Source organism: Beta vulgaris, chromosome 4, assembly GCF_026745355.1.
Source record: "Beta vulgaris subsp. vulgaris cultivar EL10 chromosome 4, EL10.2, whole genome shotgun sequence".
Taxonomy (NCBI): Eukaryota; Viridiplantae; Streptophyta; class Magnoliopsida; order Caryophyllales; family Amaranthaceae; genus Beta; species Beta vulgaris.
Window position 1 is genome coordinate 53285781 of NC_079205.1, and position 72089 is coordinate 53357869.

Below are 72089 nucleotides of genomic sequence, written 5' to 3' on the forward strand. Positions count from 1 at the left end.
AATTGCTATTGAAGTTGAAGGTAATTGCTATTGAAGTTGAAGGTTGTTGATAAGGAAAGTGAGAGATGGAAGGGTTTTGTTAAGGTACTTGTTAACTAATCGTTGCACTCAATAATATTTTATTTATTTTCATCCATTCTCTTCCTTTTTATTTTGTATAATATTTACATTTAGCGTTTTCATTATCTTATTTATTTTCTTTGTAATATTATCTATTGCATCGTTACAAATTCATTTCAACTGTTTTCTTAAGAATCCATTCCAGAATGAGGCTGAATGGGATAAAACTTTGCGTAGTGGTTATGCAACAAGTGATAGATCTTATACACCAGCATATATAGCCAAAGGAAAGGAAGTAATTGCTATTGAAGTTGAAGGTTCTTGTGACTCTAGAGATAAGGGTAATTGCTATTGAAGTTGAAGGTTGTTGATAAGGAAAGTGAGAGATGGAAGGGTAATTGCTATTGAAGTTGAAGGTAATTGCTATTGAAGTTGAAGGTTGTTGATAAGGAAAGTGAGAGATGGAAGGGTTTTGTTAAGGTACTTGTTAACTAATCGTTGCACTCAATAATATTTTATTTATTTTCATCCATTCTCTTCCTTTTTATTTTGTATAATATTTACATTTAGCGTTTTCATTATCTTATTTATTTTCTTTGTAATATTATCTATTGCATCGTTACAAATTCATTTCAACTGTTTTCTTAAGAATCCATTCCAGAATGAGGCTGAATGGGATAAAACTTTGCGTAGTGGTTATGCAACAAGTGATAGATCTTATACACCAGCATATATAGCCAAAGGAAAGGAAGTAATTGCTACTGAAGTTGAAGGTTCTTGTGACTCTAGAGACGCTCAACCTGATCATATTCAAACCCCGGCCCCAATAATGAAAGCAAGTCTCCCAGTATCTCTATTAATACTAAAAAGCGTAAAACGGTGAGACTAGTAACATGTCCAAAAGAAGTACAAAAGCTGATGTTATTGATACATGTCTTGATATTATGAGGAAATCGTCTGTGAGTCAACCTCCTAAACCCATAAATAGATTTGATGAAGTTTATGATATCTTGGAGTCCATGAGGATTGCTGAAAAGTATGGGGATGAATTTGTTGTGGATATTCTTGATAGCTTTCGCAGTAATCCGGGTGCTGCCATCGATGTTTTCGTCTCTTTGTGTAGTGATAGAGGCAAACTTCATTTCTTGAAGAAGCATTGTGCACTTTCAGATGATGTCTATAGGTCAGATATGCCTATAGATGATGATAATATGTTTTATGACTAAGATGGTTGCGAAAGATAATCTAGTTAAAATTGTATGATTTTATGTTAGATTGCTTTTAAGTTAGTTATTTTATGTTTAAGTCTATTTTATATGTGGAACTTATTGTGTTATTTATAACTTTTAGTTAATTTATGTTTAAGTTAACTTAATTAAATTCTAGTTATTTAATGTTTAAGTGATTTTAACTTTTAGTTATTTTATGTTTAAGTTATTTTATCTATTTTATATGTTTGTCTAAATCAAATTGCATTAAATATATATGTACCTATGTAGAAGGGATGAAGATTTGGTGCAACAAAGTTTGACACCTATAACATTGCATGAGTTGAGGAGATTGACAATCCATGTTAATTGAACGGATGCCTTTGCATTTGGGGGGTGAACCGGGGCATCATTTCATAAATAGGATGTTGACAAGCCATCGTAATTTGTGTAAAGAACAACTTCGGCTAAGTAGAGGAATATTGATAAGTCTTGCTAATATCCTTAGAGAAAAATAACTCCTAGTAGCTGGTAGATTTATAAGCATTGAAGAGCAACTTGGGTTAGGTTTGTATGCTGGCTAAACCTGCTTCTGTTCGTGATACCGTTGAAAGATTTCAACACTCAACATCAACTATTTCAAAGTATTTCAAAAAGGTATTACAAGCATTGGAAGCATTGTCAAGTTAAATAATTCGACCATATCAAAGTTTGTATGAAACACCTTCTGAAATTCAAAGTAACATCAAATGCTGGCCTTTGTTTAAGTTACTTATCCTACATTCGATGAAATTCATTATTAAGTAACATAATCTAATATCAACATGTATAGTCTCAATGTAAAGATGATATATACTTTTGTTTTTAGGATTGTGTTGGCGCCATAGACGGTACCATTATACAATCAGTTGTTGCAGATGATGTAGGCAGGGGATTTAGAGATCGTCACGGGGAGAAAACATGGAATGTGATGGTTGTGTGTTCAATTAACAAGTTGGTTACTCACATCAGTGTGGGATACAAAGGGAGTGCACATGATACAAATGTATGGAGGCGAAGATTAGGAGATGCTAGAATGGGATTCCCTCATCCACCCTCTGGTAATAGCTAACTTATATTGCCATGAATAATATGGGGAAATTCCAGGCACTTTAACAAACTAACATTATGATTGTTGTATAGGAAACTACTATGTATGTAATCGATTCAGCGTATCCTAATACACTCGGGTACTTGAGTCCATATCTAGTACCTGGGTTGAGGTATCATTTGCCTGACTTCTAAAGAGGGACTCCACCACAGGGAATGTATGAGCAATTCAATTACCGACATTTTTCTTGTCGAAATGTAATTGAGAGGGTTTTTGCGATTCTCAAAAATAGGTGGAAGGTTCTAAAATCAATGTCGCAAATGGACGAGGCTAATCAGTTGAAAATTATTGTAGCTTGTTTTACCCTATACAATTTTATTCGTTTACATGATCTAGGGATTTCTTTCACACACCAAATTGAAGTCATGGAATAAAGAGCTGATCATAATATTATGTACGATGATAAAAAAAAATAGCTACGGATATAGTGTACGACAACAAATAACTGAAGAAATATGGAAGTCAATGCAGAATAATCCCGAGGTGGTGGAGCAAATTTTTGGACAAGGAGAATACGAAGAATTAACCGATTATGAAAACTAGTTAATGTTCGATAGTATTCTTATTTTGCCTAGTAATTCAACTATCAAAACGTATTTTTTTTTTCATTTCAACAATGACAAATATTATTGTTGTTATTATTAATAGTATTACTGTTTTTATCTATTAAAAAGTTCTTATTGAATAATGACAATTATTATTGAAATGTGTACTTATTAATTAGGCTTGAATTATCATTTCAATATAATTAGCTGAATCATATAGAAAAAAAAGTATTAGCAAAATAATAATTAGCAATATTAAAATAATAACATCATCATTATTATTATTACAATAAAAATAATATTAAAAGCAATAGTAATATGAGTAATAATAATAATTATTATAATTGTAATCATGATACTAATATTTATTATAGTAATAGTAATAGTAATAATAATAATAATTATTATTATTATTATCATTGTTTTATTATCAGAGAATTCAATGACTGAACTGAACTGATTGTAACTGAACTGAACTGAAAATAAGTTGAGGAGAACAGGCCATGAGAATGTTAGAGATGTATATATTTGTTTAAGTCATGCATTTTAGTTATTTATAATTATTACAAGACTTCGTCATATTTTATTTGAAATATTAGATAACAAAGTAATAGTGTATTGATGGTTAAGCTCTTACTTTTCATTTCAAAGGTCACGTGTTCGATACCTTGAACTTACACTTTTTTTTTAAATGAAGAGTACACACAGACATAAAACATTTGCATTGGAACTTTGAGGAGAGTGCCACGTGGCACATAAATTTCTTTCGTACGCCTTTTAATATATTTATATAAATTTTTTGTTAACATTGTTAATTTTTTTTGTTGCTGTGAATTGAGATTTTTCAACACCATTTGTATTTATATACTTCATCAATTTTTTTCTATTGTAATAATGGTAGTTTTATTTATTGGAACCATTCCACTTTTGGTAAAAAAAACAATTATAGTTGACAACATCACCTTTATTTTATGTTAATCAAATTGCTTCATAAAGTTGCTTTTACTTTATTAAAGGTTTGCTTATTCCCTACTCTAGTTTAACCCTCTATGATAAATTACCTATTTTTTTAATTGTTTTAAAACCATGCCCAAGCCAGCAAGAAAAGACAAAGAAAGTATTTGTCAGCATACTTTAATTTCTAGATTTGTTATTGTGATATATAAATTTTATATTTTTAATATTCAATTGAATATTATAGTAAAGTCTATTATTAAATAGTATCCCAATAATTGGTATGACTAACAATAGGTAACACATTTTTAACATAAAAAAAATACTTGAATGATATATACTTTAAGAAAAGTAGAGGGTAAAATTTTAATAGATGTAGGCCAAAAAGAATAGAGAAACATATGAGTGTCAGTCACAACTTTAACCTTTAATTATTAATACATAAACACTAACACATATAGAATAGAAGAATGGAAAGCAAAAAAGAAGATCATTATGATGATATCGTGAATAAATTAAATTAAATTAAATATAAAACTAACCTCTATTAATAATCGAAAATACTATTTAAGAGAAAAATATATTCATCAATCATGATCTATCAAGACTTATCAAACTTTTCCTTTTTTATGATCTGCAACCTTAAATAATCTAGAAACTCAAACCTGGTTTTCCTAATTAGTTTTAGTAGAATTATAAAGTTTATTGAGAAAAGAATAAGATTTGATATGTAGATATATGAAAAATAAAAACATAAATAACTATTTATACAACAGATATGCTAAGAATAAAATAATTAGTCAATTGCATAATACCTCTGCAATGTCGTTGACAAACTTTCATTTGATTCTTCATGTAATGTCATCATATGGTATGCTATAGGTTCAAAACTATATATTTGTATTTTTTATCTTTATATAACTCAATTTTAAAAGTATGATTTTGAAAAGCGTAATTGCTATTGTTACATATAATACGCTATTTTTTTAGTTAATTTTATATGTATTTAAAATAAATTATAAATAATAAATAATACGTTATTGTTCATCTAAATAAATATATATTCATAAGTTGTAAAATTATATTGTATATGAAACTTATTTCGAAACATATTTCAAACACTCTCGATGGTAAAAAATATATAATATTGTGAATTATGTAACGAAATCTATATTCCATTTACATAGTTGAATAATATAGGTTGTTTATTCAAAATCAGAGGGTAATCTTCCCTTATTAAAAATACCTTATATGTAATTATATCTATGTTAAACACTATATTTTTTAAAAAAAATAAAAATTAAAAAGAATGACATGTCTAGAACTCTTATATGTATTTAAATCTATGTAGAACTCTATTTTTGTAAAATAATAAAAATAAAATTTGATGACATGGCAATCCTACGTGGTGCGCTTTATGGCCTCGAAATCTTAAAGAGCTCCCTATGCTCCCGAAAAGAAAAGTTCCTCCTTTATATATATATATATATATATATATATATATATATATATATATATATATATTTAATGAGAAAATGAAGTCGTGCGGGGTATTTCGCGAATTTTCTGAAAACTCGGGATACTTGGTGAAAAAATCGAAAATTAAATTAATCAGGTAGGAAAGTCATCTTTGTATTTTGTTTTGAAAAAAACTGTTGTTTAATTTAAATGTGATTCATTTTTTTCGTTCAAAATGAAGTATCTAGTTATCCTTTTTTTTTTCTTTTTTTTTTTTCCTTTTTCTATTTTTTGGTGTCCCCCATATGTTGCCATATATAATAGAGATTTATTTACGAACATGTCACTTGATGCACACCATTTTTACATCTCCGAGATGAACGAGCACTCGGTCAAATTTAATTTTATATTTATTTATTATCCTCTCAACTATTTATTTTTATAATATTTGCGAAATTCGAAAAAATAAATCTAGATATTATGTTGGCTTCCTCCACCAGATTTACCCCTCAACGCCTTTTTTAATTAAAAATCTTGGTCATCTAAGAAGGTTTTAAAGGAAAATGATTTCTCCAAAGTTTGTATAGCCTGATTTTTCATTTGGTTTACTAGAAATAAAGTTATTTTCAATAATGAAAGTTCCTCCAATTCTAAAGCTTATTTTCTTATTTCCAATTTCTTTAAGGATTGGTCTTCTCTATGACTAACAAAAAAAAGTTGAACAACCTCTCCACTTCTCCAAATATTGTTAGCTCTCCTTCCTCCCTTAGTAAAGAAATTTGGTGGTCTCCCGACTTTCCTTTGTCATAATCACCATAAGATTAATTTTAATGGTTTTAAACTTGCTAATAGGTAATCCTTGTTCAGATTTGTCATTATAGATCATATGGGTAAAATGTGTCTTTTATGAGCTATCTCAATTTCCACCACTTGCAACATTCTAGTGGCGGAAGCTTAGCGGCTTATTAGAGAAAGAATGAAGTTGCCCTTTGATTAGGATTTAAAAACGTTGATATTGAGGGTGATAATTTAATTACCTCAAAAATATTTGGAAAATCCCTTGGAAAATTAACTCGTGTATTTGGGATGTAGGTGAAGATATAAAGAAGTTTCATTCCGTCTCCATCAATCATTGTTTTAGGGAAGTTAACCAAGCAACGAATCGAATTTCATGGCGTACTAAGGGAGGCATTAGTTGTTGGGCATGCGTCAAGATCGTGCAAACGCATGGAGGAAGCTCGTGCACACAAGCAAGGATCAAGCTCGTGCACACAAGCCAAAGAAGCGTGCAGTGCACACGTTCCCAGGTGGGCCCTTAAGGCCCGAGCGGGACACTGATTGGTGTGGCTTGTGCATTAGGCAAGGCAGTGAGTTGTGGTCTCTTTCCCCCGGATGGGTTGGCTTGTGGCTCGGGCGAACGACTCTTAGGCCAAGGCGAGCGACCAAGCTCCTCTTGATTCTGTCCTCGAGGCAGAATGTTGGTGAAAAGTAGGGGTGTTCATAAGAATCTGATCCGGTCGATCCGATCTGCGATCCGGTCGATCCGATCCGCTTTTTTAGTTTACTGATATTTCGGACGAGATATTCGAAAATTTTCGGATCAGATACGGGTCGACGTTTTTCATTTTTAGATATCCGAAACATGGAATTTTTTTTAAATTTTCTGGATAGTTTCGGATATCCGATCCGAAACTTGTTTTATGAACTTTTACTTTGAAAATTTTATTTTTTTAGTGTTCGGATATCCGATGATCTGATCTGAAAATTTCGGATATCCGAACCGAAATTTTTCGGATCAGACCATGATCGCTTTTTTCCCGATCCGAAATGAACACCCCTGGTGAAAAGTCTGCCCCGGGCGGGCAGTGCTTCACCCCGGCTGAGCGACTCTTCGATCCCGTCCGTGCAGTCCAAATCTTTCGCGATTTTTTATGAGTTTGAGATTTGATCTTGACCTTTGGATTGTATTTCCCCCCTATACTATATAAACCCTCCTTTTTCATGTTTTATGACACTATTTACACAAGTGAGGTCATCTTAGGGTTTAGTGAAGATGGAGAGAAAAAAGAGCATTAACTCATCCATTAGTGCTTGTAATCATGATCATTGTTACCATTAATAAAAGTTGCTTGCTTGGTGGTTTTTTTAACCCGTTGCTCAGTGATGAGTGAGATTTGTCTCACTCATAAGATAGTTTTAAGGTTATTTTTATTTAGTTTCTTTCCCTTTTTAGTTTATTCTTCCCCTAATTTTACCTCTTGTGTTAATTAATTATCTCTTGTCAAATATAGTTGTTTTCCATCTATTTACTATTCTATTTGACCTTTTATTTTGTAGGAATTTGAATAATTACAAGTGGGAAACATTTGAAAGGGGAGGATAAAGAACCACACACCAAGCATAGAGTGGAACAATTTTGCTAAGATAAGAGATTTTGGAAGGATTTGTGCACAAGGGTCATATTAAAACGGTCATAACTTTCATCACAAATAATATTTTTCAGTGATTCAAGTTGGAGATGAAAGTTTAACTCGATATCTTTCTAACGACTGGTCACAATTGCGATTCCGATGAAAAATGAAAGAGATATGGCGCTTTGAAGTCAGGCGCGTGTTATGGCTCGCCCGAGCTGTCACCAGCCCGCCCAGGCTCTTCAGCCCGCCCGGGCTATTGCCCAGCCCGCCCGAGCTGCTGAAGAGCAGAGTTTCTGCCTCGACCCTGCACCGTCCGGGCCTTAACCCAGCTCGCCCGGGCTCCTTGGGTCCGCCCGCCCGGGCCATATGGAGCCCGCCCGGGCTGCTGTTAATCGCGAGTTTTGTCGGCCCGTTTTTGATTTAAAACGTTGTAATTGGGGAGTATAAATACCCCCCCCCCCCTTAGTCCAATTTAAGGGGGGATTTTTCTATTGACCACTCTTAGGTTTAGAATGTTTTGAGGGTTTTTAGGGAGGATTAGCCTCCATAGCTTAGTTTAGGGAAAAAGTGAGAAAACTCAAAGAAAGATTGAAGATTTGGAAATTCAAGGGTGACAACTTGTATTTGAAGATTCAACAATTTATCAATGAGCATTTCTTACTCTCTCTCTTCTTTTCTTGCTTTATTTTAATTGTTAGCATTGTTTAATCTTCATGTTTAATAGTTAATCTAGATTAGAGTTTTCTTTTCCTCCTTGTTTCTTCTTGTTGGTTCACTAGATCTTGATTTAAATTATTGATTTGTTAGGTTTTTGCTTTTAGATTGGTGATTTCTTGCTATTTTCTCCATGATTAGAATGACTAGTAGTGTAATGGGTAGTGAATAGTTAATCAACTAGGATTGGGAGTAGCCCAATCGTTGTTTCCATCCTATTTACATGAGTAGAGTTTATTGGGTTGGTTATGCTTGAGATTGTGCAATTTTAATTTTTGGTGTTGATTGGTGACTTAGTTGATGAGAGCTCCATCACCTTTTGATCCTTTGTTGCCCATTTAAAGGTTTACTTTTATGTGGATGACCTTCATGATTGATTGATTTGTTGTTGCACATCACTTGTTGATTGGTATTAACTTGGGTTTGATTTCAATTCCTAACTTGGCCTAGTTAGGTGATAACGCCTCGAAACATAGGTTTTGTTGCCATAATTAGGACTCTAAACTCCATAACAACGATTTTAGAGGTGTTTAGGTTTGTATATTCCCTTTGCATATCCCCAGTGCATGTCAACCCCCTTATCTCTACTTGGTTGTTGGATGTGAGCTTATGATTGTGGTGATTTCTCATTCCTAGTGTTTTTCCTATTTTGATTTCAATAGTTTATACCCTTAGTTTAACTAAAACTTGACGATTTCTTCGGTCTAGCTTATTGTTTTATCAATACATTTTGGTGTTCCTTAGTCCCTGTGGATTTCGACCCTTACTTATCACTTTATCTAGTTTAGTGATTTAGTTAGGTTTGTTTGATTTTAGGAGGCTAGTAACGACCTAGTTTTTCCAATGTCACTCAGGTATTCTCACGTTATTTGATGTATTTTTCATTGCTTCGTTATTGTACTTAGTTTTATTAATCTTCTTCATTAATTGTTGATTAGTATTAATTGCAAGTAATTAGTGTTTTGCCTAGTCTAATTCTCAACACTAGTGTTCTTTGTTTGCTATTGGTTTTCTTACTCTAATCCACTTTTCCTCTCAATCATCCATGAGGTTGCTTTAGTATGGTCCTTTGTTCGGGGCTATTTCTAGTTTTCTTTTCAATCCCAATAATAAAAAGAATATGGCCTTGGGAGCATATAATTTTATGTGCTCTAGGAACACCTAAGAATTTACATGTAATTTAGCATAACCGATGATATTTTACTACACGTCTAGACGTGGTTATCTTGGGGGTATGGTCGATTGCGTCGGGCCAAACCTTTTATTGTCCTAACAGAGTAAAACGAAACCTTTTTTTTTTTTGGTTCAGCAAGTTGTTTAGTTTTAATCTGTATCTCACTTCAAATTTGAATCTCAATTCACAACTCATGGGCCTTATATTCCTTGCTTGGGTGTGACTAATTTTGAGGGATACTTACAGGCTTTTCTAATGGCATGTCTCACCTATCATCACATAAATCTCGATCTAATAAGTATATTATGGGTTATATTATTTATAGAGGGCTTTTTTGGTGCAACATGACTATCACACATGTCGTATCCAACTTCATTTTAAGCTTTATGTATAAGATGTGAAGATAGAATAGTTGGCTAACTATGCGACTTTCAGATGGGAGGCCAATAGTCATTCTACCCCCTTCCTAGGATGGGCAATATCGTTGTAGGCATCTTAAAATCCATACTTTGAACTCATAGGGTGGGTATTTCCAAAGGACCAAGGCTTTACTCGAGAAATCTTTGTTTGCTGCTAGCCATATGATGGATGTATAGAATTAAAGACATTTATAAAATTGGCCTACATTTGACCTATGATACTAGCTATGTCTACAGAATAATTTTAATTGAGATGCACTATAGTAATACCAACTTTTGCATATTAAAGTTTTCTAGTATATGGACAAATAATTATCTAAGAGAAAAAAAGAATTTTAAGTACTTTATCCGCTAATACATAAATAAATTAAAGTCTCTTTCTTTTATCAATTAACAAAATCATATTCATAAAGTAATAATAATATGCTAAAATCAGTACGACGATTGTCTGTTGGGCACAACATTTTCAATTACTTTCTTCCTCTCTTTATCTGCTTTTGTTTTGTAGTGACGAAAAAATTAAAGATGCAATCTTTCTAGTACTTCATCTGTATCAATTATCATGTCATCTTGAGAGTGAAGGATAGTCTAGTGGTTAGAACTTCTCTCCCGATTTCAGAAGATTATGAAATTGATTCGTTCCCACCCTTGATAATTTGGGATCCTCTTAAACTAGGTGTTTAAGTGTATAATAACTTATGTATGATTATAGAACTTCTGTCCCGATTTCTCCTTATCTTATTAAAAAAATAAAAAAAATTATCATGTCATCCTAAAGACATAAACAAAGAGCATTATCAGAAACTAAAAGAATTTTGGAAGGCACTGAACTATAATCGTACATAAGTTATACTACACTTAAACTAGGTGTTGTGTGACATGGGTGGTAGACTGGCAGTGGTTGTTTTTTCCCCTTCGCCTTACGTGCATGTCTACTACTTAGCCTACTATTTCAAGAAAAGCATTAATAACCATATGAAATGCTAATTATATAATCTTAAACTAATACAATCCTCAATTTTGCCTTTTCATTTGATACTCTCCTGCATCAAATAAAGTACAACTTCGCCTTTTCATACTCTCTTAAAGTTGTATGGGGATGACTAAGTTCCATACCGGTCTGACTAGACCGATAAGTGTTGTTGTGGTCACGAGCACCTATTACAGAACCGTTGACTTCGTCACACTGGTTCCGCTAAGATGCCTAGCCGACATCCTTTTACGGGCCTTTCACCAAGGGCATGGGCTTGATCCAGTTCCCATCTACCATTGCCTACGGGCCTAAAGATAGATATTGCGTACAAGATAAAAGTATATCCCAAAGGAATATACCTGAGAATATCCCCGTAAATACAGGGCCCAACTTGTATAAGGGCATACTGGGGTTCCTTATAAATACTCCCCTGATCTGATCGTCATGAGGTACGCTGACTTACACAATCATGCTCCACCTGAGAGCTACCGGTTTTACCCATTATTGACTTAGGCATCAGAGGGGCATTCCTCGGATCAACCCCCGAGGCTAGTTTATGTGTTCTCTCTTGCAGGGACTGGAACCGGCTTAATTGACTGAGGACTTACCGGTTCGTACCCTAAAACTTGTCCCATCACCACCCTTTTTAGCAAGGACATCAGAGGCCGGCTTATCCACTCCCTTGCCTAGCTCAGGGGCCGGATCTTTAGCCGATTTCTTGTGGGCTTTTTCAGGAGTGCCCTCAGCTTTCCGCTTCCCCAGGGACTGCAGGTTTGCCTTTCGGTGGATCAGGGGAGTGTTGTCCCTGTCCTCCTCGTCGCTACCGGTCCCTCGGTCCGAGCCGCGACCTCCTCTTCCGCCACACCCACCTTGGGGGGTGGGAATAGAAACAAAATGGCTGGCAGGCTTGGGCGGCATGTTGCTGATGGGCTCGAGATTATGGTCAAGGTACAGCTCCTCCTAGATGAGATGATCTCGGCCTGAAAATATCACAAACAAACAGAATCATAAACATGATGGTCAAATTAGTTAGAGTATATGACAAAAAATATAACTGTATACCTTGGGGGGTGGGAATAGAAACAAAACGGCGGGCAGTCTTGGGCGGCATGTTGCTGATGGGCTCGAGATTATGGTCAAGGTACAGCTCCTCCCAGATGAGATGATCTCGGCCTGAAAATATCACAAACAAACAGAATCATAAACATGATGGTCAAAGTAGTTAGAGTATATGACAAAAAATATAACAGTATAGCGACCTACAAAACCCACCATAGGGATTGGTGGCACAGAAACCCAACGCAGAAAGGGTCGGGTTGCCAAGTATATACTATGCATGAGGCAGCCAGGTTCGGGGCACCGGGATGCCTTTCTTTCCCTTTAGTGCCGGTACGGTTGTTGCAGAAAAGAAGTCGTAGGCCTCCCTTTCCCGGCCACTTAACCCCCTATCAGGGATATGCTCCATTCGGGACCGGGGCTTGGTCCACTTGCGGTGCAACGGAAAGTCGACAGTCACCTCAACCTAGAAAAAGTGCTCCCTCCAGTGCTTCAAGGAGGTGGGCTTGGGGTAAACCGTCAACTTACCCGCCTTGGTATACAGGGACATCCAACCACCCCGGCCTTGGGTGTCGTCAGCCCGGGATCTTTTTCGCTTCCCTTTACCCTTGGCTGATCCATCCTCTTTGATCCAGTAAAGTTTGCGGAACAGGTTGAGGGTCTCTGGGAACCCTTTATATTAGACCATCCAAACATAAGCTATCAGGTTCCGCCATCCTAACGGCGTCAACTGGGCCAGACAGATATTCCAGGCCTTAAATATTTTAACGATAAAAGGGTCCAGGGAAAGCGTAGGCCAAAATCTAGCATATGGGCGTAAATGGCTACATGTCCGGGAGGGCAATCAGTGATCTTATCCCCTTCAGCTGGCAGTGCTAGCCGGTAATCTTCGGGGAAGGCAAAGTACTCAGGACCCTTCATAAGGAAGTTGTTTTTTAAGCATATCTTCGCCCAGCCGACACCCATCGTCACAGCAGCAGCGCTGCCATCTTCATTTGGAGGCATATACCATTCCGCCAGGGCCTCCAAAGTAGCGGACTTCTCCTCCGACATCAAGAGCGGACAACGCTTTCAACGTCATCTGAGACACGACCTCCTCAATAGGTCCTCGCCTAGTCGAAGCTTCACCTTGTTCTATCAGGTTTACCGGCTTAGAGGTAGAAGGTTGGCTAGGGAGGAATAGCTCGGGAGAGCGTTCAACTAGGCCTAGCATGGTCCCATATTGCCCATAGACCGGCACCCCTAAGGCCTGTCCAAGTCCAACTACCGCTCCTAAGGGAGAGGCTCGTAATACCGGTTCGTCATTAGTCCTACCAGAGGTACTACATCATGTTGGCGTTTGGTCCTAAGTTCCTTGGCAGAGTCTATTACCAGAGTCTATAAAAATAGTGTAAAAATCTAAATGGAGCATCTAATATTTCTTACTTTGAACATTAAATCGAAATGGAACCATCTACTTAAGCAACCATTGTCTATGATAGAAGACGAACCAAACATATCCCAAACTTCTCGCTCCCACCGGCCAGCTGATGGAAATAGACTGACTACCGGAGATATTCGTGTTACTTCGTCTGCACAGGTTTGTACGCGAATGCGCGAATTATACCGAGTACTCAGTAAATTATAGACCACTTCAAATCTTCGTTTTCGAGAAGGATAATCAACTCCGCAAATATCGATCAAAACTTGAAACCTTGTATAGGTATGCAATTTAAGAAAGCACAACAATTGAAATGGGTAGTCCGTATTGGTATCAGATCTATTCCCATGTTCTGATTTTTCTATTTTTTTGACCCATTTCTTGGGTAAAGTCTCCCAACTATATTTGAAAATGAATTGGTTATCCATAAAGAGAAAGAAAGCTTTCTTGTAGTTCCGCTTCTTGCTCAAAAATGAAGAAAGACTTGTCGGAAATCACCGGTTGGATTGGTCCGACCAAGAAAGGCATGGGAGTGTAAATAGAAAATGTCGTTTGGGAAAGCCTCACGGATCATAATGGTCGAGCAACCTACTGCATATATCTTTACATAACGGGACAAGCGTATCATAATAAGAATTGTTTATGTAAATCTTTTCTGCATCACAATATCTAAATGGAATGTTTCTTCTAATCGCCTTAGATTTTTTGCACCACTGATATTCTCCAGTCCATAATCGGCACAGAGATAGGTTGTTTCCCTACTTAAAAAGGACAAGGAATCCAACCCATTGGCATTTGGGAATTCATTCAGTATTTCGGGTTGGTACCTTGTCAAATGTTAGCCCCAAAGGTCAACGATCATAGAGGTCAGCTTTGATGTTAAATTCTTATCGAAAACCTCCCCATGGATGGTTCTTGGAATCTTAATATGGTGCTCTCGCTCCAGCGACGGTTGAGAAGATGTAGCTTGCCCCACGATCGTGGTGGGGTCATTTCCCGCGCATTCACATATTGATACCCCTAAAAAGGAAATTAGGAGCGTATGAAAATGAACGGTGCGTATAATCTCAATAATAGGTCCATAAAGAATCCATTGCCTATTTGAACTTAGTAGTCGATATAATATAGAAGAGGCACCAACCAAGATCCATGATATGAGAATAAAAAAACGAAGGTAGTATATAAAGATATCATGATGTAAGTCGATTATTCCTTGCATCATAGGTGTTGCTGCGTCTTGAAATCCTAATTGCCATGGTTCCGCTGCATCACAAGGAGCCATTGTGAAGAATAGCCATTCTCGAACAATCATTTGGTTCATTCTTTGACTGCTCCGCTCTCTCGAGAAATGAAGAAAGACTTGTCAGAAATCACCGGTTGGGTTTTCCAACCAGGAAAGGCATGGGATGCACTATTTCGAACTATGTCTCTCGGAGAAGCGCTCTTTCGGCTACCTTCTCCTCGAGGTCTAGTTTGAGTCCGGGTGCGGAACTCAGTTAGAAAGGAGAGAATTCATCTCCTTATATACGAAATTCTCTCTTTATTTATGAGAATTTGGATGACGGTACGAAGGCAAGGCTTTCTAACTTTTCTGGTCAGTGAGCCCTCTTCTTTTAGAGAATCGAAGTTGAATATAGCTTTACGTTAAGAAAAAGACCCTCGAGCCTGTAAGGCCATGGATTAGTTGTTAGGGGAACTGGTACCCTTTACTTGAATGCCGATTTGGATTTGACTAGAGAGGGGCATCTTTTCACATACATAAAGACATGCCTTTTTCATGGTTAGTTCTCGCTTTTTTTCTTTCATTTCCTTCTTAATTAAAGCTCCAGGTTACAATGATCTCGATCAGAAAGGGCCCATAAAGTTCCATCTATTCAATTTCCCAGCGCAAGTTGACGATCTTCTTCATTTAATTTACGGTTTTTTCACCATGTATCCCTGAATTTTTTTTTGTGCACCATATACCCTTTCAACTTTTGAAACTCACCATATACCCTCCCACCTTTCAAAAAATAAATCAATTTACCCTTTTGACTAACGGTATTAGATTTCCGTTAGTCATTAACCCCTAATCCTCCCTCTAACCCTAATTAACTAACCTAAACCTAAGCAAAACCCTAACTCTAACCTTACTCTAATACCCTAACCCTAACCATCCCTCCCCCACCCATTACCCCACTGCGCCACCACCCCGTCACAACCACCACCCCATCCTCTTCCCCCGCTACACCACCACCCTCCTCACCACCACCACCCCTTTCCCTTCTCCTGTTAACCCCCTCTCCTTCCCCCGCTAACCCTGTTTTCCACTCTCTCTCCTGTCTCGAGCTACTGCTCGTACCACCACCATGCTTGAAACTTTTGGACAGCAAAAACACCACCCATCACCTACCTCTGCCAGCCGTGTACCCGCGCGTGCCACATTGCTCGCACACCTCCTCTTTTCCCTCTCGCTCTTTCTCTCTCCTGTCGCGACTTTCTCCTCCTATCTGCTGTGTTGCTCGCGCCATTCTGGAGTCATTTGCGCCACCTTCGATTAGGGTGTAGAGGGGGATGCAAGACTCTCTCGTCCCCTCTGATGCGCGTTACTCGTGCATTCTGCCACTGTCGGCCGGAGGCGTGGGGGTAGGGGGTGCACGACTGCAGGTGGGGAGGTGGTTCACAACAACAGTTGGGGAGGGAGGTTCACGACAGCAGGGGAAGGGGATATGGGTTAACGGGGGAAGAGGTGGTGGGGGTAAGGGGTAGGGGAGAGGTGGTTAGGGTTAGGGTTAGGGTTAGGGTTAGGGTTAAGGTTAATGTATTAGATTAGAATTAAGAGTAGGAGTAGATTTAGGTTAGTTAATTAGGGTTAGAAGGAGATTAGGGAATAATGATTAACTCCGTTAGTCATTAAGGGTAAGTGGATGTATTTTTTCAAAAGTTGGAGGGGAGGTATATGGTTAATTTCAAAAGTTAAAAGAGTATATGGTACAAAAAAATTATCAGGGGTATATGGTGATAAAAACCCGTTTAATTTAAGATATTTCGAGTGTCTTTTTTGACCCGAGAAAAATTACAATTATACGGGAGTCGAGAGCACGTAGTACCTTGATTGCACTCATTTAGCTAACTCCCTTTTCTATCAATGGTTCTGTAACACCCGACCCCATCCGGAGTCGAGTCTATTGTCACCAATGCGCATCCAGGACCAACAAATGTCGTCCTCAATAACCAACACAAGTTCTTCCGGCTCATTATTTTGTCCTCACTCATGCGCACCCTGAGAAACTTCCTAGTATGTCATCGATCCTTGGACTACTCCCAGCCAAACACGCTTAACTATGGAGTAACTAAAGAAATAAACTCTCTAAAAGAAAGATGCATCTTGTTGGAATGAGTAGCCTGCTAAATTCCTTTACATCAATCATGAGGGGTATTATAGATTCGACTAGGTTGTGACAATTCCAATTATTTGTCCGTTAAGCACCAAAAACTCCTCGAGTTCATGTAAGAACTTCAGGTTCATGGATGACTCTTCTTCACACTATGCAATCATGGTATGTGATTTCATGCCAGTAAATCGACTCCTTCAGTAGGAACTCACAACATTAAGCACTCTATATCCGCTGAGAAGTTCCTACCCCCCCCCCCAAATGAAAGGTCGGGTAAGGAATAAGATTGATCTTCTAACTAAATCATGTTTATGTTCTAATACTTCATATATATCATAACTTCATAAGGGTTTTTCTAACTTATGCATGCACCAAGTGCATAAATTTTAACTATTTGTTTTTACTTTTGCTGAAAATATAACATAGTTAATTAAGGACACTATTTTCATAATTACTCCTTCCGTCCCTAAATAGAGTGTTCATTTCTTTTGGGCACAAGTATTATGAAGAAATCGTGTGTAGGACCTTAGTTGTATTAAATTATAATTAAATATAGAAGTTGGTACATTTTTTATGAATTGTTTATTAAGGAGAGAGAATGTGGGCCATATGGAAAAGTGGGAGATATTCTTAAAATCGAAAGCAAAATAATGTTTTAATTTGGTGGACCTATACCAAATAAGAAAATGGAAAATCTATTTAGGACAAACATACATGAAAAAATGAGCATTCTATTTTGGGACAGAGGGAGTAATATATAATTCCATCGTGCTCCTTATACATCCTCTTACTTATGAATTATGAGAATTATACTATCAATTTTGCTGAGCAAACATATATAAAAACAAGTGCATATGTTAGAAAAAAAAAAACCTTTAATTAATGTATAATTATAATCTTTGTTTATCTAATGTGTTCTCAATAGCACATGTTATGCTACATATATCATATAAAACTGATCACAACATCTACTTTATGCCCGATCCTCTATTAAGCAAACGAGATAAAAATCACCAACATGATCATTTTTTTGATAAGTTTTTATTACCTCTGAGTACCACCTTTTAAGTATAAGCAAGTCATACATGGTGATCTAATGGATGGAAATGAAAATTCATGAAGAAGATGAGGTATTACATATTTGTTGATGGACAAACATTATTTCAAATATTAAATGAGATTTTGTTCACAGTTTAATTATTAATAAATGCATTATTATCATTAATATAATTTATTATTAACTATGAGACAAGCAAGCAACATATGTTGGTATGTATACCTTTTACTTTACACAAAAAATATATTATAATAAATATATTAGTAGTCAAAGTAAATTTTGGAAAATTATACAATACCTTGTAGAAAAAAATGAGTACGTTCTAGTAGATCACCTCCAGAAACAAAACACAAAACAAAACAAAACAAAGGATAATTTATGCCCTACTAACAATCGTCATATATAACCATTTTAGAAGTGTCTCATGATCTCAACCCCCCCCCCCCCCAAAATAAAATTGAAAGCAAAATAATGTTTTAAATAAGAAAATGGAAAAATCTATTTGGGACAAACATACGTGAAAAAATGAGCATTCTATTTTGGGACAGAGGGAGTAATATATAATTCCATCGTGCTCCTTATACATCCTCTTACTTATGAATTATGAGAATTATACTATCAATTTTGCTGAGCAAACATATATAAAAACAAGTGCATATGTTAGAAAAAAAAAACCTTTAATTAATGTATAACTAGTTTTCCACCCGTGCAAAAATGCACGGGAAGTTTATTTTTTTGATTTATATCAAATAAGAATGTGTATATATTATGTTATACATGGTAAAACACTGCAAGTTTGCATGTAGCATTTATTGAAGAGGAAACACGAAAAAACCCTTTTATCTCAACGAAGTGAATGAACATCACAAATGAATTATTAAATGACAATAATAATAAGAGTATTTTAAAAACATTTTGAACCACGTCTTTGTACTATACATTTGTGGTAACATTTGAGTTTTCACGTTCTTTATCAGCTATTAATGTTTTTCAAACCCTTTTTGCTAATAACTCTTGATATGACATATATATTTAAAATTATATAATACGTCCCTTGAAATCATGGTGTATCTATATTTATATAAATATGTAATGAAATAGTATAAACATAAAAGTAGAGCAGGCAACCAGCAAGTTGGGCTGGCAATCAGTTCAAGTTTGGTTGGATTTGCTTTCGGGTTTACTACACATTTAATAAACAGGTTGAAATACTCAACCCTGACCCGACCTATTTGATAACGAATTACCCGTTAACCCATTTAATCATAATTATATTATAAAAAAATTAATTATTTTCTTAAAAGTATATATGAGAGAGTTCACTGTTGAAAGTTAGCATGTTTAATATTTCTTATAATAATTGTGACCAATTTTAGCAATATTTATTTTTTAACCAAATTTTAGATTTATCAATATATTTTCGAGAATTTTCTACATATATGTAAGTTAATAAAGTCAAAGCATGTCAATTTCGAGTCGAAAATGTCAACCTAACCTACCTGTTTAATCAATGGGTTAGAAAATCGGTCAAAGTTCCAACCCTAACCTGCTTATTTTGGGTTAGGTTCGGTCGTATTTCGTATTGAGTTAGCTTTTGCAAACCCTACATAAAGTAGTGACATTATAATTTACCTGTATAGTAAATGTAAATTAACAAAAAAATTAAAGAGAAAATACATTTTTCAATTTATTTATTAAAAAAATAACATGTAACTCATCTTATCAAATAGACAATAAATTTCATGTATATTGTAATATATAAATGAAATATATATTGTAATGTATAAATTTTTCTTCTAATATATACCTAAGAAATGAATATAGAAATATCAGTTATTAATGTCTTTCAAACCCTTTTTGCTAATAACTCTTGATATGACAATATATATTTAAAATTATATAATACGTCCCTTGAAATCATGTGTATATATTTATATAAATATGTAATGAAATAGTATAAACATAAAAGTAGAGTAGGCAACCAAGTTGGGCTGGCAATCAGTTCAGGTTTGGTTGGATTTGCGTTGGGTTTACTAAACATTTAATAAACAGGTTGAAATACTCGACCCCTAAACCCCGTTAACCCATTTAATCATAATTATTATTATACAAAAAATTTCATGTATATTGTAATATATAAATGAAATATATATTGTAATGTATAAATTTTTCTTCTAATATATACCTAAGAAATGAATATAGAAATATCCTACACGATATTATGATCTTGTAATGAGAATCGTATAAATTAAAATGGGTTTAACCTTAAACAAATAACTAAATGGGCTTGTTATCTAAAATGATATATATTGTATTAGAATAGTCTAAAATTGGCTTACAACCCGTGCGATGCACTATACTGAAATATAAATTATCTATAATAATCAGTATTATTTTATTATTATCCATATAAATGATTAAATGGTACTAAGTTAAAGCACATACATTGCTTAGGTTAATTTAATTAACTTTAGTAACATTTAGTGGTCAAACTTGCTTTAAGCTCACATAAATTTTCTTACAATGAATCTAATTGTTTATATCAATATTGTTACATATTAAAAAAAAAATATATTCCCCTAGATAGCATGGTTTTCATTTGCGGGTCAGCAAAATATGTGCTGATAATTAATATTAATAACATATATCTAAGAAAAAATATGAAAACCCAAAATATTTCAATTTAGAAATTAATTTTTGTGATATTTACATTAGAATCATGAAGTGATCATACACAACTAAATATTGAAATAATTTAAGAAAGATATAAATGAGAAATAAAAGATTAGATGGCTTTTAAAATTTGTTACTATTGACTTGCGAAATAATTTACATCTTGACTATTTGAGAAATAATTTATATTAAGATTATCTGGACCCGTGCATAATGCACATGGATTTTTTTTAGTTCTCAAATAGTTTTTTTAATTCCAAAATTATTGGAATGACTACATTTAAAATTGAAAGATTATAAATTGTAAATTTATATTTCATGATATAATCTTTTCATTAGGGCTGTCAAAATTAAAGCTGATCCAATATGATAACCCGATTGAATCTAACCTGAAAATTTCGGATTTGGGTTAAAATTTTCAACCTGAAAAAAAAGATGGGTCAGCCCAACCCGACCAGAAAAAATAATGGGTTAGGTTCAGGTTGAATTTTTGAACCTCAAAACAATCGAATAATCTGACTTTGAATGGGGTCAAATTCAAGGCAGCCAACCTATGTTTATCTAACTTGTATTAGACCAAACTCGTTTCTTGAATATTCTAAATTTGATTAAGTTGGCATTTGAATTCAAGACTCACTCAATATGTTGAATTATTGCAATGATTAAATTTAAAATCAGGTCATTTTGGGTTGGTTTCGGGTCAACCTGAAATCGAAAAGGTCGGTTCAAATTCTAATTTTCGACCTGAAATCAGAATCAAGTCAAGTTTGGATTAGGGGTAAGTGACCCGAAATAGAAATCAGGTGAACTTGAAATTAATCCAACTCGAACTTATTCTACCCCTACATTATTAATTAGACAAATGACACGTAAAGATAATTATTGTATACTACAATAATATCTAATAATAATGTACTCTACTGGAGTAATAATTAAGCAATATAAAAAGTTGTGAAAATTATCAATCCCGCAACTCCAAAATAAATTGTCTACATTATAAATCAAAATCTACGACTACGGGTAAGTTACATAAATGGTAATGTAAAATGGTAAGTTATATCATATTAACATTTTGAAGTATTCAATATTAACATTTTTATTATTAGTTAGCAACTGTGCCGGAATTATAACGAACTAATATGATTGTAAAGCAATTCCATTTGCTGATTAAACTTACCAAATTTATAAGATTGTAATTGATCCATTTTACACTGGCACTAAAAAAAATGAGAATAAGTATAGTGATGACATGTGGCGAAATGAGTAATAGCCTGACACATAGGCAATTTTAACTTTGCTTTATATATATATAGATTATTATCTTTGTTTATCTAATGTGTTCTCAATAGCACATGTTATGCTACATATATCATATAAAATTGATCACAACATCTACTTTATGCCCGATCCTCTATAAAGCAAACGAGATAAAAATCACCAACATGATCATTTTTTTGATAAGTTTTTATTACCTCTGAGTACCATCTTTTAAGTATAAACAAGTCATACATGGTGATCTAATGGATGGAAATGAAAATTCATGAAGAAGATGAGGTATTACGTACGTATTTGTTGATGGACAAACATTATTTCAAATACTAGCCGTATATGCACGCGATGCGTGCGTCGACAATCTTATGTACGTATAGGCATACATTTTTTTAATCTAAAATTATTTTGGTAGTGATTTAAATTATTGAGGTTTTTTTGTAGATGTTATTATCTTTTTGAACTAAAGGTGACCGATTTATAACTGTTAGAATAATTTGGTCGAGATTTAATAATTCTTTGCCAGCGGCTTTAGTATGGTTCTTTCACGATTGTAAATGTTAATAAACCATATTGTTTGAACTTTGTAAATACGAAGTATTATATTGTCAGTATATGTCACTAACTTTTTTTAAATTGAAGATTCTAATTAATTTCGTGAATTGATTGTGTAATCTAGTCAAGTTATTAATGGTGATTGCATATTCTATTTTTTGACCTATTCCATATGGCAAGTTGCATTGATTCTCATTTTTAAATTTCTTATAAAAAAACGTTAATTTAATTTATTAGAGGGTATTTTGGTTATTTTAAATGGGGACACCACACCTCCTCCCTTGGCTTATATAATAGATATTAAATGAGATTTTGTTCACAGTTTAATTATTAATAAATGCATTATTATCATTAATATCATTTATTATTAACTATGAGGCAAGCAAGCAACATATATTGGTATATATACCTTTTATTTTATACAAAAAAATATATTATAATAAATATATTAGTAGTCAAAGCAAATTTCCAAAAATTATACGATACCTTGTAAAAAAAAAAAAAGAGTACTTTCTAGTAGATCACCTCCAGAAACAAAACAAAACAAAACAAAGGATAATTTATGCCCTACTAACAATCGTCATATATAACCATTTCAGAAGTGTCTCATGATCTCAACACCCCCTCTATTTTTTTGTGAAAAGCATCTCATCTCATTATTGAAGCAGTTAACATGAACAAAACTCTCTTTTAGTAGCTATAAAAATCTAGAGCTATGATGAGTAAAATTATATATATTAAAGTTTTTGACATAAATCCCATGTATAGCATGAAAGGAACTGCACATAAAACCATGCGTATGAACACCATTGGTTGCACAAAGATTAGCACTGAGATTAGTACTAATAGTAGAATCAACTAGAAGTTTAAGGGACCCAAAAACAAACTTTAGTACAACTTAAACTTCAAAAAAGGAAATGCTTTGCCCCCAAATTAAGTGACAAAAACCACTATTCATTAAGCTTAATTAACACTAATGTAAGGTAATCAGACACTAGGGCTTCCCACTTAAGTGACTTTTTAGGTGTGGTTTGTAGTCTTTTTGTTATAACTTATACTTACCATTTAATACTAAACATGCATACTTGGACAAATGTCGACCGTTCATTTGAGTACTGTCTTATAATATAATAATAATATAAGCTCAAATTTCTGTCAAATGGAAGCATTTTTTCATGCAAATTGAGAAGATGATTTGAAGGGGGTGGGGGGGACCATTTTTGCGCAATGGTGGATAAGCATTTTGTGCAGTACAAATGTCGGAAATTGGCTTTTCTATTAGCCAATTAAATCTCTTTTTATTGTTAATTAAGTAGTTTTTTTAGTTATGTATAAATTAATTAAGAGTATTGATTTAGAATTTCTCTTTATTTTTTGTGGGTAGGGTTTATTTCATATATATAGAGAAAACCCTAAAAATGTCATGTATAGTCCATTTTATCCTAAGCTAAGTTGAGAGTGCATATATAATGCCCAGAGGAAATCATATCTTTTTTTTCTTCTTTCATTCAAATTAGGGATACTGCTTCTCACCTTATTATTTACAAAGAATCACATAGTTTATTTTGGCTTCTTTTTATCTATTCATCATCACCAATATGATACTTTTTGAGCTTGTGTTAAGAGTTATATAGTTGTTTCAAGTAAAGTTACAATGATCTTTCAAGTTGAGAACTGAGCAAGTATGTACTTCTTACAAGTGTAATTGACTACTACCTCATTTTTCAGGTTCGAGCTTTCGCGTTGTTCGTTTTTCCTTTTTACACCCTTTTACTTTTTTGCCTATTTGTTTTTCCAAGGAATTTATACGCTGAAAAGGTTTTTTATAACTTTATGGCCCACCTTAAATTTTTTATTATCCATCAATATGGATGTATGACGTGTACAATCATTCTATATTCCATATTATTCATTATAATATATGTATCTATTTATATAAATATAATGAGTCCAGTTGTAGATAGAGCTCATACAGTGATACAACTATAAAGAGACGAATTAACCCATCTTAAAACATCGATTGGTGGATCGATCTATCAAGATCTAGTCAAAATTAAGATGGTAGATGAAGGAGATAGACTTCTACCAATAGCAAACGTAGGTAGAATCATGAAGCAAATACTACCCCCAACAGCCAAGATCTCCAAAGGAGCTAAGGAAACAATGCAAGAGTGTGTGACAGAGTTCATAAGCTTTGTGACCGGCGAGGCGTCCGACAAGTGTCACAAGGAGAACCGGAAGACGGTAAATGGAGACGACATTTGTTGGGCTCTAAGCACTCTAGGGTTTGACAACTTTGGTGAGGCTATAACTCAATACTTACACAAGTATAGGGAGTTTGAAAGGGAGAAAGCTTGTCAAGGTAAAGCAGAAGAAGGTTTAATGTGTGGTGGAATTAGTAGCAGTAGTACTGAAGATCATAGATATCATGAAGATGCAACAAAGTTTACCAGAGACAGATCAGATGATCAAGATCAACATCAGCAGCAGCAGCTTCTTGATCAAACTAATACTTCAGCTTTTCCATTGGAATTTAGAATCATAGATCCTAAGGGTTAAGTTAAACCCACTTCTTAATTGCGAAATAAGTAAGGTAAACAAACTACCAGCATACTAATTCTCTTTAGTTCTTTTTTTTTGTTTTCCTGATTATTAGTACATGAAATGATTAAAAGAACTAGATTTTGGTGTATTTTTTTTTTTCAAATTACATGGTGTAACCTATATGAAATGATTAAAAGAACTAGATTTTGGAATTTTGTTTATAAAATGTTGAGAATAGGAAATGTGTATTACACTACTATATATGATAAATGATGGAGGATTTATAGATGTAATCTCTATCAGTAAACACAATTAGCACTGCTCGAATCGCGATTTCGAGTTTAGTAATATCAGTTTAGTAATATCTACCAGTAAACACATTCAAATCTAGTTAGCTCTGCAAAAACTCTTGCTTCAAGAGTTTTTCTTAATAATACTAATTGTATATATATCACTCGCTCGTAGATCTATTTACTTCTGAATGTGTAGTATATAGACTGTTCTCATAAATCAGTAGCACACAATCTGAATGAATTTAGTTCTTCAAAACTACATGTTATGTAGAATACTAAATCTATATCAAAACCCTATATTTATTATATTTAGTTCAAACTAAAATTGGATTCATTTTTACCTATAACTTATTAATGTAGCTTTTTATCTAATATATAAACATGTTTGATGCTTTATATGAACTACTGGAGATCTTCCAAGATTTTTACAAGCTCATATATAATTCATACTTCACCAGTATAGCTGTAGCTACTAAAATTCCAAACATCTGGGCTCTCTCCCCCCCCCCCCCCCCCCAAAAAAAAAAAAAAAAGAAGACAAAAAGGTCTAGTAGTTGTTTTTGTTATTGTTTTAATTGATTTAGTACTTAGTATGTGGTAAAAATAATTCATCCCTCTAGTATTAAATTGGTTCACAATTCAAATTGTTGATTGAGCTAGAATGACTCTATTATTGGTTTTTATATTCATAACTTCTAAAATAAATATAATCTTTTATGTGAGAGCTTTTTGAGAACCGTTCATTTTTTTCAGAGTGGAAGAAGTATAATTCTATCTCTTTCATCTTATATTTGTAAACCCATTTCCAAATTCTTGGATCCTCCATTAGTATCAGGATTATGCTGCCTATGACATCTATATACTTCCTCTGTTTTTTAGACGCAACATTTACATTTTTGGTGGGTGGATTAAAATAATTAAATATTGCATCTTAAAAAAACACAAAGGTTGAATATGTGAAGGCTAGAAGTGCCCACTAATGTAATCTGTTAATTAATTGACCTTTTAAATAATCAACAAATTAAATTTGATTTATCTCATTAATTTTTTCACAAAAAATCGTACTACTTCCTATGCTAGAATTTACCTCTATCTGTTTAATATCATTGTGAACTTGCTTATTTAACTTACAAGTTATTATCTAGCTAATTCAATCATTTTTTTTTTTATCCATATGAGCCACAAAGGTAGTATAAAGTACAAATAAGGGGAGGAGAGATTTGAACCTGTGACCTATCGTTTACAGCACCTCAATCTTAACCACTAGGCCAAGACATACTTGGTTAATTGGATCATTAATCATGTAAGAGTTTAATGTATACATGCAGTTTGCACGCATTTATCATATATATTTATGCAATTACTTGAGGATGCATAGTAGCAAATCATCTTTTACTTGCGAAAGCTAAAATTATATGCTTGATCTACTATCATTGGTAGGATCTTTACTTGCCAAAGCTAAAATTATATGCTTGATCTACTATCATTGGTAGGATCTTTACTTGCCAAAGCTAAAATTATATGCTTGACCTAAAGCTGAAGCCATCTTCTTTCTCCATGAGCTATCATACATAGATTCATAGCTAGGTTTGTTGGAGGCTAGCACTGAAGTGATATCCACCATTTTGCCTATGCCAAATGCCAAGGAAAGTGATATATATATTTATAGTAGTGTAATTATTATTTAGCCATTGGGTATTCGACATGTGCTGAAACAGTGTGGTGTGGAGTACCCTACAAAAACTAGTGTCTGCTTCAATAATAAAACACTTGCATTCCCTTCCAAAATAAAAAAAGGACTTTGCATTTGTGATATTTTTCAGTATATATATATTATAAATATATATATATATATATATATATATAATAATAATATATATATATATATATAAATGTTCGGCAAAAGTAGCGGTTAGTTGTGGAACAGTGGAAAAAGTTGTATGTTAACTTGTAGCTGTATTTATTAATAATAGTTGTTGATAAAATTTTAGTGCTTGTTTGGTTGCAATGGAAATTATATTTATATAGTATTTTTTAATTTGTAGGAAATTAGTTATTTTATGAAATTCTTAGGAATTAGTCTAAATTATTTGGTAGTCATAAGGAAAGTCGTTGTAATTCATAGGAATTTAGGTAGAAATTGTGAACGACCAAGGGAAGCATAGGTAAATAAATTCCTACATTTTGTGGGAATTTCAAATTTCCATGAATTTTTATTGCTCTCATTTTTCCCACTCCCTGTCAACCAAACAACTAACCAAATTTGAAATCATGAGAATTTCTATTACCTACATATTTTACTGTATACCAAACAACCACTTAATGTGTAAAAATGGTATCAAAAGCTAATAATCTTAATTTTATGGCAAAAGTTAATCAAAAGCTAAAGCTACTTCCAAAAGTTATTTTGACGAAAGCTAAAATAATTTTCAAAAGGTAAATGTTACCTAAAAGCTACTTAAAACCTACCTCAAAAATTATGCCAAACACTCTCTTAAATTGTTCTTGGTGCACTTAAGCCAGTAGTCAAGGGATATTGATCATAAGTGTTGGTTTTTTGGTTTTTAATTATGTCGACGAATAATTCCTAAGTCTAATTTTATCATTTTGGTATCTCTCTCTATATATAAGCTTCTGAAAAAAGGGTTATAAAGAGAACCAAAAAAAATGGTTTTCGTTTAGTGGACATACTTTGGCTCGGTCGATTTTGTTTTTGAATTTTTCTAACTTAGAGTTTTTTAAGAAAAAAAAAGGAATTATATGAAAACCATAAATATTCGTTGTTGATTTTATATATAATTATTACAGTCTAAATAACTTTAAGCTCATTATACAATTGATCTTTGATAGAGTATAGATCTATTCCTGGGATTTCAACCCATCAGCTTAAGCTGATGGGTTGAAATCCCAGGAATAGATCTATACTCTATCAATCTTATATAATTGTAAAATATCAAAATCAAATATTAAAAACTGATGATTACATCAACCAACTCTAGTTAGAAAAAAATATGTTTTCATTTCATACTTAGACTTTATTTTTATCTCTCATATACTTGTCGATTAGTATATGTGCACCGGGTGTACAGTAGATTTATTATAAAAACGATTACTTTTATTCATAAAGGATCACTTTTATGTCAAAAATAGGTCATTTTTCAAATTAAAAGAGTCACTTTAAAACATAGGGTAACTTCTAATCTTAATGCATGAGTCAATTTTATATAAATAAATTAAGCTGTTTTAAGCTAAAAATAATCTACATATGACATGGAAGTTTTTACCTTAAAAGTGTCATTTGTATATAAATTACCCCCTATCTTACAATAATTTACTGTATACCTATCTTATTCAAAAGTTTGGGTATACTTGTTGCTAATTGTTGGGCTTTCGAGCACAAACAACCCCAGATAATTCATAACTTAGCTATATTTATACTTTTTCTTTTCGGAAAACCACCTAATCTTACTTTATATATAAATCTCAAAATTTGTCTTACTGTCCTACAGATGCAACTGGTTTTTTTTTTAAACACAATGATGAGGATTTCATTGATAATAGAAAGTCAGACAGGACGTACAAATATTTTTTTAGAAATTTAAAATTTCAACACGAATAGATAATACTTAAAACTAATTACATTGCAAATTCAACCAACAATAGCCTTAATAGGAAAAACTTCATCTGAAGCGATACAATTTGTGAGTTAGCTTAAGGTCCCCTGATGCAAACTCGACTGGATGAAAATACTTATGTGGTCCTCTATATACTTACATCGATTATATAAAACCCTAGATATTCATTCCTTGTCAAACGACCAATCAAATAAATTAATTTTCTAAGTGAACTGCAATTACCAAATTCTAATCTTCCATAAGAGAAGATAATTAATTAACAAAGTCATACCCCAATCACTCATGACTAAAGGAAAGAACGGACCCAAAAATTGTGAAGATAACTCTCATAAAGAGAGAAAAGGGAGGATTATTTGGAGTGTTGTCTTATACTTTCTAAAAAAACCACAGTGTTGTATTCCATGTTTTGATGATGCCAAATACTTAGGTATTAATATGTTTTTATTTTAGAAAATTTTTGAACACCAAAAATAATGCAATGTTTATTGACTATATCTTGTGGAGAAGGATTTTTATAATCTACGTCAAGATATTATTTCTAATACACTTTGAGTTTTGTTATAAGGTATGTTTAAAGATCTATTAACTTAAAATCTTTGTTTCAAAAATTCTTAAAGTTATTAGATATTGTTGTTATTGTTGTTGTATGAACAGTTGAAGCAATGTGGGATAAGGATATTACTCAAATAAATCCGTTGGAGCAAATAATGCATAAAAAAGGAGCTACCTCCTTATTGTTCTATAATTAACTTCCTTAATCGGTTGCTATGTATGAGAAACAAGCTGCTGAGAGCTCCTCAATAATCTCGCTGCACTCCCACACTATTAACGGATAGTGGTGGAAGTTGATAGCTATTGCAAAAATGGTGGAACAAGTGGAGCGAAAATTGCGCCATGATCTTCCCTCTATTACAAGTGCGCATCATGGAGGAAGTGGAGCTTTATAAGCGCAAGAGAAGAAGAAGTGGACCAGCTATAAAAGATAGAAATTATTCGAAGAAAAAGAGTATTTTGAGAAAGTTTATCTATCTATATTATTCTTCTATATTTCCTTGTAATACTCTAAGTGTTTGGGAGAGAAAACTCTGAGAATATCCTTGAGATAAAAGAGAGAAAAGGGAGAAAAGAGAAGACTTCGAGTGAAGTCAAAGTGAGTGTCATCAGTTCATGGGGAATTGAGTGACGGGAAATAAGTTCCTAGAGGAACTGAGAAGGTCCCTAGTAGGTTGTAAAGGTAGATTCTTTTGGCCTATTATAGTAAAGAAAGTTTGAGTTAAAATCCCTTAGGGTCAAGGTTTTTCTTCAAACTGAGCCTAGGAGTTTTTCCTTGTAAAATTCTTGTGTGTCTTTTCTCTTAAGTTTTTAAGTTACATTCATTCCGCATTTTAAATTCGAAAATTTTCCCTCAACTACAATTCACCCCCCTCTTGTAGGTGATTTAGTATTCATACTAGAACAACACCTAGCTTGTAGATATCAATTTGATATTAGTATCAGGTGATCCATTTTTATTTCACATATCAACTATTTCTTTTTATTTGTCTAAATTGTCATTTATCTCTCTTCTCCCTCTCCCTTCCACCCATCAGACTGCTATAGTAATTTAGAGCATGACACATCTGGCTTCTTTTGACATGTTGAGTTGATCAACTTCGAATTGAGATCTATATAGAAAGGATAGATCCAATATATAACACTATATATATTCATAGATTAAAAAAAAGTTTGTAATTTAAAGATACCTCCAAAATTGGTATTTATGGTATGTACTTATAAAATCTTGCCATAACCTAGTGGCTTGGTTTTTATATGCTTATTACTCCTAGCTTCATAACAACTTTTCAAGTAGAGGCCCGTTTTATATGCAATAATAACTATTGTTGGGTACTTAGGTATGTGGTAATTATGGTCCTAAAGCTATGTGTAATTTTGTAAATATTGTCTATTATTATAGTTTTGAACTCCAAATATTTCTTTTTGTTCATAAATTTCATTACCATAATATTCGTTACATATCTTTAAAAGTAGTATTAAGCGGTGTAAGGATATTTATGAAGAAGTGCACATGTTGATATAATATGTGAATTTTGTTGTCAACCCCTACACTGTGATTGGAATGCATAGAACACTTCTCCAATGATATTTATCAAGGAATAGATAATGTTGGGGGTAAAATTGAGATCCTTATAAAACAATAGGCTTATTTGAAAACGTAGAAAAAGGTTAGAGTACTTGAATTTCAACAAACAAAGAGTTAAAGCCTAGAAAAAGCAATTTATAGCAAGATAATTTGACAAATTCGAACCCTTATACTTTTAGGGCATGTTCTTTTCGGTTATATAACAGCTGAATTGAAATGAATAGTGATAATTGAGAGTAAAAGCATTGTCTAAAGCTAAATTGAACTGAATTGAGATAAACTGAACTGAACTGGATTGAACTGAATTGAACTGAACTGAAAATAAGTTGGGGAGAATATATAGGCCCTTAGGGTTGTTCGCTAAAAGTAATATTGTTGTATATAGTTGGGAGTTATTATACTAGTTGTTTTAGTTGTTAGATGAAATGGGCATAATAACTAAAATTACTTCTTTTTTTTGAAAGTAACATTAATTCATTGATTCAAAGTCATACGACATCTACAATAGAAGTCAAAACTAAAAAAAATACATATCAAATGAAATAAATACAATTCTAATATGATAAAACCACGATCGTTGAGTAGATCTAACACTTTTGAAAACCCTTGTCTTTCACATCACTGTCTGATGCAGCCTTCTGCAAGGGGGTCTATCGATCTTTTGTGGTTTTGAAGCACACTAAAATTACTTAATTTCCCCAAAAGACTAGTTCTTAGTTAACTAGCGATTAGCTATTTAGCATAAGTCGGACATTCAAAATAGAAAGTTTATTGTGAACATCTTAAAATTCTATGCATAATCTTTCATGAAGACGACCAATTAATAAGAGCTTTCCTAATAGGGATTTATTTCTAATCATACCATTAGTTAAACTAATTAATTTACATGTTGGAAGTACACTCCAAGCAGCCTTATAGCCTGGGGATTCCTTTGTGGTCCTCATCGTCATCCATGTGATCTGCCAAGATTTTAATCAAATCAAAGTTAATCAAAAGTAATTAGTGCTCCTAACAAGGGAGCCTTAAGTATTAGTCCTAAGCAAAAAGGAAACTGGGACCATTATTTCATCAACTTAAGAAACCATGATTTACTGCGAAAGTTTAACCCATTATATCAGCAAAATGTTCCCATTTTTCACCCTTAAGAAATTATTGCCCATCTTCTGTAATTGCAAAGCTGACAACGGAATATTCTTTTACTATTATCATATTAATAATATTGTATTAATAAACTAAAAAATGTATATTATAGTAATAAACTAAAAAAATACTTCCTCCCGTCTTTATTAGTTTACCCCTTTCTTTTACACAGAGTTTTAGAAGAAATAATGTTGTGGGTCATAAAAAGAAAAAGAAACTATTATTTTATATTAAAGTTGATGTGTGATGAAAAGTTAGTGGTCTCATTCCAAAAATAGAAACAAAAGAAAGGGGTAAACTAATAAGGGACATTACAAAAAGAAATACGCGTAAACTAATAAAGACTGGAGGGAGTATATATTATATGCCAAAAATTAAGATTAGGGTTTTTAATTAAGTGCTATACCTAGGGTTTCTTCAAAGGGGACCACCGTTTCTCCAAAAATATCATCTTTGAATTGAACAATTCTACCATTTAATTTGTACTTGATCTCGTTGGTTTTGCTGAGCTTTTTCTGGAAGAAAGATGTCGAAATAACTCCTTTTCATAGAGAATTTTTTAGCTCTTTTTTGTGTTAAAGCATGCCTGTATGCACAAAGCTAAGAGAATAAAAAGCATATGACATTTTATATATATACAATATATATGTACTATATGTGAACATGTCTACCAATGAAGATATATGTGATGTGCATTATTAATTTATTATTATAGTAATAGTTATATATTGTTCTGTGAAGGAAGAAATAGTAGCCATTTCAATGGATTTTATTAGGGTATAAAATCCTTATGCTGGCATCAATTTTGACTGGTCTTTTTCCTTCGACATGTGGCTCATTGATAGTGGTGAAGTTTCTAATTTTACCTTGTAAATTTCTATGTATGGGGGTGCTGCTTTACTCATGAGTCATAATGCACCTAGTTCCAGGACATATAGTGACCTTGTCTGGATTTCTCCTAGAAACTCTATTTGTTAAGGAAGGTTTACTAATGGTTTCTGTAAGATGTATCTCTTTCTAAATGTGTTCCCTTTTAAAAGACATATTTTTAAGACTTATGTATAGTGCTTTATTCAACTTATTATAACTTATTTTAGAAAAAAAAAACGAATTTTGATAAGCAAAAGGCTAAATTTAAATTAGTTTCTAAAAGTTATAATAAGTTTTTGATCTAGAGATCTAAAAGCTATATAAAGTAAATTAAAAATAATTTCAAGTATGTTAATGTTGTGTGTATGTATATGCAAAATTATTATTGGCTTTCTAAAAAGTCTCTAGCTTTCACTAATTTTATAAATGAACTCTAAAGCAGCATATTGTTAAGACACCTTTTTTTAAAGGATAAACCTTACAAATCAAGAAGAATAAAGTGATTTAACTTAGGCTGAGTATCAAATGTGAAATCTAACAAGGTAGTAGATTGGAATGGCCTATTTTTTAGATAATTTACCACCCTAGCTAATAGCTTTACAAAAAATATGCTCAATGGGCATAATAAATTGTTGTTTTTGTACCTTAAAGTTTGATGGTATGGTACTTGTGAGATGATGTCTAACTAGTAGTACTTCCTTCGTTTGTCTCTAATTGTTACAATTGATATTGGGGGATAACCTTAGGGTAGAGGTGGGCATGGGCCGGGCCTGTTAACGGGCTCGTCCCGCGGGCTTGAGTAAATGGCGGGCGGGGCCAGGCCCAAGCCCATGAGTGGCGGGCCGAGCTTGAAATTTTTAAAAATTGTCCACGACCCGGCTCAGGCCCGCGGGCCGGGCTCGTGCTTCCCGCGGGACGGCCCATGTTTTATGTTATATTTTTGACAGTTTTAGGGTAAAAAACAAAGGAAAGGAGCGTTTGGCCCGCGGGCCGGCCCACACAGGCTCGTGCCGGTGCGGACCGAAAATAAAATTTCTTGACCGTGACAGGACCGCGGCCCACGTAGCGGACAACGGGCCGGGCCGGCCCGCATGTTGTCCCGGCACATGCCCACCTCTACCTTAGGGAAGCCACCAAAAAGTATTACGAAAGTGCATCGAAAGTTGATTTTGTTTTGGTAAATATAAAATAAACATTAAAGTATCGGAGGAGAGAGAGAAAGTGTAGGTCAATAAAAAACGGGTGGTTGAACCAAATGAGGTAGAAAAGTGAGTAAATATGATATAACAATTAAATAGAAGTTGTTTAAAAAGGAAAGTGTAACAATATAAAAAAAAGAACATAAATGCCCCAAAAATGTCCCAAAAATGCTACTATCTCCAAACGGAACTCACACTTAGAGAACTTGGCATATAATTGGTTTTTCCTCAATGTCTCCAAAATAATCCTCAAGTGCTCATCATGCTCAGCTTCATTCCTCGAGTATATTAGAATGTCATCAATAAAACCACTACAAATTTGTCCAGAAATTCATGAAAGATAGATCCTATTCATTAAATCCATAAATATAGTAGGAGCATTGGTTAACCCAAATGGCATTACAGTGAACTCATATATAGTGACCATAATGCGTTCTAAAGGCAGTCTTAGGTACATCCTTATCGGCTACCCTCAATTGATGATATCCTGAATGTAAGTCAATCTTTGAGAACACACTCGCTCCATGTAATTGGTCGAATAGGTCATCTATTCTAGGCAAGGGATATTTGTTTTTGATGGTTACATTGTTCAACTCTCTATAGTCAATACATAACCTCATACTTCCATCTTTTTTCTTCACGAACAACACAGGAGCTCCCCAAGATGATGCACTAGGCCTAATATAACCTTTATCTAAGAGCTCTTGCAATTGTACTTTCAATTCACTCGTCTCAGCAGGTGCCATTCTATAGGGTGCCTTAGATATATATAGGTGCAGTTCCATGTGCTAAGTCTATAGTGAACTCAACAGCTCTAGCAGGTGACATACCTGAAATCTCACTTGGAAACACGTCCATAAACTCGTTCACTATTGGGACATCCTCAAGTCTTAACTCATCTTCCTTACTCACATCCTGCACACTACAGAAAAATAGCTCACACCCCTTTCTCATCAATTTCCTCACTTGCACAGCAGAGATAACTCCAAACTTCTTAGGTTTCCCAAAACGTCTGTAGAAGGTCAACTTTCCCAAAGAGTTTCTCAACACTACCTTTTGAATCTCACAATCGATATTAGCCTTGTAAAGACTCAACCAGTTCATTCCAAGAATCACATCCATGTCTCCTAGATCGAATTCTATTAGATCAGACGGAAAGACACAACCTCCTATCTTTAAAGGCAGGTTTTTAAACAACTTAGTACACCTTATGATTTCCCCAGTAGGAATGCTAATAGACAAGTCAATTACTTCAAAGTCTACTGACCCCAGACTTTTTATGACAAATGACGATATAAAAGAATAAGTTGCCCCTGAATCAAACAATATTTTAACAAGAACTGAGTTAATAGAAAAATTACCGGAAACTACGTTGGCAGATTTCTTAGCTTCCTTTCGGCTCATCACATACATCTTTCCCGCAGGCTTATTCTGATTGGGGTTCTCATTTGCAAGCTTACTATAGTTTCCCTGATCATTCTGCTGACCTCCAGGCTTAGGACCCTGGTTCCCTGACTGGTTGGACCCTGACCTAACCTGGTTACCATTCCCTTGACTCTTCTGATCCTTACCATGCTTGGCAAAACACTCATACTCCCTATGACCCTTCTTCTGGCAGTAGTTGCAAGTCACTAATTCCCCCTTACAGTCTTTCCCAGGATGATTTTTGTCATACTTTTTGCAATGGTAAACTCTATCAGGTCTACCCTGACTATGGTTATCCTAGTTGTTTCTCCCTTGGAAGTTTCCATTACCATTTCGGTTTTTTTTTAAATTCCCTTGGTTTCCCTAGCATTAACATCCTTCCTCTTTTCGCCTATTACCCCATTTTTCTTGTCTCTCCTTGTCTGCAAACCATAAATATGAGAAGCTCTCCCATACACCACATTTAAGGATGTAAAGGTCTCACCTCCTAATCCTAATTGAATTTCATCAGTTAAACCTTGCTCAAACCTCTGAGCCTTAAGTTCCTCAGTGGCTACAACCTCAGGTGCAAATCTAGACAGGGCTATGAACTTGGGCTTTTTGCTTCCTCATAAAGGCAGGGTAAAACTACCCTCGCTCTCAAGACAATCACAAATGCTTCCCAATTAAATCCTTCAGTAGTACTCAGTCCAGCACCATTTTCCCTCCACCATAGGTCAGCCTCATCCTTCAGGTATAACACAGCTTGACCTACCCTCATCTCACCAGGGCATTTCACTACCTCAAATAGCTTTTCGAACTCCCTAATCCAATTCTCTAAGAAGGTTGGGTCAGATTTCCCCTTAAAGTAGGGTGGTTTAACTTTGGCTAATCTTTCGAACATTTCTTCAGCAGTCTCAAGACGCTCAACCTTTTCCTGAGTCAATTTCTCCGCCAAGAGGCGAATAGCAGCAGCTAGATCGGTATTGTTAGCCATTCTACTCCGGGACCTAAAAGTAATATAACTCTACTTAGGTTCCAGTATAACTTATATGTCCATCTAATAAGGCAACATTTGATTTGGTCATTAAAGATTGCATCAACAAACAACTTCACTAGTTTCAACATGAAATGTTCTCTAATAAACACATAATCGTTCATGTAAAATATATTTATATCAACATGAAAGTAGAAATGAGCAAGTAAAAATATGATCACATAATGAAAATTTAAATAATAAAAATATTCCCATCACGTGCCCAGAATATATTCTTACTCACTCAGATAAACTAAATGATAACTTTTATTCTTCCGTAAAGGGTATTTAATAAAAAGAAAGTCATAGTGTTTATATTTTCCTAAAACAATAATTCTATAAAACTTCTCTATCACTGTTGGCACACATCCAACATTATTCCTAAGGCTAGTATTCTATGTATATATGTATCTTAGAGACATAAAAATAAATCTAGGGTACTACATTGTTGTTCTTATCCTTAGCTTCTTGATACTGATCAGGCATAAATGTTGCATCCTCAACTTCATCTAAGTACCCATCCTCATCATAATCAATAATGTACTTCCTTTGCCTTTTGGATCTTCTAATGGGTCGAGTATCCTCATCCTATTCAGGTTCAGTCTCAGATTCATACCTGAAACAAGCATGATAAATGTCTTCCCTAGTTGTGCCCCTAGCATTATCAAGTTCTATTATAACCTCATCATCACTAGGTATTCCTTTCCTCAGGACGCAACACATAGTCCAATGTAAATTCGTGTATTCTCTTTCGTCGACGGGTGCATTGAATTCATCAACTTCATCGTCGCTCAGGATGATAGGTTTAAAGTAGCTTCCTAGTTTGGCAGACATGTTTAGGGAGCTATGTAATACAATAAATCATAATGTTTTAGTACTCTCTCTAACGTATTCCCACAAGAAACAATAGGAATAATTACAATGCAAGGCAGGAAATCATAACATCTTAGCAGGTAAGAAAAATATAAACAGTTAGCAGGGAAGAAAAAACATTCATGCATCATTAGTAGGAAAGTATAATAATAATGCATTAGGAATAAATAATAATGCATTGTCAGCAGGAAGGAATAAATAATAATGCATTATCAGCAAGGAAGAAAAATATAATGATGCTGAATTAACTATTGAATGCAGGCATATAATATTTCTATCTTATATGCCCTTCCTATACTACCTATTTTCACAATGCAATAATATAAACCTTAAGGCATGAAAATATAATGCAGACACTTTTATGAATAATATTACTTAAGTGTCTAAAAAAAATCGAGTAAGAAAAAAAAATCGGACTAATACTTTCGAAGAGAAAAAAAATTTCGACTTACCCAAAAAATTTCGGACTCATCACATATTCGAAAAAAAAATTTCGAAGCACTATATTATTCGAAATTTTTTTTTTCGAATCACAAAAATATTTCGAATACTAAAAAAAATCGAACCATGAGGATTTTCGAAAGAAAATTTCGGTTATATAAAAAAAAAATTGTCCTTAAAAAAAAATATACTTCTAAAGCAGGAACAATTCTAAAGTTTCCTTCAAATAATTAGTAAGCTAGCTAGTTAGTTAGGCGCCTATAAGTTTTAAAAATAACATAAAGCTCCCAGATACCACTTTGTAACACCCCGATAATTCTCTCTTTTTAGAAAATACTATTATAATATACAAGTAGAGAATTACCCAAGTATATATTATCGCCCGTGTGATAACGTATCGGTTTATTCAGAATTTTGCAGCGGAAAATTATTAACTAAACCTTAACTTTATTAAAACTCAATAAGTAAATGACAAATGTTTAAAACTTAAACAAACCAACTTAAATAAACAAACAACTGATATAAAACATGTTCCTACGAAAGCAGAAATTAAATTATGCTAGATACACAGTCTCTCCACTCCAGATTCCCAATGAGATGCACATCTGCGAACCTGTAATGTCAATGCTATATCGACTCTGCTCACCATAAGGATCATCACAGGATCAATAGGCAAAGCCATTATCACACACACAAATAAAGCACGTAATCAGCAAAGCTGAGTACTACATATCAAACATAAATAATCCTAAACATGATACTAAACAATAACGTGCAGGGATAAATAATAATATAAACATATAATATTCTGCAGATAACTTTTACTGAACTAGACTCTAAACCTCATTTCTCACTTTAATTGGAATAGTTATTGGAACTGAGTTGTCTTAGCTACTAATGTGAAATACGGGCGCGACTCCGTACTTCAGAGTGACCTGCGATATCGAGGAACCTTTGAAATAAAAGAGGGATGGTGATCAATCCATTCCTAGAAAAGCCATGTGCTACCACCATGTACTCCAACCCTTAATGTCCAACTCTAGACGTGCACCAGTCTAAAGTCTATAACTATTCTCGTTACACTTTACGTTATTTACATATTATTACTTGTGTTGACACACACATACAAATAATACATAAATAATAATCAGACAGCCACAACTGAACATCTTTTATCTTTGGATTTAACAAGTGATCACAACTTACAATCCAAGACTATTTCAATTCCTTTTTACTCTTAACTTCCTTTACTGGTTGAACCTAGCCAACCATAATCTTACCTTTATATACTTACCAAATAAGGTCCACAGTCCTCATAAGATAATAAAATAATACTTCTCAAAGAATACATGAATAACATGACTCAACTTCTATAACATATACTAATGTTTCATGCAAATTAATAAATAAACTTTCTTGACATGCTTGCATCAATTATTCCATACAAACATATAATTCAATATTCATAATAAATTCCAAGTCACATGTTGCACACATGCATAAAACATGTAAAATAATTTCCAGAAATCACATATATGAACAAAGTAGGTTCCTATACATGATACTAAAATTTAAATCTTCCTTAGAACATGATACTAAGTCACATAGCACGTAATTATGTATGTACCTCATGTATACTAGCCTGTAGGCCACTTTTAATCCGTTAAAAGTTCCCTACGAGATATTCTCCGCCTAGAAAACAAGGTAACTAAAATTAATAACTTTAAATAAAAATAATTACAACAGCTTTAAATAATTTAAACCCCCTTTAAATACGTTTTGAAATCGATTTTAAGTATCAAACTTGAATTATTTTTAATTCCTATCATAGTACTACTATTCTAGTAATTAAAAACTCTTAAAAACTCTATAAATAACCTTTTTCTGAAATTACAGCATCTTTAAAAATTAATAAACCTCCTTAAAACATGTATAACATATTTAAAATCATATAATAAGTTAATCTCATAGTACATAATATGCCACTATGGTTTTCTAGCAATTTAAAACCCTAAAAACTCATGTTTTCATGATTAAAACTAAGAATCTAAGCATAATAATAAATCTGAAATTTTTCTTATAATATAAACTATAGATGAATCGAAATTACTTAATAAAACAGTAATTTAAACTAATAAACATGATTAACAATAATAGAAAACATAAAAAATATAATCTTTAATGGAATCTTAAGAAGGAATTAAGAAAAGAAAACAAGCAACAAAAAAAAGGAGGAGAAGGGCGCCGGCCACCACAGACCACGGCAGCAGCAGTTCGACAACAATTCAGCAACTTTAGGAAGGCTTGTGACGTTTCTTGTTGAAGAAGAACGTTACTTGAAGAAGAAGAAAGAACTTTTGGAGAAGAGAAGAAGAAAACGTGAAAGGAGAAAGGGAAAGGGAGTGCCGTGTGAATTGAGGAGGAGGAGAGAGAAAATTTTCTTTTGTGTGGGATAAAATAATTGAGAAGTAAGGTATTTATAAGGCTCCCCTTTTTGGGCTTAGGAAAAGAGATAAAGTTCTAGTGAAAATTGATGATTAATAAGATAATCAACTTAAGACTTTAATCATTAATATGACTCTTTTCCTTTTTATCCTTTTTGGATTTTTGATTCCATTAGACTTCTTTTTCAATAAAATTATTTTCAATTTTATCATTATGAAAATAATTTCATTTGACTTTTAAAATAGTCAACCATTTTAAATAATCAAATCATTTTAAAACTAATTTGGGTTTAAATATAAATATATATATTTCTAAAATCCTTTAAAATTATGGGGGATTACAAGATATGTGTCTGCCTCTAAATCATGCATGTTGGCGAATTTTTGCATTCAATATTCAATACAAGGATCCCTCAGTATAACGACTAACCTTCCACCTAGAAAATCATCAGGAGATCATTTTTGAGGACCATGAGCACTTAGATGGCGTCCTCGAAAGAGTTGGGACAAAGAAAACAACACTTACAAAATGGGTGACAACTATTAAGGAATTTGAAGAAGCGCGCGAATTGACATATGTAGACTTTCCGATAAAGTGGGTATGGGTGAGTGAGAAGAAAAAATGGAAAAGGTGAGAACTGGGAAGAAGCATCGGGAAGGATTTACTTTGCACACCCCACCTCTAGAGATAGGTACTACTTAAGGATGCTTCTTAATATTGTGAAAGGGGTCACATGTTTCAAGGACATCAGAATTGTAGGTGGAATCATCTATCCCACATAAAAGGCGGCATGCAATGCCCTCAGATTCCTTGATAGAGATAACGAATGGCATGAAGGACTCTTCCAAGCAGCCACATGGAGTACTGGCGCACAGTAACATGACCTTTTGTGACAATCCTACATTTTTGTGAAGTCTCAGAACTAAAAGATCTATGGGATAGGCATTGGAAAGACTTATCAGATGATATCCTCTTCCAGCAACGTCAAAGGCTGGGTATTCCAAACCTAAGTTTGATGGAAGAGCAAATCCAAAACTACGCATTGTTTGAAATTGAACAAATCTTAAACAGGGAAAAAAAAAAACCTCACCAACTACCACGAAATTTCATTACTATGCGGCCCTAGTGCAAGATGCTGGAAATAGATTGTTGTTGGAAGAGCTAACCTATGCCACTGAATCAATGACTCAAGATTTATCTGATCTGGAGCAAGGCTTGAATGCTGAGCAGAAATAGGTGTACGATAACATCTTTGAAGCCGTCTACCATAACAGATGTCAATTCTTCTTTGTTTATGGTAGTGGGGGCACTGACAAGACTTATTTAGAGCCTTAATGCCAAAGCTACACTCTCAGAACAACATAGTACTTGCAGTGGCATCATCTGGCACATCAACACTCATATTAGTGGGTGGGAGGACAACTCATTCCCGATTCAAGATACCAATTGATCTCAACAAGGACTCGTGCTGCAACATTGAGCAAGGATTCGATCTCGCAGAACTCATACGACAAACAAAACTAATAATATGGGATGAGACCCCAATGGTACATAGGCATGCATTCGAAGCATTAGACCACATAATTCGAGATATAATGCAACTATATGACCCATCAGCAAAGGATAAAATATTTGGAGGCAGAACACTTGTCTTATGAGGGGATTTCTAGCAATAGTTGATGCATCGATTAGCAAATCGACAACCATATGACCACAATGTACTATCTACACCTTGAGGACTAACACGCGGCTCATACAGACAAACAATGACGAGGATAATAGAGAGCTTGCAGACTTCAGCAAATGGGTGCTATGTGTAGGAGATATAAAGATAAAGGAAACCTCATAGGAAGATGAAGAGGAACCTATATGGATAGAAATACTCGAAGAACTATTGATAAAGAGTGATGAAGATCCATAGTTGCATTAGTGCAGGAAGTTAACCATGGAATATTGGAAAACCACATGGATCCAAAGTACATCCAACAAAGGGCTATACTAGCTCCTAAAAATGAAACGATGGACACCATAAACAAACACATTCAAGCACTGATTCCAGGAGAGGAGATGGTGTACAAGAGTGCAGATAGAGTGTGTTATATAATGATAGGAGGAAGAAATTTTAAAGCATTATACCCAACTGAGAACCTTAATAACCTTAGGTTCCCGGGGGTACAAATCATGAGATACACATAGAGGTGGGATGCCCTATTATGATGTTGAGAAACATCAACCAAAGAGATGTGTTGTGTAATGGCACACGTCTTATTGTCACAAGATTACAACAAAGAGTCATAGAAGCACGCGTCATTATAGGTACAAAGGCAGGGGAGCTGGTAACTATATCAAGGGTGGAAATGTCACTATTTGATCAGAATTTGCCATTTACCCTAAAGAGGGGTCAATTTCCCATAAAAGTCTGCTATGCAATGACAATCAACAAGAGCCAAGGGCAAACATTTGATCAAGTGGGTCTGTACTTGCCAGAACCAATATTCACGCATGGGCAGCTATATGTAGCCGACTCAAGAGTCATTTCACGTAAAGGATTGAAAATATGCATCCCAAGGACAGAAACCGAAGATCAACATATTGCAATGACAAAAAATATAATCTACAATTAAATATTTAGAAATGTATAAAGATGAACTTATGTCAGGAGTATCTGTTATATGAAAAGTGATGCCTACACTACATTTTAGTAAAATCATTCCCAAGTTTGTTTACTACATAGTGTCGCTACCATATATACTTCTACATCTCCTTATTCTTTTCCAAAGTATCCATGTTGTCCAGTTTATTATTAAACAATTGAAATTTGATAATGTTCATACTAACCTTTTCTCACGCAGGAATCAGAACACTGATATATGAAATCAAAAAGATAATATATTCTTGATTTGAAGCCCACATTTAGAGGGGGACCATTGGTGGCAGGAGTCATAAGAACATGGGATGTGGTAAACAACCAAAGCAACCTACTCTTCCTTGAACATAACATGTTCGATTGTAATTTATTGAAGTTACGACTCATCTAGGATTATTTTGTGGCCAATTATCTAGTGGGGGAGACATAAAAATATTAAATATGTTACCTTTTTAACTATACAGATAACTAACATGAGTAAAATATACAAGGAGGATTCATTGTATCAACTATGAGAAGAGACTTGATATAGGCTTACAAAGATCAGGTCTTAGAAGGAAAAATACACTAAACAATTTTGAAGTTGCTAGAAACAACAAACAACACTTACCCGTGAAAAATGGCCTAATCATCAGGTTTACACCTTACACGACTATCTTTCAAGAATAAGAAACTCAAGCTACAATCAAGGATGAAGTATTTATGATACACCCACTTGATCGATTGAACGAACGAAACAACAAAAGTGACTACACATATGTAATTATTTATTAATGTACTAATTGCTATGCTAATCAGAAAACTACTATATTATATTAACCACATCTTTAACAACTTATACTCATTGGTTATTGATGTGCAAGATGCATATGTTGTTGGCTTGCTAACTGGAGTTCAGAAAAAAAAAACATGGGTCAATGTAGCAGCAAACAAGAGTCTAATAAGAAAATTTTATATCAAAAATCCAAAGTAAGACACCCTCTTCCTTTAGTAAAAACAAGCATTGTAAACAAGAGATTCACTACCCTAATCTACTATTCAACCCATACATCAATTTGAAGGTGACAACCATTTTGTGGGGAGCAAAAGCAGCTTTGATCGACACCGAGAAAACAAAAGAGAAAACATGCAAAGTAGTAATCATCACTTCGACAAAAGTGAATATGTAAGAAGGTAAGAGAAAGAAAAACACAAAACTAAAATATAAGCTATGTTTAGTTCACGTGAAATTTTCTAGATCTGAACTTATTTGATCTGATCTGATCTGAACTGATCTGAACTGATCTGATCTGATCTGAACTGATCTGATTACAAGATATTATCTTTAGATTTTTCTCAATATATAAGAAAAAATATAGTCATGTGGGGTCTTGTTTGATTCGTCTCAACGAGTACTTTATTAATATTCAATTATTATAATTTTCACTAATATGTAATGAAAGATATTTAATAGTATATGAATTGTCTTTTTCGTAAGTGGAAATAATATGGTCATGTGTGATGTAAGCATAACCTCTATACAATTCGGTGGAACAAACTATGCACTAATGACACAACATACATGTCTTACAAGAAGATACCAACTGAACTCAACTAGCGCAACAAAAATATACTTCAAGAAAGACATTCCAGAATCAGAAGGCTTCAAACAAAGGTACGTCATCAAAAACCCAAAAATCATTCCAAATAATGTATTATCCAAACAAACATTAATGCACACAAAAAACCACTAACCAAATCATGCATGCATAAATAGGGGGGATGAAATGGAATCAATTAAAACATTGCAGCCACACCCACATGAACCACCAGAACAAGTCATGTTCCGGAACAGAAAAAAGCTAGAAGATATTTTGCAAAAGGACCCAGGAGAAAAGGTGACATATGACTCATAACACACTAATCTAGGGTAGTTTAAAAAACTTCTTTACCCAATACCTCAACAAAAAAAAATATCTTAACTAAAAATCGAAATCTATAGGAGACTTTTACTTGCAGTGCCACAATTACAAGCATAAATCTTCACAAAAAGTGACATTACAACTCTTGCGACGCATGCAACACCAGGATCGATGAGACTTTATATTGTACCAAGTGTGACGTTGTGGTCAAATACCCAAAGATAAGGTAAACAACCACTAAAAAAATGATGGTTGATAATAAACTTTCTTACAGTCTTATCCAAAGCATTAAAACTAATTACTACAATATAATGTTACTAAAACTTAATGATGCTTTTCTTCATAACTTTATGATCTTATATAATAATTATTTAACTGTGTTCTATGCAAAGCTTGACTTTTCTTGCTTAACTTGGTTCTCTTCCATTCTCATGACTGATAACTTACTATGTCCGCCTCGTCACAACTACAAGTATCTTCTAGTAGTTGACATCGATGACGGGAGTGCATGTGCTGCACTTGCATTATTCGATAAAGAAGCTGAAAGAGTTATTGGGAGCCCAGTGAACAAGTTGTTGGACTTGTAGAAAAAGGTAATATGAAAATTAAGACATATCCCACCAATTCCTCTCACACAGATGACACTTCACAATTACTGACATAAAAAATACATTGCAAGAAAATGGCAATGAAAAGGTGACTTACCGCCTACAAATTTTTATTGGAAAACAATTTGTGTTCAGGGTCAAGCTCAACACAAGGAGTGAGACAATTGAACTGATTTGTCAAAGGACATTTGAGACAAACTACCAACTAGAAAAATCTTACAAGGAACAGCAACACAAAGAAATGGCAAGCATTAAAAAAGTATAAAACAACAAAATAAATTAATCCATTGCCGTAAACAATTAACACATACATGATATTGATAATTGCAGGAGAAAGGCCAAGATGTAGACATCATAAATACAAAAACTCTTACAATTTTCGAAACAGGAAGTCAAAGAAACCAAGTACTCGATGATAGTGGTGAAGTCACATATAGAAAGTCAATTCCTTGGTGAACCAACCCAAAATACAGAAGCGGAAAATACCACAAAAATATAGGAACAGAAACATTGTGTAAGACACTACACTCGCAAACTAGTACCCAAACGCCACCAGACCACCATCTCTATTCCACCACAAAAGCCCATCGCCCATATCTTCTTAATCCTCGCCGGCAACTTCGTCAGCGCCACTTCTAGTGCTAGTGTCGCCGCCTGCTCCTTCCTTTCACGTAGCAACGAGCCAAAGCCAGATCTGACCATTGACGGCTAGAGGTGGTTATTGGACAGGGTAGTTCAATGGTTAAAGGGTTAGGGTCATTTTACAGGGATTTTATTGGACAGGGTTTTATTGGACAGGGTCATTATTGGACAGGGCCATTATAGGGTCAACAAAGAAACCCAATAATATTAAAAAATAAAATAAGTTTTGTAAAAACAATTACATATTCGGATTCACATTCATTTCTACTTACTTTTGGCTTTGTTCCTTGTTTTTCTTGCTCGTTTACCGACCCGCTATAAGCCCTCTACCCATTTGGCCGACCCGCTACCGACCCTTTATGAGGCGACCCTCTTATGACCCGACCCGCTTCCGACCCGCACATACCCTGACCCGACCCGTCCAATAAGCAGGTCTATTGACGGCCCACCGCCAGTCGCCCACCGTGACGGCGTGACACCGTCTCTTCCGTCTTCCCTATCGTGACGGCGAACCAGCCGGCAGCAAGCCAGCAACCTTTCCGAATTTTGGCCGTTTGAAAATTGAAAGGTAAAGCCCAAACCCATTTCTCCAATTTTAAATATGAATTTTACTGTTTCAGATTTTAGTCTTTTACACATCAGATGATTAAAATATGTAATTGTAGTTATGTAATTTTGTTAATCATTTAAATATTATTGTTGTCATGTTGAATAATGAATACTTGAATGAATGAATGTGGAATGTTGAATGAATGAATGTGGACTTTGGAGTTTGGATTGTGATTTGTGAACGTTGAATAAATTTTCAATGAATGAATGTATTGTGGATTGTGGATGAATGAATGATTAATGTGATTGAACTTTGTAGTGTTTAGACTCATGGAGTTGAAATTTGTTGCTTGTGTTATTGTGTAGATTGTATTGTGACTATGAAGGGTTTAGAATTTTTTTGGAAAGATCGTGCGGGAACCCATAGTTTGATATTTGAATTAAGGGTTTAGAATTTTTTTTGGAAAGATTGTATTGTGACTATGAAGGGTTTAGATTGTATTGTAGTTTGATATTTGAATTAAGGGTTTAGAATTTTTTTTGGAAAGATTGTATTGTGACTATGAAGGGTTTAGATTGTATTGTAGTTTGATATTTGAATTAATATATTAAACTTTGATTGAATGAATGTATAATTTCTTTTCACCGACTCCGAACCCATAGGGTTGGAATCCTGGATACGCCACTTACTCCAAATCCCTTTAATTGCATTTTTCAACAGGTCTACCGTGCGCACTTTCCTCATTGTACACCAGTATACACCATCTACTAATTGCTCTGGGAGATAGTAATGAAAATTCACCTTCAATTTCGTTCAAATTATTAACTACTATGAATCACCAAATGTCATGCACAGTGTAAATTAATCAGCAGCTGGGTTTGGATTTTGCCAGTTTCCTCACTGAAGGGAGAGAGAGGAAGTGGGAAGAAGCGCCAAAAGTCGTAAAAATGGCGGATTTTCAGACATCTACTCATAGAGCAAAGTGGATTTTCACTCAACAAGAGTTGGTATTTTCTCTCTCCTCCATCCCTGTACCTCTCAATCCCTAATTCTTGATTTTTTTGGAAATTACTGATTTGTTGTTTATGTCTTTTTTATTTTAATTGTTTTTGATAGAACGAGAAATATAAAGCTGCTAATCAGAGAGCCATACAGTCACTGGAAAAGGTAAATGTGTAATCTCTAAGTTGTATTTTCAATTTGTGGTGTAAATTCTGCATCTTTGATGGTTATAAGGTCTCATTGTAGCAATTTTGTTTGTGTTACTATGTCTCATACTAAGAAATATATGAGAAATTAGTATATCTGCAAGTCTTTTCAAATGTGGTAGTTTTTCATGTGTTAATTACTTGAACATGTTTTTTTCAACTGGGACAATTTCGATTAAAAGTTATTGACAATTGAAGGGTGCATTCTAATGGAAGGTTTTTATTAGGGTTTTGTAAAAGGAAAAACTACTTGATCGAGGGGTTTATTCTAAATACAGGTATAATACCCTTGAACCATCCATTAGTCACATACTTAAACCCACCCTTAATAACCTTGATTAATAGTTAACCTCCTCCCAAACCCAAACCCAAACCCTTTAATGTAAATACCCCTTACTTGAATCGCCCGACCCATGAACCATATGTCAATGCCCTTCACTTTGACAACCTCACCCTAACCCCTTTTTCTCCTCTCTCAAGTCTCATTCATCCACTATCTTTCTTTCCTTTTTCACCAATTAAATGGATATACTACTAGAGGGAAGGGTGGTTCTTGGGGATTGGTATGGTTCGGAGGGGAAGGGGCGTTACTAAGGGTGTCTTGATTAAGTATTTGGGGAAAGTTTTTAAGTGTTCTTGTGATTATAATTTTAGGGGTTTGGGTATGACGTGTGCATGCAATCTATGAGTTAGGGCTGGTTCATTATAGTCTCTTTAGTTGCATAAGCCCTCACGTAGGGGTTCTTTTTTTCTTTTCCCTCCCTGCAAAAATGCATTTATGTTGGGTCACCTTTGTCTAAGGAATAGTTAGGTTGCTGTATGAGGCTGCAGTGGCAGGTGAGATTGGGTGTTGGACATTTCATGGTTGGTGTGATATATTGAAGACAATGAATCTGCTCTTAGATATGTTACTAGCCTCTCCGTTCCTTTTCCCCCATTCTTGTTGATGTTTCTTCTCGTTAAGGATCCAAATATATAGTCCCGTATATAGAGTATGTGGTAGGGTTAAATGGTGTCAAAGAACTGAATTCGTGACCCCTTTTTATCCATTAAGGAATGAGGTTGCATATGTTATTTATACAGAAGCAATCTCTATGAATGTTTTTCTGCTGCATCTGAATGCAGAGAAGGTGCATTACTCTTTTTGTGGACCCTTTATCATCCTCATTAAATTTTGTTGTGTATTATTCTTCTGTTGTGCCAAAGAAACAAGTGCTGATATTATGAATTGTGAAGTATGGTACAACATGTTTGCAGATTGATGCTGATGGATCTTTCTCGAATCCTAGAGGCGACCCAGTTAGCAATGGTAATGTACTAATGAAATTGACTCTCATCAATACTACTTATATAAACTGCCATGTTCTGACTGCACATTGTGTTTCTCAATGTAGGTATTAAGTCGTCTCGTGTGAAGCCACTCAAGGTTGAAGAAGAAACAGTGTTACATGTTTATTATGAAAACAAGATTCAGGAAGTATGTGGAGCTTTCAAGTTTCCACATAAAATTCAGGTGTATATATGTGCTATCTAGATGAGAATTGAGCTCCAAGCTACCAGAGTTGGTTCTTCATTGTGATATTATATGTTTTTCAGGCTACTGCACTTACGTACTATAAAAGGTTCTACCTCTGCTGGTCAGTCATGGAGCACCATCCAAAATCTGTTATGTAAGCTTTCTGTACAGTCCTTTATTTATGCTTTTAAAGGTTTGGCATAGTCTCATTTTGCATTATTTTTTGTACCTTTTTCCCCGGTGTTGATATTGCTCCAAGAATGTGTTGTAGGTTACCAAACAATATCTAGTGTTAAATAGGTGAATAGGCAACATCTCTTGTATTTTTCGAATTTTGAGGTTTGAGATTATTACCTGCTTCTTTAGTGATATTTAGAGGATTTTGGTATGCAAATATGCAGGCTAACCTGTATATATCTAGCTTGTAAGATAGAGGAGAGTCATGTTTCAGCGGAGGAGCTTGGCAAGGGTATCCAACAAGATCATCGGATGATTTTAGATAATGAGGTTCTAGTCCTTCAGGTACAAACAGAATTCAGATTTTGAATTTTATTTTTATTTTTGTAAATTCTTGTAAGATCTCCCTCCTCCCCCCATTTCCGAGGGTTTCCTGCAGTTTTCATTTAATTTTAATTGGTTTTAGATGTGTGGGTTGTTTTATACCTTGAACATTACATCACCATGTGATTGCATGTGGAATCAATTTTCTCAATTATTGATCTGGGAAAATCAAGAACACAACCCCCAAGAACATACAAGCTTCGGTCTTGCAAGCTCCCATCTATACTAGAGCCTTGTTGGTCCATGCCGTTGTTCCTTTCTCTCACCTGCTCCTTTTGCTTCTGCAGGTGAAAAATGGAAATTTTATGCAAAATTATGGCTTGTAATTAGTTGAAGAAGTAATTTAGGGGCTGTGCTAACAAACAAGACCATCTCTACCTTTTATTTTCTTTTTTTTTTCCTTTTTATGGATGAGCCTTAGTAGCTTTATTGTGCCATGTTTTTCTAGAGGGAACTAGGTGAGAATCGTATTAGATTTATTGGGTCTCAATAAATGCTTAATCAAACTATTAAACTAAGTGCCACGCCATCTCATAGCTTAAAAGGAATGGTAAGTGGACAATGTGGCTAATTAGTGAGGTATCAGGTATGCAGTATGCTCAAACTTCAAAGTATAGGGATATTAACCCATTTTTAGAAATGTATGTAGATGATGTAAAAGGCGAATATCATTTTGTTTTGTCCCTTAACATGATTTCACATGTAGCTGTATTTGGATGCCAATTGCCAATAGCTTTGTTATTGAACTGAGGTGGGACCCAATAATGAGTATCAAATTCCTTCTGCATCATTGCACTTTGTTGCTCTCCATGCACCAAAAAGAAAAAGAATATTTATAGTTGGATATCTTTGCAGAGTTTGGGATTTGATCTTATTGTTTACACACCATATCGGTCAATTGATGGGTTCATTAATGATATGGAGGTATTGCATATTCAATCTTTGTGGTATAATGTATTCTTTTCTTTACATTGCATTGATCTAGTTTACATATTGGATTGATCCTGGATTTTTAGGATTTTTGCTATGCGACGAACGGCCAAGTTGACATGTTGCAGGTATTATTTCTAAACATCATTATTACTTCACGATACGTGATTCTTTTGGTTTCCTTTTTTGCTCTTTGTTGCCTTCTATAGGTATGTATGTTTTGTGCAGGGCTGCAAGGTGTCTAATTGTAGTTGTTTCTTTTTACTCAAGAATGCATCATAGCGCTAGAATGGCTGTATGAATCTAGTTAGGTCTATGTTATCTAATTAGATTATCTTAGTTATCCACTAGCTGAGTTAATTCTGCATAACGATGAGTGCTCTGTGCCTCCCTCTGTTTGGGTGATGTTTGTATGATGCCATTTTAGGATAGCAGAAATTATATGTGGGCCTGTGGAAGCATTATTATGTGCTTACTAAATTTTCTTTTCCAAGTATTTTCTTGCTTCATTTGTCATAATCCCCATGAATCATGTCATAATTACCGCTCTGTAATGATTGAGTGCTACCATTGTTTTGGTGATGCTTAAATGATTTAATCGGAGGTTGTCTCTCTGTGTCTGATGTGTATGTGTGTGGGCACGCGCCTTTTTCAGCAATGTTTATGTTATATGTGTTCTTGTTCTTGCTATGTATCCCTTAGGATAAAGTTTTATCTGATTACAAGATTTTATTTTGCATGGGCTGTTGCTTATCCCTTATTCTGGCATCTGTCTTTGCAGGAGTTGCATCAAAGAGCAATCTTCGAAGCTGATAAAGCAATGCTTACAGATGCGCCGCTTTTATTTCCTCCAGGCCAGGTATTCTTCATCAGGAACTAGGAAGACTTAATTGCTGTACAAGAGTAATTTATGTAGCATTTCCTCATTTGTGGAAGTTCTAGCGAAACCGAACCGATTAATGGTGATTTTAGTAAACCCAGAAAAATTCGTTGTTGTGGCAAAATTGTGGATGAGTCATGACTCTCCCCCTCATTCCTTCCCCTTCCCAGATGAAGTTGACGATTGAACTTTGCTGAGCCATCCTTGTGTTCTTTCTCTACTTGCCAATTTTCCTAGTTCCATTTTCTCGTGCCGGCTATTATCTAAACTTCAATGACAACTAACAAGTACTTCTGCAAGCTTTCATAAGTTTGTCACAAAAGTCGGGTATTCATTTCCCGCAATTGGCGGATTTGCTCATCTGTCGAGGTATCTTGTTGTCCTCTCCTAAACCTAATAAAATTAGTTCTTCCTGCTGTGTTGACATAGCTAACATCTTGTTAGTGAACCATGTTAAATCTCTGTGTTAATTCTTCTCGTGTCTTTGTTTCGTTAATTCAATCCGTCACAACGACCTCTAAAAGACTTTTATCTTATTTAAACATATATTAAACAATTTTTCCTAATTAAACTTATGTCCTCATAATTATAAGATTTTCCCAAATATTACTTCCTCATATGCGCACTTATGACATTTCCTTCTCGATGACTTACCATTTAACTTAATCTCCAAGTGATTCCTAATTTTTCCCAATTTATAAATATCTAGCACATTAATGCTCAAGAACCTAATTCTCGGTTTTTATTGTCTCACAATTCACAATCTTACAACTGGTTATAATTAAGCAAATAAAAAAAAATATATATAACACAAAAATGATGGTTATATTAGGAAAAATTGATTATGATCATCCCTCCTTTAGTCGATCTGCTCAAAATAGTCCAAGCTGTCAATAATCTCAAAATAACCCCACCTTGATACCTTGTCTTCTTAAATTGGTCTTTTTTACCTAAAACTTGTTGAACAAATTATATTTGATTAATTAAGTCATTTTTCCCAATTAATTTTACCTTCAAGCCTTTCTCACTCCACCACTTGAATCCACCACCAGCACAACCCGACCGATCCACTCCACTGCCAACACCACTCAAACTCCCACCCACCCGCAGTAATACTGCATCTACTGCCCCAGAACCTACATCACTCACCCTGAAATCCCACACCACCACCACTAATTCAGGAAGGGAGGTATTTTTCCAGAGTTGGATCATGGGATCTTCCTGAAAGCCGATTAGTTCACATTCTCAGAAAGAGGAGAGAGTTTTGGGAAAAGAGGAAGTCTCACTTTATTCAGTTCAGTTCACTATTTCTTCTACTTTTCTCTCTCATAATTATCTTTCTTTCACTTTTTTTTTTGGCAATATTAAACCAAATTCCTGATGCTCACGGAGATTATTGCATAATACTCTTTGATCTGCCGACAGTTGTGCAAAAATCAGCTGTTTCTGGAGGTTAAGTTTTGATTTACATTGCAATTTCAAAAAGATATCCCATTCTGCAAATAAGAAATTGCGGCACTCTATCTCAAAGCTCGTAAGATTGTGGCAAAATTAGCTCCTTTTTATCGTATACTAGCAGCAGCAGCAAGCAATCCGAGTATAAATTTGTAGTATCAAGGTACCACTGGAAACGTCATCGTTTGAGGAGGAAGGCTCGAACGCTTGTGGTGGTTGTAGTTGTGGAGGGTTATGAAGGGGATGATGATTTGAAGGATAAAAAGGAATTTGGTTTACGTGGGGGTGCAGATGCTTCCGGGGGGGGGGGTCGGGGGGACGGTTGAAGAGGAAGGGGAGGGGGAGGGTGGCTGCTGGTAGCTGGGTCAAGTAAGGAGGGGGGTATTTTCGTTGGGTGGAGGGGTGGTGGTGGAGGGGGATTGGTATTTTAGTTTATTCAAGTTAATTAAATTATTAAATTTAGGGGTTTAACCAAGAATATAGTTTTTAAACAGGGTGGTGGTGGAGGGGGGTTGGTATTTTAGTTTATTCAAGTTAATTAAATTATTAAATTTAGGTGTTTAACCAAGAATTTAGTTTTTAAACACATTGAATTACTTCTTAATTACACAATTATGGTATCAATTCTGCATTTGCAGGTTACTAACAGGTAATCTATTTTGGGCAGAAAATATACCCCAAAGTTGGGCATTATTCCCAGATTATGGAAAGGTAGGATCATTTTTAAAAGATCGGGCAAAGGTGGGATTATTCCTATCAATTAATCCTTATTATTATTTTAAAACGGCTATCATCTCATGCCAGCTATTATCTATACTTAAATGACAGCTAACAAGTACTTCTTCAAGCTTTTTCAAATCAGAAAGACCTTTCTATATCTGGAGTTAAGAAAGACTTCTAAAAGACAATCAACTATATGTCCCTGATCCTCTATATCTTTAAAATCATGCCAATGATTCCATCACCAATAGCAATGGGTATGGAATTTCATCTCCTAAAGCTTTAGTAGAACACGGGACCACAATCTTTCTGTTGTGCTAAAGCCTAATTTGCTTATCAGAGTCTCTCATGAGTCATGAGTATAGACATCTGGTATATATATGGGCCCTCTGTACTAACTAGTGCATCTATTGCTGGAGACTTTGGGGAATTTGGATTGAGGGAAGATTGTTGTTTTAGGGTACCAAAATATTGTAAAATGTAAATGTAGGATTAGAGTTATGTTGACTTGAGTGATTAGGTGGAATGCCTAACCATAGCCTTTCTAGAAGAATCCACAGAATGGTTGAGCTCTGACATCTATGTTTCTAAGTGTAGAGCAATCAGGTTTGCTGGGCCATTATATCACTGAATAAAATCCAGGGTCAGCATAAGCTCATTCATATCCAGGTCTATCAATTGATTGACCTCTGTACATGATGCTCTATATTATTAGTTTGTAAGATAGCTCTATTAGTTCTGTACTCTTCAATCTTGAATTTAATATTACCGATGCATGCTTTTCTCAAAACAGATTATTTGATCTTACTTCCAATTTCAGCTAATTTCTTCGTATGACAAATACCCTGTTGATTGTCCTAGCTCATTTCAAACATTTATGCAAAGTATATTTGATAGTTTGAATTTTTTTTCCTATGCTTTTAATATTGGTACAGAAGATAAATTGAGATAAAATGTTACCATGCATCCACATACCTACTCAAGCCACCCATTTAATTCACTTATGCAAGACGTACCAAGGGCTATATAAACACAAATTTTAATTATGTTAGGCAGTTTGTTAGTACTTGCCTAGGGGAAAGAGGTAGGGGGATTATTGGGAGAGTGTTCTCAAAGTTAGTTAGAAGTGGGGACTGGAGAGTGAGGTCACAGAGTTGAGTATAGATAAGGGAATGTGTGAGGTGGGAAGATACATAGAAAATCAGTCTCTCTCTTTCTCCTTTTGGGGATAACAGATAACCCTTACCCAGCTACTGTAAGGATTGGGATTTTATTCTGCAAATCCATTCTCTTACAGCTTGGTCCAACCTGGTTCATTTCCCCCTTCCAATGTTAAATGTGTCGGTTAGCCAATTCTCTTTAAGAGGAAAAATAAAAGAAAGGTGAGAGGTATACAGTGAAGGAGAAAAATTTTATTGTTCCCTTAGAAATCTATATCACGGGTTAAAGTAGCGTCGCTATGAGTGAGTCTGGTGGGAGAATTCTGTAGTCTCATTGCTCATCAGTTGCTCGTTATTCTTCTTTCTATACTGCTGTCATATTTTTTATCTTTCTTACAATATTTTTTTCTGCAGTTGGCATTAGCTGTGCTCCGTAAGGCGAATGACGAGCTCTTGGTTCTTGATTTTGAGAGGTATTCGATTGATTCTGTTGTAAGAACATAATGTCTTGCTGTTTAGTTAATTTGACATGTCATTGATTGTCACTGCCTGACTTGGTGAGAAATGTACTTTTCCGTGCAGATATCTTGAGAGCATCCTCTCACGCCATCACTCTGCACACTCTATTTTAGAGCTGAACCAGGGCCTGAATGCTATAGATTTGCTGGTACAATATTTAAAAGTTCACGAGAGAAATTATCTAATTGGTGTTTTGACTTTAGTATTCTGTTCACAATTACTGACTTTGTATTCTTTTCGAGGCTTCTGATTACATGTCGTTGCTTAACATTGATGACATTTGAGTTTGATTGGTCGAAAGCTTTATTTTTGTAACAGAATATGCTACTGATGGTTGATGTGTCAAGTATGAGATGGTTCTTAGAGGGACCATGTGTAACAAATTAGGATAAATTGCTGGTTGAACTGTTAAATGTGGCCTCTTAAACTTCTCTATTAATAATTTCTTAAAGTTTTTCCCAACTTCAGAATGAAAGTATGAGACGGAAACTAGAGGACCATGTCTTACAAATTAGAATAAATTGCTGCTCAATTTGTAAAATATGGCCCACTTAAACTCCCCTATTAATGATTTCTTATAAGTTTTGCCCAACTTCAGAATGTCAAGTATTAAAAATTAGAGGAAGTATGTGGTTGGCATTCTCTTACATGGTGAATTTTCCTATTCAGAGTTATATATGCAATGGTGGCTTTAATATATTTCTGGATACTGCGATTAAGCTGAATGGGACAGATAATAGAATCTAGGTGGCTTGCACTTCATGGCAATTTAACGGTTACACATTATGTTTTGCTTTTTTTAGCTTGAGAAAGGCACTATTTATGAAGATGCCGCGGGAGTCTCAACGTGGTGGCTAGTTCGTTTACATAGTTATATATATCCTTTTCGACCTTCTATGAAATACAATGGACTGATAATAATTATATAATTTTCTAATGCACTTGCTAGTTTGCTACTGTTGCTTATAGTTCACGATGTTCAATATGCTCAACTTTTCATTGCCTGACTTATCAGTAGCAGTACACCTTATATTGATAAGTAAAGGTAACTGGTATTATCTTTTTCCCCCTCATTAATCAACATAGATCAAGAGAATCAAAATCAGTAATGACGAGGAGATGAAGCGTGTTGCTAAGAAGCTAAAATCTTGTCAAGATACTGGATCCCGAGACGAGTATTTTCTGCTCTTTCTACTGACAATTGTAATTGTGCTTCAGGATTCTTTCTGTATCTAAGCACTGACAAGTGATTAAATTCCAGCAGTAAGAAGAAGGAGAAGAAATCAAAGCACAAGTCTAGAAGAACTCCACAAGAAACTCAAACGACTCAGTTTGCTGCTGCTGAATAAGGTCCTTCTCTTTATTTTTTTGGTGTCACCCTTTCCTTTGGACTAAATATTTACCTTTGGTTGATTTTCAAATTTGATACTCTACTTTTGGCTGTCATTTACAACACTCAATGTCTTTCCAGTTATAAGTTGGAAAATAAGATAATTACTACCTCTTTAACGGGTCTTGTGACTTATGGTCTCTTCAAAATAAAGTTGTTAATTACTATTCTTAAGCAGGTTAGATTTATTATTGATACCTCTTGCCGAATTTTCAATGGAGTTCTCTTGCAGAAAATGATATCATATTGAGTTTATGAAATCATCTGAGTGATATTAGCCCCAAAAATAATTCATTGAAGATTGGCAATAGACATTTATAATTAATAACTGTAGATGGTTTAAAAGGTAGTAACCTGTAACTCTTTTTTCTTAAATGGTTGTACCTCACGTTATGACCTATTGTAAAGGTAGTAATTGAAATATATTCCTTAAAATTTTTGGTGAAGTTATAATTATTTTCTTTTTTGTGATGGGATATCTATTATAGAATCTTTCAAGTATTTTTTTGAGGGAGGAGACAAAGGAAGGGTCAAATTTCTTACTACCCCTTCTTTTGGAGGGAATATCACAAGGCTACGATGAAGTTGAGATACTTCCATCTTTCCCATCTTCATTCCCCCTTAATCCTAATAGGCTATGATCTTCTCACTTTGAAATTTAACAAGTTAAAATATGTACTTTTCCTTGATGATATCCTTGAGTAAGAATTTCATATATAAAGTACATTGATAGGGTTGATATGTAAATATATAATTACTGTGAGATGTGATATTTGAGTTTAGTTGTAAGGGGCTTGTTGTAAGGGAGACAGAATATTGAGATAGGCTAAGGAAATCTCAATCCTTTTCCTTTCCATTTCCCATGACCCTATCCTTAACCATAAGTTAAACAGTCCGAACATGCTATGAATGTTTTGTAGCTGATATTTGTTACTGCGTGTGCTCTCAGGTGATGTTTTCCACAATGGACTTGTTTGACTGAGTGATCCATCATAAAATTGTTGGGGCGCTACGAACACAAAAGCCAATTATTACCTTCTAGTGCCGGGTTAATGAGGTCATCTTGTCATCTGAATTTTAACAGGTGTGCGATACTTTGATTACTGCATCGAGTTTCGCTTGCTTGAGGAGAGGTCGTTTGCTGTATGTTGGTGTAAAACGGCAAATATCAAGGATTAGGACAATACAACAATTATTTTAGGATGCAAAAGTTATGCTAATTGTGCCTCTTCATTAAGTTGCTAGTTGAATTCTTAAGGTTCCTAGTAGGGGGCTTTCCCCTTCAACTATTACCACTTTTTATAGGGGCTACTGGAAACGGGAAAGGACTTGTCCTATCAACCATGGTAGCTCCTTCCCTTTTTATTAAGAAAGAAAGTGGCTAAATTTTGGCAAAAAATCAATGTTAACTAGATAAATTTGATTGGATAAACATATGAATTCTCCTTGTATAAATAACTGTTTTAGCTGTGGAGTTCTCATCTTTTTATATTGATTCTGACCAGTAAATTATCTGTATAATATATGAAAGTAACTTTTAAGTGGAAATGCAGTATAGGTATTTCCTAAACGTTATGAATACTTTTAAGTGGACATCTTTGTCACTTGTGAGTGTAAAGTATCCAGGCGTTGCCCTACTTTTGATGAGTTTGCTCCTTCGTCTCTCACACACTCCTATCGCTTCCCACTATTCAATCACTTGCGCAAAGGCATGCTATGAATTTTTCATTGTAAAATGACCAGACAACTCATGGGGGTGGACGACCCACCAGAATCGGTACTCTTTTTTTCATGTCATAAATACAGTTGTGTCGGATGGATATATACTCCTATGCAGCGTTGTGTGGTTTTTTCACCCGTGCCTGGAATAAGGCGCGACTTGCGTCTGCCTGTGCAGGTGTGTCTAGGAGTAGTTAGAAAACCACATGCCTTCCCTTTGAGGAGTTCTTTTTTTACAGAAGATAAATTTTTGGAAAAAAAAGATACGCCTCGTCCTAGTATGAGGACTAGGGCATACAGAAGTTTGCCTCTACTCAGGTGGGGGTGGGATTTTCCTGTGCCCCTGCTACATTGTTATGGCTGTTGTGTGCCTTAGCCTAGATAATGCAGTAGAGTTGTAAAAATAGTTCAAAAGCTAAGTTACAGTCACAAGATGTGATTGAAGGAATATGGCTCGGCTCGGCTCAGCTCCGCAGCGAATAACTTTGTGGACTTAGTATTATTCTCCTATCCGATTATTCATGTATCCTATGCAATAACTATCCTAAATCCGTTAATCACCTACTACTTCATTGTACCCTCTCTTGGAAACTTTAGTGGTGGTGTTGCTAATTTGGAATCTATGTTGGACCTTCCCCTCAAACCTAAAAGAAGCATTCTCTCAATGACATTGGCTAAAATCTGGGAAATTTCTGAAAAAGGTATAGTTTACCAACTTCTTTGGGATCTTATGTTCACTTTAGAAGGAAAGAAACTCTAGAATTTCTATAATACTTCATACTCTTTCTCGCTGCCAACTATGTGAATTAGTAAACCCATTCTCTCTATGACCCCCCCCCCTTTCAATGTCTCAAGTGAAACTTGGATGCATCAATGAATTTGGGTAGCTCAACCTCTGCTATTGACGGTGTCCTACATAATTACCGAGATTATTCATGTGCCTAACAACCTATTATTGTGCCCTATGTGGGCATTAACAGTGCTGATGTACGGTTGGCCATGCCCCATGCGTAGAGCCTTCCAAATCTCTCTATCATCTGATCAATTTCGCCACCATTATATCATTCTCGAGTCTGATTCTGCATATGTGGTTAATTTGTGCAATGAAATTCAACAGGTCCATGGAACCTAATGTTAGCTTTTAACTTCATCAGAATGGCATCAAAGCGCAGATTAAATATTGAGGTAACTCATGAAGAGCACTCCTCAAATATTGTGGATGATTCTTTGGCTAAGCAAGGGCTTCATAGATCTCTGATTTTGTTGCTTGGTTGTAGCTCAGCTAATCTTCATCTCCCAACTATCATATCTTTATCTATGTGCCTCTATCTAAAACTGAGGCACAACTATTTAAGTTGTAGTCTTTGCGAGCCTTTGATCATTTTTCTGACATTATTCAAATTACCAAAAAAAAAAGTTTCAAACAAAAATATATTATTAGCAAAAAAGTTAAGTTTTTTTTTTTGAGGGGAAACAGTTAGTCATATTATTAAGAAACATCCAACTCCGCCAAGGTTAATACACCTTGCGGAAACGCATCCACAAAAATCTGCTCAACTCCATTTGAAGGAGGTAACCGAGCTACGAGATGTGCTACTGTATTCCCACCTCGTTTCACATGAGAAACATGAAAATTAGACAAACTATCCCCAAACAAACAAATGTCTTCGATAACAAGGTTTAGAGGGGAGCACCCAAATTGCCTTCTAGCGATCGCCTTGGTAATAGTAGCTGCATCACACTCCAGCTCGACCGCATCAAAACCATGGTGCTTTGCCACCTCCAACCCAAACCGAGCTCCCATAGCTTCCGCAAGAGACACTGGCCAACATACTTGATACCTCTTCAGTCTTCACCGCGACCAGCAGCACGGTACCAGCTTCATCTCTCACCACAGCACCAACACCAACAGACCCCTCCCCCAACATGGCAGCATCGGTGTTAAGTCGAACATAGCCTGCCCGAGGTCCCATCCAGCAAGACCGAGAAGTGAAATCCAGCCCAGCAGGAGCACGGAAAACCGACGCTGCATAATTCTTATATTCATTCACAAGTTTAACAAAACCCATGACGCTAACAGGCACATTACTCCATGGTTCATTAAAAGTAACCGCGTTCCGATACGACCAAGCCGTCCAGGCGAGGGCCATGAAAGAAAGCAAGTCTCGTTTTTCCAATTTTGAACGAAGCCATACAGAGAAGTCCATAAACGAAGAGCTTGGACCATCCCTCACATAATGGATGAAAGGGGAATTTTCCCATATCGAAGAGACAAGAGAACAACGAAAAATAGCATGAGTAATAGACTCATCTTCCAATTCGCAATGACCACATCGTCCATCATCTAGAATATGACGATTTTTTAGTCATCCTTTCGTTGCCAAAGACCCCGTACATGCCCGCCATACAAAATGGTGGAGCTTTGGAGGCCCCTCCATATTCCAAACTGCTCTCCATACCTCCCCCTGATCACCCCCGAACCGATCCATCCAACCCCGCACATGACCAATCCGACCCAACCAATACCCCGACTTTGTCGAATATACGCCATCCATCGCAGGCCACCAGTACTGGAGATCCGAAGGCTTACGAGCACTAAGTGGGATCTCGCGAGCCAACCTAGCATCGTCCTCGGTGAGATGAGTCGCAAGGGCCGCTTCATTCCATCTCCCATCATCACCAATAAGATCAGACACTCGAAGATCGATAGGGCTTTCTAAGTTAGGGGTAGGAACAACTGAAGAAGACTCACCCGGAAGCCAAGCATCATCCCAAACCCCAATACTACGTCCGTCGCCCACTCGCCATTTCAACCCCTCCAGCAATAATGCTTTTGCTCCCCAGATACTTCGCCATACATAACTAGGATCAAAACCCCTCAAAGCACTTAAAAAATTAGAACGGGGAAAATACCTAGCCTGTAACACCCGATGAGCTAATGAACTCGTGTCACACAACAATCTCCACCCTTGTTTAGCAAGCAAAGCTTGGTTAAACACTTTGAGATCTCTGAACCCCATCCCCCCATGAGACTTCGGTAAACATAATTTCTCCCAACTCACCCAATGTATTTTCCGTTCAGTTCCCCGAGCGCCCCACCAGAACCTAACACACATGGAATTGATTTCATTCAAAATATTATCCGGAATAGCAAACAAGCTCATCATATATGTGGGAATCGATTGTATAACTGCCTTCAATAATACTTCCTTGCCAGCTCTGGACAATAATTTCTCCTTCCATCCCTGCAGTTTCTTCCATACTCTCTCCTTAAGAACCGTGAAAACCATCTTCTTCGAACGACCAATCACTGTCGGTAGACCCAAATATTTCTCATGTCGCTCCACCTCCCTGACACCGAACAACGAGCAGATTTCCAACTTCCTACTATCATGTACATGTTTACTAAAAGACACTTCAGATTTATCAAAATTAATCTTCTGCCCAGATGCTCTTTCATACGTACTGAGAATATCAGCCACAACAGAGCATTCCTGAAGTGTAGCTCGAGTAAACAAAATACTATCATCAGCAAAAAACAAGTGAGAAATACGAGGTGCGTTATGACATACCCGAGCTCCATGAATCAACCCATCAGTAGCCGCCTTAGACAATAAATGCAGAAAAGGCCTCAGCACATAGAAGGAAGAGATAAGGGGACAAATGATATCCCTGCCGAAGTCCCATAGCTGGTAAAATGTTACCCTCCACATGGCCGTTCAACTTGAAAGAATAAGTGACAGTGGAGATACAATCCATAACTCTGCGCACCCAACCATCACAAAAGCTTAAACGAGCCATAACCTTCTCCAGAAAAATCCATTCCACTCTGTCATACGCCTTACTCATATCCAGTTTAAAAGCCATCAACCCTTCCTTTCCATCCCCTCTCCGCTTCATTCCATGAAAAATCTCAAAAGCAATCATCGCATTGTCTGTAATAAGCCTACCGGGAACAAAAGCACTCTGATGCGTCGAGATAAGATCAGAGAGAAAGAGTTTTAATCTATTAGCCATCATCTTAGATATTATCTTATACAGAACAGTGCAAAGACTTATAGGCCTGAACTCCCCCATCTGAGTTGGATTTGAGCATTTAGGAATCAGAACAATACAAGTCCTATTCAGTAAGTTAATCTGAGTATCTCCATTCCACCAATCTTTAACAAATTTCACAATATCCGGCCCCACAATGTGCCAAAATTTCTGATAAAATAATGCATGCATACCGTCAACACCAGGAGCCTTGTTCGGGTGCATCTGAAACAAAGCATCTCTAATCTCATCAGGAGTGGGTTCAACTACTAAGGAATCATTTGCCAGTCCCGTAACCTTGGGCGACAGCCCCGTCAGTGCTGCCTCGAAGTGCGAGGGCAGAGATGATGAAAAGATTTTGTTAAAATAATCAGAGATAATATTGCTAACATCCGCCACATCCTCCTTCCATACGCCCTGTTCATCTTTGAGCCTATGAATCATGTTGCGCTTTTTCCGCTAACTTGCCTTGTGATGAAAATAAGCAGTGTTTTTATCCCCATCACGCATCTCATTCGCCCGAGCTCTTGCATGCCAGTAGGATTCATGAAGTCTATGCAACTCATCTAACTCACGCACAATTTCCTTACATCGCTCCAGCATTAGCCCATCAGGAGGCTTACTTTGCCACAATTGTAACTCCTCCTCCTTAAGTTTAATCCGCTTTTTAATGTCACCAAAAGCGGTGGCCGCCCATCTTTTCAAAGCCACAGCACAACCTGCCACCGAATCAGCAACTCTTCCTCCATGTTCCACGCCTGCTGTACCACTTTTTGACACTCCGGGTTTGATAACCACAGTGCTTTGAAGTGAAAACATTTCCCCTTATTGCATCGTAGTTGTACCGACTCCGTCACAAGCAATATCGGTGCATGGCCAGACTTATATATAGGAAAGTTTTTAACCCACGCGTGCGGAAATAAACCTCCCCACCCATCACATGCAAGGAAACGGTCAAGTCTCTCCCTAATAAAAGTTCGAGGATCGCTGCCCCTCTGCCACGTAAAAGCACTGCCCCTGTACCCCTAGTCTTTGATCGCACACAACTCCACCGCCTCCCGGAAAGCATCAATCTGGCGTTCCCCCCTCACCACCCCCCTTCCTTTTCCGAAGCATGAAGAATCTCGTTGAAGTCTCCAAAGAATATCACCGGAAGTGAAATAGCACCCCTAATCTCCTTCATCAAAGCCCATGTCAAATGTTTATTCGACGCTTCCGGCCAACCATAAATCCCCACGGCCACCCAGATTGGAATATCCAACTCATTCCGAACCTCCACAGCTACATGATGTGTCGAGAAAGAGAGAACGTGTATATTTAAATCATTCCACCAAAAACCAATACCACCAGACAAACCCACACTACTCAAACATAGAACATCCGTGAAACCACACTTTTCTTTTACAGACTGAAGTTTTTTAGAATCAACCATAGTTTCAACGACGAAAACTATGTTAGGCCTATCCCTCCAACACCATGATTGGAGAGTTTTAACTGTCCTAGGGTTGCCCAGGCCCTGGCAGTTCCAGCTATATATTTTCATTGTCCTTCGCGGGGTTGGTGCACACCAACCTCCGCTACCGTCAGAGGAACAACTTCCCCCTCCACATCAGATGATACTTTCAACCGTTTCCCGAAAACCTCCACCTCCTCCATTGCAACATCATCCCCATCCATTCCATTACCTAAATCCATCACAGTCTTCCTTTCCCCCCCCCCCTTCTGCCTCTCCAGCCCACGCTGCAGCCCCTCCCCTTTTTTTACCAAAACGAGCCTTAACATTTTGAATCTTCTTTAGTCCCTTCTTTTCATTACAAGACACAGGTGCATAAAGTCCCATAGAAAAAGACAAAATCTCCTCTTTATGAGTGGAGCCTACCTCCTCATTATGATTCTTTTTTTCTTTTTTTTCGGCAATTCAAAATATTTATTGATAACCAAAAAAAGGGGGGGGGGGGAATACACCATATCAACCCCAAGGGAAAAGATAGCAAAGCTGAGTCCCCTTACCTTCTAGGAAGGGCCTGGGACAAACAACCAAGCAATCTACCCCTGCAAGTACAACTACACAGAAGCTACATTACCAAAGCATAAACTTCCTAGTACATTCATTACATCTACTAGCAACTCTAAAGCATATTTGCCTAAAATTAGCAACTGTATCTAACATAAGGCCCCCAAAGATCTTGGCATTTCTTTGAAGCCAGATTTGATACATAGTTTCAGCAAACATCATGCAGTATAGCTGTGCTTTAGCTCCACTTCTCTTGCTCTTCAGTGCAACAACATTGATTTCCTCAGTTAAGGCTCTTACAGTCACTACTTCTTTGAGCTGTTGTTGGCAGGCATTCCAGCTTGCCCTGGAAAAGGGACACTCAAAGAATAGGTGGGATATACTCTCACTAGCTTCATTACATAAAGGACAATGATCATCATTTGTAATGCCCCATGTAAACAACCTATCTTTAGTAGCCAACCTCCCATGAAGGATCAGCCAAGTAACAAATAAAGCTTTAGGACTTGCTTTATTATTACAGGCTACCCTCTTCCAATGTACATGCTCATGATCTCCTAACATGACTTTGTAAACCTTCTTAATTGAGAATTCTTGCTGCTGCAACATGGAAGTGATCTGTAGCTCTTGGAAAATTGCTCTACTCTCCAAAATCTTCTTCATAGACCACATTATGATTCTTTAATAACTACTCTCTCTCCTCATACCCTTCTTCTGCACTTCCTTTTTCAACATCACCATCATTCGTCCCAGCCATGCTCTCACATATTAACTCCCTACTCTCCACCACATTATGATCATTATTAATACTAGGTGTAAAATGTAAGTCATGCCCAGCAATGCAAACACTATTCATCTCCACATTCCCACACAATAAAGCACTACTACTTCCCCCTATAATATTGTCATGATGAATGCTAGGATTATGTGGTAACACATTAGCAATAACGTTACCTTGCGAGGGAGAAACAACAGTTGGTATGTGGTCTCGATCCTGCACAAAAAGATCAGTGGTCTCCTCCGAAGCAGGTATGTCGGTTTGCACCCCCCCTCTCACCATCCCTCGACACCGTAGCCATCGCCCTCTTCTCAGCGCCATTACTCCCCATCATCTGCCCAACCTGCCGCACCGGGCTAGCAAAATTTAACTTTTTAGAGCATAACGAGCCTCCTCCCGCTTCTTCATACCCCCCCAACGAGGTGATGCTTTCAACCATGCACCCCACTGCTTCTCTTCCTTCCTATCATCCTCCCCAACTTCATCACAATCTCGTTCAATATGTCCTATTACACCACAAACGTAACAAAAAGTAGGGAGCCGTTCATATTTAATTTCAACTGGAACCACTGTCCCACAACTATTGAGTATACGTTGGATGCGTCGTAATGGCTTAGTGATATCCACAATAATTCGAGCCCTAGCAAAAGTATCCCAGAGGATGCCATCCGCATCCACCTCCACAACTTCCCCGAGGCTGCGCCAATTTTGCGAATATGGTTTACTGATCTTGAGTCAAGGGGTAGATTATAAAATCTAACCCAAAACGGACATCGATTAAGTGCTATATCTGAAGGTTGCACGCCTCCTTCAATCTCATTCAACACAACTAAATTTTGATCAAAAGTCCAGGGTCTACCCTCCATGATCTTCTTTTTATCCCGCAAAGTAGGAAATTGGACTACAAAAAGGCCATGTTCGATCGATCGAAATAAAGCATCTTTCGATATTGCCCAAATTTGGTTCATAGTCCGCTTAAACGCCTCAAAATTATACGGTCTCACAGTCATAATTTTACCTACCACAGCCAATCCAATACTGGGATCGACAAGTCCTTCATGATTATCATCAAAAGCCACAATCTGTTCCTCCTCTTCTGCTATTTTTAGATTCGACCAACGATTCAGGATGTCTTCTGCCATTAGCTCCTATCGAAAACGAGCCCTCGATAGGGACAATTGGCTCACAACCAGAGACAAATCGCTCGCAAATCAAGACTACACACTCAAACCCTAGCAAGCGGCTAGAGGGAGACTTTTTTGGATGTGTGGTTAAACTTTGAATAATATTCTCTCTTCTAAAAAAAAAAAAAGAGTTAAGTTTTAGTTCAGCAAAATTGAGTGATTAAACAGAAATAAGTTAAGTTTAGCAAAATAAAATCTAGCCAAGCAACACTAAGTTGACAACGAAAACAGAGCCTAAAAAATGTGGTGAAATCAATGAAAGATGATTACAAATAGAGATTATTATAGTGACTAAGTAGAAAAAAGAGACCAAATCTAATACTTCCTCCGTTCCATTTTAAATGAAACGTTTGCTTTTTCACGCAACCCAACGCGCTTCTTTAGTCATTAATATCTTTAGTTGTGTAAACGTAAAAAATATAAAAAAGTTATAATTTGATAGTATACATCGAGACGAATCTAATAAGATCCCACTTGACTATGTTTTTCTTTATATAATAGCGATAAATTGATTAGTAAATAGTGTCATTTCATCCAATGTTTCATTTAAAACAGAACGGAGGAAGTATTGGTCTTCTCGACCATGAAATAAAATGTGGTTATGGCCTATATTTTTTATAAGCAAAAATTTCAAAGATTATGAAAGTACTTACCCTCTTATAAAATCATACTCACGATTTACATCATTACAAAAATTCAAATTGTCATAACACGTGAGAAAACATGAAGCGCTTCGTCACTTAGAAATTACTGTAAGAAAAATATATAGTTAAACATCACATGTTACGTTCAAAATTAATTTAAATTTGAGGAGTGGACCACTAACCATCAACCCATTAACCATCAACTATAACAGTTTTTTCACATTTTCTCTCTCCCCCTAAAAGTTCATAACCGCGCACGTTCCCCTGCTTCATGCAGTTGCAGCTCACTCTTCACCTCCTCTCCTCTCTCTCTCTCTTTCTCTCTCTACAAATCTCAAACCTAACTACATTCTCTGACAAACGGTAAACTCATAACAACAATTCTGAATTCCACATTTCTATTGAACAATTCAGAAATTTCGAACCTAAAATCTCAGACATGAAGCGAAAGATTGCTGAACTAGCTACTGCTACTACTGTGGCTGCTGAATTTTCGACGAAGAATCAGCGATCGAAGATTCCTCGACGAAAACGAGCTCACATTTCTCCAATTCTCTGCAATTTCACCGTTTCAAATGCTTCACTGAAGCTTAATCTCTCTGTCAATTCAAATTGCGATGAAGTCTCTTGCAATACCACGCTCGAATCAGCTGTTCTGCCTCCAAACGCGGCGTTTAACAGAGAAAATGAAGTGATTCAGAAGCTGCAGAAGAAGGAAGTTGCTCAAATCTCAGTGTCGGAGAATTCATGTGTTGAATCCTGCTCTGTTGTTGCAGCTGAAGCAGAGTCCAAGCGAAACAGCGTTGTTCAAACGGAATTCTCCACGGTTTTACAATCTCCGACGAATACGACCACTACTGTTGAGCAGAAAAACTCCGGCGATTTTGTCGTCGGAAACATCAGCTCTGATTTGGCTTGCACTGAGAATTTCTCATACGACGATTACGAGGTTTCATCCGCAACGAATTACTCGGATCTTTTTTCCGGTTATGGAGAATCAGAATTCGAGGATTTCACCGATGAATACACTCCTTCAATGTGGTTGAATTCCGGCAGCCAATTCTCTGAAAAATCCGGCGATGATTCCACTCCTTCTCCTTGTTTCTCTCTCTTCAAGGAATTTTATCAACAGTTCTTAACAATGAGCTCTAATTCTCCTGATTATGAAGTTTCATCTCTCTTCGATGATCAGTATTCTGATGAACTTGCTGTGAGTTTATTAATTCAATTCAATTGATTACTTAATGTCACAATCTGTTTAGTATTTTGATTATTTTGTGATCAATTGTGTGTTTGTTTGTAGTATTGGAGATTTGAAGGCGAGGAAGATGAAGAGAGCTACAGAAGGTTGAGAAGTAGAGAGAGAAATCAAGCGGTGAAGGTGAAAGATTATGTTGAAGAATATGATTTTGCCACTGATTACGGAGGATTAATCGTTGAGCAACGGCTACTGATGGTTAATTGGATTATCGAGGTGAGTTATTTCGTTTCGAAACGCCATTGTTGAAGCTTCAATTTCTTCTAGTTTACTTCTCTACTTTTAGACATCAGCATAAGTTGTTTCCAGTATTTTCATTTTACGTTTTTTGGACAACTGGAATTCTGTAACTGTTTTTAGAGAGAAAATTCGGTGTGGCACGAATATGATTACAGTATACATTTGAGAATTTGGCAAATGATACGTTGCCACATAAAGCAAATTAATCCTCGTGTTTTTTTTTTTAAATAAAATAATATTTTCTGAAGGTGTAGCTTCAGAATCAAGCTACTGTTACACGAGTTTTCGCGTATGGCACTGGTACACGAGTTGTGCGCACAAGTCACGTGCTTAACTAGATTCCTCTCCGCCATTTTTTTTTTTTAAAAATTGATTTTCTTTTGGCAAATGTAAATCTGCAATTTTATAGTATGTCCTGTTATTCTAGTTATTTCAAATCAAATATCAGATTATCAGCCAAAAAGAAGAGAAAGGGTTCAATTTCACCTGTTCTTGTTTAGGAGTGATCCAACTTAATATTTCCCCGTAAAACGGATTCTGTATACTTCCACGAACACATCTTATCTACACAATATTAGAACTCCCAATGTGATATGAATCCCCCTAAAAGTTCCTCTTGCATTCAGCATTCCTACATGTCAGATCAAATATTAGAAATTATAAAACTATTATATGAGGGACTAGAGACTTAGAGAGTGTAAAAGAACTTTCGTGGAATGCATATCAAGAAATTCCCTACATAGTTAGTCAATTACTTTAGTTTGTAAATGTCAAATGAGGATGAGAGCGCTATTTTATATCAAGGTATTACACTATATGATCTTGGGGAGTATTATTAAGTGGTAATGCTACAAACTACAAAGGGGTTATATAGTGGCGGATCTAGAAATAATACTTTAGTGAGTTTAAAGACAATTTGATAAATTTTACTGTAGTTAAGTGGTCAAATTTTAAGAACAAATTGAAAAATCAAAAATTTTATAAAATAAAATTTCCATTTTTCATAATCAAGTGGGGTCAAGGGACCCCACTTGGTTTAATGTGGCTCCGCCACTAGTTATAAGGATAATTTTGCTAACGAAATTGCGTACATCTAGCCCTCTTGAAGCCAAGCATTGTTGTAGTGGATTGATGATTTTGATCTTGGTTTCTAATTTTGTGATTATCCTCATGAAAGGTGTTAAATTATATATTTATTTCGATCATTGTGCATGTTCTCACTATATATATATGATACATTTACACAAGACTTTGGTAGCTAACAAGAATAAGAGAATGCCTTGAAGACTTGAACATTCTGTGAATTTGATCTCTTTCTTAACAGAAATTTCTACCAACAGCCTTTTATTTCCTTACACTTGTGCCTCATATTACTTAGCTATAGCAAGTCACTTATAGTTGTTGCTATAGAAAAAATTATCTTCCTGTTGTCTGATTTATCTCTTTGGCTTGCATGACTTTTTATGGTTAATTGACTGCAATCTATTCTTTGAACGGATAGTTGTCCAGGAAAAAGGATCTCCAGAATGAAACCATGTTCCTTAGTGTGCGTCTCCTTGATCGATTTCTGAGCAAGGGAATGTTTACAAGTAGGAAGAACCTACAACTACTTGGCATAGCCTGCCTGACCTTGGCCATGAGAATTGAAGAGAATCAACCTTACAACAGGTGGTAATTGATGAATTCATCTTCCATTTCTTTGTTTATTCACATTGTACGATGACTTGATGTATGAACTATCATCCCTTCATGTTTAGTTCTTCTATTTATGACCGCTGTATTATTGGAGGTTCACGAGAAGTATATGAGTCATAGCCTTCTAGGTCAATGTCATTTCAGACTCATAGTGATGATAGTTCGGGTATGGCAACACAACATGACTTATACTTCTTTCTTCTTATATAATTTCACTAGTATACTCAACTGGAGTTTCCTAGCGTGTTAGACTTAGTAAATACATTGTGTGCTGCTTCTTGCTGGTCTCCTCGTAGTATTATTTTATCAACTAGTAGCTCTCTATTTGCCACTAAGGTTGAAAAAGAGATTTTCTTCTTAACAGGGTTTTCTGAATTTGACTAATAAAGATCTGTTTTGATTTTCAGTGTTCGACAAAAGTCTTTCTATGTGGAAAGCAATGTGTACAGCAGATATGAAGTAGTAGCTATGGAATGGGTAGTGCAAGAGGTCCTTAAGTTTCACTGTGTCTCGCCAACAATTTACAACTTCATGTGGTACATACAGCACTCTCATATTAACATAATCCTATATTAGATGCATTTCAATAATTAAAAGAAAATGAAAAGAGAACATTTGAAGTTGGACTGTGTATGATTTGTTGAATCCCTTATGTTTCTAGATTTTTTGCTGATAACCTATTCAAAATCTCAGGTTTTATCTAAAAGCTGCGACAGCTGATGAAAGGATGCAAAGAAAGGCCAAGTATTTGGCAGGTCTATCACTGCTTGACCATAATCATCTAAGATATTGGCCCTCAACTGTGGCAGCAGCTTTAGTAATCCTTGTTTCCCTGGCCACAAGTCGAGATGAATCCAGCCTTCGGGTCATGGAGGTATCTTAAATTTCATTAAAAATTTACATAGTCTCTTGAATTAATATTTTTTGGAGTACATTCTTGTTTAGACATTGATCATGTTGCTGCGCGAGACTGTGATAACATTTTCTGCTAATTACAGTGCATCAATTCTGTGTACACTTGCTCTTCCTGTACGATCTATGATTTATAGTTATTGCTAGTTTCCCTTTTTACCTGTTGAGTATTTCTTGAGGTGTTCATACCCCCTCATTCAATCTGTTCTGGTCTCGTCCTTGCTAAGGCTTGAAACTTTAGTACTTAAGTCCTAGGCTCCGTTTGGTAGGGCGTAAAACATTTTCAGTGTAAAATAATTTTCATGGAAAACAATTTACAATGGAAAACACAATTCCAAAATTAGTTTTCCGTTGTTTGGTTCGATGTAAGAAAAAGATGAAATGAAAGGAAAATGAAAGAGAAAGTAAGGAGGTAGTGAGAGGAGTGTAC

The 72089-nt window shown here is 35.6% G+C and overlaps 4 protein-coding genes across 11 annotated transcripts in view; 3 read left to right on the top strand and 1 right to left on the bottom strand.

Annotated features, from left to right (window-relative positions):
• Nucleotides 1-23697: 23697 nt before the first annotated feature.
• Nucleotides 23698-25172, top strand: LOC104890811 (nuclear transcription factor Y subunit B-4). Its single transcript, XM_048641764.2, has one exon. It carries the CDS (start codon nt 24532-24534, stop codon nt 25030-25032), a length of 501 nt encoding a protein of 166 aa, XP_048497721.1. The 5' UTR covers nt 23698-24531; the 3' UTR covers nt 25033-25172.
• A 22380-nt stretch (nt 25173-47552) lies between these two features.
• Nucleotides 47553-58669, top strand: LOC104890810 (cyclin-H1-1). 8 transcript variants are annotated; one of them, XM_019249003.3, is made up of 15 exons: nt 47553-47627; nt 47734-47848; nt 47958-48008; nt 49286-49358; nt 49444-49562; nt 49646-49719; nt 49967-50087; nt 50982-51050; nt 51143-51184; nt 51838-51915; nt 55686-55744; nt 55854-55938; nt 56877-56965; nt 57052-57140; nt 58130-58669. In XM_019249003.3, the coding sequence occupies exons 2-14, from the start codon at nt 47789-47791 to the stop codon at nt 57137-57139; spliced, it is 1008 nt and encodes a 335-aa protein (XP_019104548.1). In that variant the 5' UTR covers nt 47553-47627; nt 47734-47788; the 3' UTR covers nt 57140; nt 58130-58669. The 8 variants fall into 8 exon arrangements, with proteins under 8 accessions (XP_019104548.1, XP_010674710.1, XP_010674707.1 ...); XM_010676405.4 differs by having other exon boundaries at nt 47568-47848; nt 58265-58669; XM_010676406.4 differs by having other exon boundaries at nt 47568-47848; nt 57055-57140.
• Nucleotides 58670-65014: 6345 nt separating this feature from the next.
• On the bottom strand, nt 65015-65620 carry LOC104890895 (uncharacterized). Its single transcript, XM_010676512.1, has one exon. The coding sequence runs from the start codon at nt 65618-65620 to the stop codon at nt 65015-65017; it is 606 nt and encodes a 201-aa protein (XP_010674814.1).
• A 2372-nt stretch (nt 65621-67992) lies between these two features.
• Nucleotides 67993-72089, top strand: part of LOC104890809 (cyclin-SDS) — a 5337-nt gene continuing 1240 nt past the window's right edge. Inside the window, exons 1-5 of the mRNA XM_010676403.4 lie at nt 67993-68764; nt 68858-69028; nt 70554-70720; nt 71155-71283; nt 71441-71621. Of these exons, the coding sequence (XP_010674705.1) occupies nt 67994-68764; nt 68858-69028; nt 70554-70720; nt 71155-71283; nt 71441-71621 (1419 nt within the window). The 5' untranslated portion in view covers nt 67993. The remainder of the gene's footprint in view (nt 68765-68857; nt 69029-70553; nt 70721-71154; nt 71284-71440; nt 71622-72089) is intronic.

Coding starts and splice junctions, on each gene's coding strand:
- LOC104890811 (XM_048641764.2), top strand. CDS start 24,532: ATGGTAGATGAAGGAGATAGACTTCTACCAATAGCAAACGTAGGTAGA.
- LOC104890810 (XM_019249003.3), top strand. CDS start 47,789: ATGGCGGATTTTCAGACATCTACTCATAGAGCAAAGTGGATTTTCACT. Junction 48,009..49,285: donor CCATACAGTCACTGGAAAAG/GTAAATGTGTAA, acceptor TGAATTGTGAAG/TATGGTACAACATGTTTGCA. Junction 49,563..49,645: donor AGTTTCCACATAAAATTCAG/GTGTATATATGT, acceptor TATGTTTTTCAG/GCTACTGCACTTACGTACTA.
- LOC104890895 (XM_010676512.1), bottom strand. CDS start 65,620: ATGTGGTCTATGAAGAAGATTTTGGAGAGTAGAGCAATTTTCCAAGAG.